Genomic DNA, 72,089 nt, shown 5'->3' on the forward strand with positions numbered 1-72,089 from the left:
CCGCTTCATGTGGAGGGGCCTGACGAGGGACGTTTTTAACCTCGTCTGGGGGGGCAGGTACGAGTACGTGCGTAGGGAAGTGATGTATCTCGGAAAGGACAGTGGGGGGAGGGACGTTATTGACTTTCCTCTCAAGCTTGACTGCCTGTTCTTCTCGCAGCTCTGCACGCGCCTGGCAGCTCCCCTCGAGCACCCCCATCAGCACTTTGTGCGTCTGTGGCTGGCTCTCCCCATGAGACGCCTGGTGGTGTCGTGGACCAACCTCGGCCCCAAGGCTGAGGCCCTGCCGGTCCACTACAGCCACGCTGTCAAGTGGAGTAAGTCTATTCCGGCGGGTGTCAAGACAGAGGCCCTGACCAAGCACAGAGCGCTTTACAAGGCTTTGCTTGGTCATAGGGAGACTCGGGCCATGTTGGGCCTGGAGGAAGGCACATGGGTGAGAATCCAGCCTAAGGGTTTGGATCACAGGCTGCAGGACCTGAACTGGCAGTGCCTTCATGGTAAGCTGCCAGTCAGGGACGTCTTGCACAGGCATAAGCTGACCAGACACCCCCGCTGCCCCAGGCCCGAGTGCAGCGAGGATGAGACCATCAAGCACGTGTTTTGGGACTGCGGGCATGCACAGAGAGTCTGGGGGTTGGTAGCGGGCCTGTGTGGACGTGTAGACCCGCAGCCCGGTCTGACCTACGACAAGGTGTTGAAGGGGTGGGACCCCAACCTCCATAACCCCTTCGGCCCCTGGATGTGGCTGCTGGTCAGCATTACCAAGCGAGAGCTTTGGAATGCCAGGACCGCGCTCATCCGCAGAGGGGTTCGTCTGGAGGCACAAGGGGTATTCTGCAAAATCCGGGCCGATTTGGGTTTCAGGATGGAGACCGACGTCATCCAACGGGGCTACCACGAGGCCAAGGAGAGGTGGAAGGGCCTCTTTTGGCTTTAGCCCCGTTTCATTTAGGTGGTGACGCTCCATCCTACAGGGTCGACATGACGCACTGTCCTGAAGCACACAGGAGGTACTTTGGGTTTTAGGTAAGTGTGCTTTGTTTTTTGTGCGTGTATGGTGTTGCAAATATTCTTTTAATTAACTGCATGTACTGAGATTGTGCACAGCTGTGGTTGGTCACTTTTAGCACCTTTATGTATTAACATTAACTGTATTTATTAACATTTTATTCTATGTGCTGTGCCATGTCTGTGACTAACCAGTTTTTTAGCCTGAGGCCATTGATTTTATGTGTTTTAGGATGATGCATAACCCTGTTTTAACCCGACCCTTGTGCCGAGGCCTGAGGTCTACGGGTCTGTTCCTTTTTTAAGGTTTTAATATTTTAATGGCTTGCATTTGAGGTGACATTTTAATTATGTTAATGGCCATATGATTGTAATTAGATTTTAAAGTGTGTATATGTATTACTTGTTTTTATTGTTATGTTTTGCTTATCCTATAGGGAATGGTTCTGTAATATATTTGTTTAATATTGTTTTAAAGGTGTTTTATTGTGTGACTTTAAAATGTACAGAACTGTTTAATAAAGCATGGAAAAAAAATCTGTTCTTATCAGTTTAATATCTGATACGTCCCCCATGGAGGGGACCACATATTAAACGGATTTTTGGAACAGGGAGCCGGAAGTGGGGCTTGCCCCGTCCGCTCCACGCATCGACCCGGTATTGCAGTGTTTCTGGGAACGGTGCACCTCTACTGCCCCCTGCTGTTGAAAGACAGAGCTGATCGGTGTTCCGCTTATCAGACCGAGAGCCTGCGCCGCTTGCCAGGCGATCAGCCGGTGTCGTGAGGGACCGACTCTGTCCGTGCGCCGGTCCCGCTTCCCTCCGTTTTTTTTTTTTTTTTTTTTTAAATCATAAAAAAAAAGCACGGTCATGATATGCTCTCTGAGGGGTGGGCAGCTGTGCTGAGGTAAGGCAGGCCGTCATCTTTGCCTTTTGAATTTTCTCTCATGTCCGTTTACATGATTGCTGATCTTTCAGATGCCAGGAGGACAGGGAGGAGTCGGGGCCCCGAGGCCGGTGGCTGCGACGCCCCCGAGAATTCAACCCCGAGCGGGGGCGTCACGGAGGCCCGGCTAGCAGCCACCTGCTGAGCGACGGCTCTGCATCGACTCGGGTCTCTCTTCATCCCGTATAAATCTTTCGCTCATGTCCTTAAAACAAAGCAAGAAATGCTACAGCTACCAGCCCACAAGCTCATACACGACGTCACTACAAGATGGAATTCCACATATGACATGTTGGAGCGCTATCTTGAGCAGCAGGCAGCAGTATACTCTGCACTGACAGAAAAGACACTGAAAAAAAATATCAGAGACATTGTCACCTTGTCTGATGATGATGTGAAAGTAGCAGAGGAGGTCCTTCAGCTCCTCAAACCTCTCAAAACAGTCCCAACCCTATTGAGTACTGAAAATGCACCATCTGTGTCCATGATCCTACCTCTGAAAACCAGAATTATACAATCCATGTGTGCAAATGAGGAAGACACCAGCATTACCAGAGATGTTAAGGCTGCCATGAGGGGACCTGATTTCCAGATACACCAACCCCACTGAAATACAAGATTATCTTCACAGATCTACTGCACTTGATCCAAGGTTCAAGTCCCTGACTCACATAGAACCAGCCCTACGCGAGAAGACATACACTGATCTCACAACTGAGATTGTGGCTACTGAAGAGGTAAAAAATAATACAGTTATTCATATTATTTAATATTAATATAATTAAGTTATAAAATATTTTAACTATTATTTATGTGAATATTTGATCTTAATTTTGAAAATTACCAGCATATGTTATTGATTGCCTATGAAATATATAACAAGAAATATAGTTAAATAACTCAGTAATTTTTTCTGCAGGGTCAAGCCACAGAGCCAGCACCCTCTGAAGAAGACACAGGGCCAAATGCATCTCCTCCACAAAAGAAGTCTGCCATAGAAGAGCTTTTTGGGGATACATTTGTGAAAGAGTCACACACAGAGAACTTTTTACAACACAATCAAAGAGGAGGTAGCATCATACAGGGCAGCAAGCAGTTTGCCAGTGGATGGTGATAATCCGCTGGCGTGGTGGAAACACAATGAGTGTAAATACCCTCACATTGCAAAAATGGCAAGACACTACCTTGCTGTGCCTGGCACTTCAGTTCCTAGTGAGAGGGTATTCTCCACAGCAGGTGACATAGTGACAGCTAAGAGGTCTACTCTCTCCCCAGAGAATGTAGACATCCTCATCTTTTTGAAAAAAAATTTGTCATTATAAGGTTTGGCCTGTTTTCAGTTCTCAGGTTGTTTTTCAATTGTTGCATTGAAGTATTCAAGTATTGAGAATTTTATTTAAAAATTGTATTTATTCAGCTTTTTCAGTTATTTCTTGGTTTTATTTTTGTAATTTATTTTAGTTATTTTTGATAAAACCAAAAGTTCCTTGCCATACTGTTCTTGTAATAAATGAGAAGCAAATTACATTTGACTCCTCCCCTTTTTGCTGATCCGAAAATTGATCCGATCCGTGACTTAAAATCCGTGATATGATCCGAACCATTAGTTTTGTGATCCGTTGCACCACTAATGAAGACTAGGAGGTGAATTTAGAGGATGAAGAGGTGAAGAGGAAGGAGGAAGGGTAAGAAGAAATAGAATAACTGATGTCATCAGAGCTACAACAGTGGATCATGTGATCAACCATGGAATGACCCTGAGGGAAGCTGGCCAATGGGTTCAGCCTGACCTGAGCCGCTATGCTGTAGCAGGCATCATAAGGACGGTTCCAAATGAGAATCGGTTAGTACAGTTACTTCACAGTACGTTTTGTAGTGGTACCATACTGTAATGAGAATCGGTTAGTACAGTTACTTCACAGTACGTTTTGTAGTGGTACCATACTGTAATGAGAATCGGTTAGTACAGTTACTTCACAGTACGTTTTGTAGTGGTACAATACTGTAATGAGAATCGGTTAGTACAGTTACTTCACAGTACGTTTTGTAATAGTACTATACTCTAATGAGAAACACAACAATGCTGTACAGGTAAAAACTGAAATGGTTACTCTACAGACCTGCTAGACATCCAGAATCTGGGGGCAGAGGAAGAATGTTCACTGAAGAACGAGAGACCCATATAGTTAATATGGTGATCACAAATAATTCCATTAGGCTACGAGAAATACAGCAGCGTATAATAGAGGATGACACCACCTCCCAAAACATGAACAATGTGAGCATCTCTGCATTATCTCGTGTACTGGCATGCAACAGAATCAGGATGAAGCACATTTACAGAGTCCCTTTTGAACGAAACAGTGAACGCGTTGGCATGGCAGGAACATTACTGGACACGGTGCCATAACCAATGTCCCAGGACAGCGTGGCGGTAACATAACTATGTGTGCAGCTATAAGTCAGAACGGTGCTGTTCACCATCATGCAACCCTGGGCCCATGTAACACTGCACACATTATTACATTCCTGGACAGCCTACATCATATGCTCACTAATGTTCACAGACCAGTTATGTCATCATATGGGACAATATTAGTTTCCATAGGACTGGTTTACAGTCGCCCACTCTTCACTGTACTCAACCTCCCGCCTTACTCTCCATTCTTGAATCCGATTGAAGAATTCTTCTCTGCCTGGTGCTGGAAGGTCTATGATCGTCATCCCCATCAACGCATGGCTCTTTTACAGGCAATGGAGGAGGCATGCGAGAATATTGACCAGGCATCATGTCAGGCCTGGATGAGGCACTCCAGGAGAGTTTCCCCGGTGCCTTGGACTAGAAAGCATTGCATGTGATGTTGATGAAATTCTGTGGCCGGACCCAAAGAGACGACAAGAATGATTTTTTTTCTCTCTCTCAGTGAAATTGTATGTTGTCTTATGTTTCTTTTGATGCATGTGAATAAACATTCATACTTGAAATTTGAATCTTGAATTGTGTTTACAGAACTATTTATGACAAAAGTATGACCTCAAATTGACATACCTCGTGCACAGAGAAAGCAAAAGCCAGATGTGTTTTCCATTCCTACCATAAGTGTGTAGTTGGCACATTGTGTGCTTATTAAGATGATGGTTTGTGTTAACTGATTGGTACAAAAATACAATTTTTCCAAAGGTTTGAAGAGTTAAGCACGATTTATTAGCTTTTGCAAGAGACCTACAATGTTTTGCTGATTTGGTGGTTTTTTTATTTGTGTGCAGAGTTTTTGCAAAATAGCCAGTAGTTACAAAAATGTGTTTAAGCCACCAGAAAAAAAACGTGTGTGCTTTGGTGCACATCCATCCATCCATCCATTTTCCAAACCGCTTATCCTACTGGGTCGCGGGGGGGTCCGGAGCCTATCCTGGAAGCAATGGGCACGAGGCAGGGAACAACCCAGGATGGGGGGCCAGCCCATTGCAGGGCACACTCACACACCAGTGACTCTCACACACACACCTACGGGCAATTTAGCAACTTCAATTAGCCTCAGCATGTTTTTTGACTGTGGGGGGAAACCAGAGTACCCGGAGGAAACCTCACGACGACATGGGGAGAACATGCAAACTCCACACATGTGACCCAGGCAGAGACTCAAACCCGGGTCCCAGAGGTGTGAGGCAACAGTGCTAACCACTGCACCATCATGCCGCCCCCCATAAATTCATTTTTCCATTTTTATTTTCAATAATATTGATGTTAACTCAGCATCTTATTTTCAATGTTGAAAAAGTCACTTTATATCAAGGTTTCGCCACCATTAATTTTTCAATATTGAACATCTGACCAAAAATCAATTCAGTTTCAATGCTGATAATTTATCACTGACCATAATTCAATGCATTTAACTATACTTCAACGCTGAAACAATAACATGATGCTATCTGGGCTATGAATAATTATTTCAATTGATATACAGATTCCAAGCCCATATAGGTGATACACAGGTACGTAATGGGCGTCTTATGTCTGAGGTACAACAACAACAACAACAAATTTATTTTTATATAGCGCATTATCACAACATTACATTGTCTCAAAGCGCTTTACAGTATCCTCACCCAAAGCCCCCAGTGAGTAAGCCATAAGCGACAGTGGCAAGGAAAAACTCCCTAGAAGGAAGAAACCTTGAGAGGGACCAGACTCAAAGGGGAAGCCCATCCTCCAGGGGCCGGCAGGGATAGTCAAATAGAGAGAGGAGAGCAAGGAAGATAAGCCAATGCCGAAGCCGAGTCTTCTTCCAATTGCCAGGCAACCAGAGGTAAGGCAGCGGGTCATACACGGAAGATCAGAACGGCGAGCTGGATGCAGGGACGTCACTGGTGGTGGTCGGGTGTGCTGGATATCTTGATAGATTGAGGTCTCCAGGCATCACCCCCCAGGAGGAGTAGGGGAAATAAAATGTACAATTAGGCATAGTAGAGGAGGCTATTGGCAGTGCTAAAAGCTAGGTGAGTACAATATGCAAGCTCCGGCAGCTATGGCTATGGCAGCATCAGTAGGAGGGAGAGGCAAGTGGGAATGCCGGCATGGGGAGTCCCTGAAATGTCAGCACTCCAGTTCCACAAGAGATTGCAAAGCTAGAGTGACAGCACTGACAATCCAGTTCATCCAAAGCCAATGGCACCGATCCCCACCCAGCTCTACACCTCACACTATAGGTCTGACTGGGAGTGAAGAGTTAGCTAGGGCTAGAACTAGTGTCCCTATACGCTAAACTAAACAGGTGTGTTTTTAGTCTGGACTTGAATATTGAGAGTGAACCTGAAACCCGCACATCCGGTGGAAGACCATTCCACAGCTGAGGAGCTTTGTAGGAGAAAGCTCTGCAGCCTGCCGTAGCTCTTTCTACCCTAGGCACTAACAGATATCCCATGGCTTGAGAGCGAAGCAAGCGTGGAGGGTTGTATGTGGTCAGCAGTTCACTAAGGTATTCTGGTGCAAGGTAGCCAGCTACTGTGTTTGATAACCCACCATCATAATAACAGTTTCCTTGCACCAGTATAAAAGTAAACCAATTGATCCCTCTTGCAATAACCTGTGGTATGAAACTGAATAAAATGTATCGTACCAGTCTTGGGGAAAACCAGTGAGAATCCACTGTGAAACAGCACTGCGCAAATTCTCATGTGTTCCTAATGACAAGGGCAAGACTGGTAATCAAACTAGCCTCTCAGCAGGAGTGTTAGTGTAAAAGCAGGGCTTATTGACAAAGATAATAAAGCTTGTTAGAATGCGTAACATAATTATTTAGCTGGGCCCAGAAGAGGTGAGAGCTCCCCTAGTGGCTACAGGAGTGCATTTTCCCCAAAGCAGGTATAATGGATGGTGGTCTTATTGCTTTTAGACCACAACTTGGGATAGAAGAACAAATCAAATTATTTTCCTCATTTAATATTCAGATTTTAATTGGGCTTAAATTTTAGAACACAGTGTGTTCTAGGACGGTACGTTATGGATATTAGTTTCTACCACATTCTAACGCTATAAATCCGGACCTTTTCCTATGTTTGATTTGGTGGCTGCCAGGAGTTCTAAGTAGTATAGTGACTATGGTAGGCGTGTGATTCCCTATGGAATTTTTTGTTCTGTTCTGTGTGGCAAATACATATAATGCTGACATTTTTCCTGGAAGATTTGGGATTTTTCATCCCGTGCCTTAAGGTATTTCTCTCCAGCTCTAGGGAGTCTCCCCCGAAAACACCAGTCACTCACTAGCCTTACACTTATGCTTGCTGACTTATTCAACACCATGAATGGATTAACAGAAAAACAGAAACCTATTAAAAGGCTGCACCATATCATGATATGCAAATAAACATCCAGCATCATTGTTTCACAGGGAAGTACATTATTTATTGATAATTATAACCCTAACCCTTACTTCTCAGCTTGACAAACATAAGGTGCGGCGCGTGAGCATGTGAACTGGTTGAAATGCAAGTGTCTCACAGTCAATGCATAAGACTTGAGAGCCCTGACTTTACTTATATAGCCCACAGCATGTTTATGATTCATAAATAAATCTGGCCAGCAAATCGGTCTTTCATTTTCCACAGAATAAAAAGAATGATAATGTTATCCCGCTGATAATTGCAGGCGCGTTTCACCCCCGGCACTGGCTGGAGACACAGGCAAAAGGCATACAATCTTATTGAGGTACAAAAATTATTCCATCTACTCTGCACTTCTGCATAACTTCCATCATAGTGCCAGTTTTTGCGGTCAGCAAGTTTATTACTGTAAGCGCCTCCATAGTAGTGCCTCTGAGGAACTGAACCGGACTTCCGATGGTGTCTCTCACATGCACATCATACATATATATATGTACACTCACTCTCTCCGGGTCTTTCACATGATATGTGGTCAGCCACTATATGGGAGGGATATTCAGGCATAAATTAAGGGCATATTTACAAGCCGCACTAGTGTACCTATGTAACCGGTCATTCCCTGCCTATACTCTGCATTGTGTTTTGGGGTGTTATCAGGTGTGTGTGGGGTGCAGGAGGAAGGGATATTACAGACGCCGCTGTCGTTCCCGGATTTTATTGAACCTGTTGGGAACAATAAGGAAAGGGGTAAACTTCATATGCTCTGGCCCTCTTGCTCTCTCTGCTCAAAGTAAAACAATGTATATACTTATGTATAGATGTGTTTTCTATCCCCTGCTTATGATGAATAATAAATCAAATATAATATATAATATATGTGTCATAATTATACAATTGATTTACTAACTCGGGGGACCCTGCCACTAGATCCTCACCTCTTCCCACGTGTGCAATACACCAAAGGGAAGAGGAAATGAGGTCGGGACCCTTATAAAGGGGAAAAGACAGAGGGAGGGGCGATGCAGGACAAAAGCATCATGGGAAAGTTTAAAGGATATTGTACCCATCAGGTTAGACAGAAGAAGGAAAACAGAATCTTGTATAATTATAAATTAAAAGTAAAATAACAACCTGTTACACGTCACCTACACTTCAGACTTCATCCTCAAAATCAAAGCAGTATTAACACAAGCAACATGTTCCATCTCTTAAATCCAATCTAACTTTTAAAAATAAAGTCTGTTTCAACTGGACTTTTATCTAAGAAAAACAAACATTTTATGTTTGAGTTGTTATAAAACTACTGAAACAAATAATTGGCTATACTGCAGTTCCGCTGTCTTGTTTGGCACCCTAAATTATGTCCTGCATTCTGTGGAAACAAATGAAGGCTGAGGAATGTTACGTAACACAGCTAGAATGCAAAAACTCTACCTGGTGTAATTCAGTGCATAAAACCAATGGTCTTAAGTGTGGTGTCTTCTTCGTAACACTCCCTGACTTTTGTATCCATGACCATGAGATAGGGTGGGCTGCTTTTCTTCCTTCCTTTGACTAGTATTCCTCCCTTTCCTCCCAGCCTTGGGTGGTGGGTCAGGCAGCATCACCTTCTTTTAATAGACCCAGGTGTCATTTATCTTGAAATTAGGTTCAAGTGCAGAAAATGATCTAGCAGAAGTCTTAGACAATCTCTGAATTACAGAGAAATCTGATTTATTCTGAAACTGTGAGAAATTGTTCATCTGTATTTTGCTGCATTGCTAATTGTTGATGTGTGTGCCCTCCTTATGCAGTAAAGGGGAGATCACATGCAAGCCTGAATTAAAATAAAATATTCTCTTCATATAGGAACCAAGTCTCTGGCTGGAAATTTCTACAAAAGGTCCATCTTCTTTTGCCGTATCAACACTTAAATGAGAAAAGCAGACAGGGACAGTATAGGTGACAGCAGTGACTGTCCTTCCATGCCATCCATATGTACAAGGGGTATGACCAGAGTACACATGTACAAAAAATTATATATCAAAAGCAAGTACCTTTGTTGAAACGTGAAGGTAATCGTTTACAGCATAACAATTCCATCCTAAAAAAAAGAATTTGTCTGTGTATTGCCTAGGAACTGCTACAATGTTAAAATGGTAAATCCCAACCAAACAGAGCAAAAACTGACACGTTATTTAAGAACTGAAAGAAGGAGAAAATTGAAAACTTTCTTCGAGGGATCAATAACATATATGTTTTGTTTCCCATGGTCCTGTTACTAATTCAAATCTTAAATCTTGTACTTTGATATTTTGGGCTGAATGTAATGACAGCAAACGTAACAGCTGCCTCAATGCAGGTGAAGGCAGCCCAGAGGGTCCAAGAGGTCAGTGGCCAATTACTGCATAGGGATCAAATCTGCAATCAGAAAATTACTGCATACATGCCTTTATATTACGGTCAAGCGGAGAGTCAGAGCAGTTTCCATAGAAACAACGTAAACAAACTTTACCGTTTGAAGCACAACAAACTCTGAGTGAAAATGGCGCAGAGGTGAGTAGCTTGTTAGCTCTCCAAAATGTCTTTGAATTCTTCAACTGATGTTGTGCTACTTTGATTATTTAGCCTTTTATACTATAATGACATAGTAAATGTCTATAATACAATAAAAAACATTACATATTTTTTTTATATTACATATTTTTTAACGTCATTTAAAGTGCAGTGGTTTTTATTGCTACTGTGGTTGCTAATATTTAAATAATGACAGACTATTTGGTTAGTAAATTCATCTCAAACATGCTAGTTTAGTAGGGCTTCCCAACCTTTCGATGTCCGCGGATCGGTTTCCGTCGTAGAAAAGTGTCACGGATGGGTAAGACGGCGGTATAATTTGGGGGTTCCCACGCCGAGCGGCGGGAGATTGACGGTGTATACGGACATGCGGGGCTAATAGCGTATTTCCGTACATCAATACGGGCAGCTTTCTTTCCAAAACGGCGCGATCCCCTAATAAACGGGACGGCTGGCTCCTCTACCCCCGGTTGTCTGCTGCCCGGTGCAATACTCCGCGCGGACGGTACCGGAACACCGACCGGAAGTTGGGACCCCCTACTGTACAGGGTGGTAGGTAAATTGTAAAAAATATATTGGGGCATTACTTTCGGAGTAGGCTAGATGCTTCTAAGTTTATCATTTCATCTCTTTACATTGTTACACAGGATTAACACTTTCAAATATTCTTAGCTTGGTTAGTGTTAACTCAGTTCTTGGTAGTATTCATCTGGGTATTTATTTGATGTGGAGCACAGTTGTTTCGTATTTGATTCTAGTTATAATTTGGTGACATTACTGTTTAATATGCTATTGCACTTACAGTATCGTGCATTTTACAGTAGATTTTTTTTGCAATCTTGCTCGCTGTTTCTTTTATTCTTTCTTTTTTATATATGTGAACCCTGTAATTATTTATTATAATAATTATAACAATTGTATTTTCTGTATGGTTGAAGAATTTCCAGCTCTTTATTTATTTTATTATCTCTCTTAAGTGCTGGTTAATCTCTCATTTATTCCCCAGAGAACGAATTGAGAGAGCTGATCGATGGACCAACACCCAACACTGGGAAGCCTGGAACCTGTGGGATGAAGTGATCAACTGGGGAGAAGGTGTGGAGGAGTTCTCACCAGTGACACTCCCCACTGTCCAGGCTGGGGGGGTTAAGGGGGGATTGGGGGGGTCTACTGATTTGGGTAAGGGAGGGGAGAGTGTGGGAAAGGATGGACTGCTAGCCAGCACTAGTATTTCATCTCAAAGTCTTCAGAGTAATTACGGCCTTTCATCTGAAGACTGGGAAATTTATAAAACTTGCTACCTTAACAAAAAAAAGAAAGTCAGGAAGGACCGGACAAGCCGGGGGGAGGGTGAGGTAAGGGGGCAGAGTAGTGAGGAATATGTGGATGTACCAGAGTGGGGAACATTTGAGGGGAAGGCCTCCAGGGTTGTGATGGAGGGGACAGAGGCTGGTATTAGTATGATGGATATGCTAAATGGAGGTGAGGAGAATGTATGTGAGGTGGGAGTGAATGTGGAGGAGGTTAAGGGAGGAGGAGGGAAAAGTACAGGGAATGCTGTGGAATATGTGGTGTCACAAGTAGGCAGAACTTGGCTAGAACCCATCCAGGAGGAAGACCTTGAGGAAGATGAAGAAACAGATGAGGAGCTTCAGGAAGCAGAAGACACTGATGCTGCCACAGTGGACAGTTGGCAGTGCATGGCAGCATATGTAGCCAGAATATGGCTGCAGACTTTACAGGAAGATGGACCTGAGGAAAATGAAGAAACTGATGTGGTATTCCAGCAGGCAGAAGATGCTGATGCTACCACACTGGTCAGGTTTCAGTGTATGGTGGCATCTGAAGACAGATCACAGCTACTGACTATACCAGAAGAAGGACCTGAGGAAGAGGATGAGACTGAAGTGATGAAGACAGATAAAACAAAAGAAGATGCTGATGCTGCCGAGAAGATCTACAGTGAAGAAGAAGTATCATTCCATGTGAATGCCGAAGATCTTTCTGAAGATGATACTGAGAAGAGCCACAAGAAGAAGAAGAAGAAGATGAAGTGGTGCTTCTTCTGCTGTCCCCTGCCCTTCAGAAGAAGTAGCAAGAGGCAGTAATTATAAGGTTGTGAATTCAGGTTTACAAATGACTTAAAGCAGTAATATAACTGCATTATTGACACCTTCACAATGCACTGTAATGCATCCATAAATATATTATAGACATGGGTATAAATATTGAAGAAAAAAAAGCATAACACATTATAGCCATGTTTATTATGGATTAATGGCCGATATAATGTATTATGAAGATATTTATTGTGTATATATAGATCAGAGCATTCATAATGCATTATCAAGATAGCTATAATGTGTTATGCCTTTGTATAAGTATTTACAGCCGTGTTTTTAATACTTTTATAAATGATTTATAAGGCATTAATTGGGTATTTATTTATTTATTTATTAGTTATATGACTGCTTTAAGTAAAGTTAAGTAAAGTGTTTATTTTCTTTTTCTTAGAATACCCGTGTTAGAACCCTGCATTGGGACTGGGATCCCACGGAACCCAACGGAAAGTGATACTGTTTAAGTGTTAATGTAGCTATAAGATACGATAGGATAAGATATGCTGAGTTAAAATATAAGATAGGCTAAGACGAAATATATTAATATAAGCTAAGTTGAAATATAATAAGATAAGATAGGTTAAGTTAAGATATGACAAGATAGGCTAAGATAAAATATGATAGGCTAAGTTAACATATGATAAGGTAGGCTATGTTAAGATAAGAGATTTGCAATAAAACATATTTACTTTTCAAACTGTGTCTTTGTCATCTTTTCAGTGTTGTGTCTGTCTTTGTTTGATAATTTTGAATCGTTAATTTATATCTGAGACTCTCCTAAATGTCAATAAGCAGAGACGGAGGAATGGGAGGAAGGTACGGTTAAGTATAAATGATAAAGTATCAAAATCACAGTGCTACCTTATTTTGACGCAGAGAAAGTAATTTCAGTGTTACTACCACATATGAGTTAATGGCTGCAAATGTTGGTGTTACAAGTGCTGGTAAATAACGCGGCGTAAGTTTAACTCCGGTGTGTTTCTGAAAAACGCACCGCCTTCTGCCTGCTGTCATTCGGCGAACGTGTAGGAGGCTATTCTGGTAACAGGTAAAGTTGTCATTTAACGTAATGCTAACGTGCATTACCTGTTAGTAAGTGTTTTACTATATCACACACCTTACGTCCTTTATAGTTGTAGTCCGGTGCACTCTGTATCCATAACTAGCTAGCTAATGTTAACATGACGCAGTACAGTCTTCCAGCTTGGGGATTCCCACCCCTGTCCGCGGCCAGTATTCCACAGGGGGTTTGCGGAGGTGTTGGTTGCAAATGCAAACGATCCCTTCATGTTCATGTGTTGTGTTCTAATGTGTAAATAAAAGATAACTATCAAATTCAATGTTTATGTCCTATTATACTAGATAAGACTAAAATAGTTTGCCCTGCATATGGATGCCATGCAGTCAGAGTATGATCAAGACAGGGTGTGAGTGTGGAAAAAAGACAAATGTAACAGTATTTGAGGGAAGAGTGTGAAGGAGGGAAATGTAGGGAGAAGGAGGTTCCTCGGAGCTCCGAGATGTGTTTGGCTGTAATAAATCTGGAATATAGCTATATGACATAGTTTTTGATAAAACCAGCATTTATTTTTTAGGTTTGTCGAGCTCTGTCAAAACAATTAGAACGAGTCCATTATGTAACTGGAACCCCTCTCACATGTAAACACAGTGACATGCTACAGCGTTGGTTTGTTGTCTGAGGCTATGATACTGACCACAAACACATTCTCAAATTTCACTGCACCAATCACAGCATATGCAGGCAGAAAAATGATAGCAAAAAACATTCAGCATTAGACTCTAAAACCGTCTGTAATGTCTGTGTTTATCCAGTGGACCATAAATTAAAATAAGCTTTCCTATTTCAGTTTCTTTCAGATGTTATAAAGTAGTAAATAAAGAATCATATTAATTAAACCATGTATTACTGACTACCAGACAACTTCAACAAGTTACCAAATGGATGCAAAATCAAAGATATTCATTTGCGCCTGGCACTAACCATGTACTCCTTCACAGTACTAAGCCATAGAAAGGGCCCCAATGAAACCCCTGCATTCCTGCATCGCAGATACTCTAATCTCAGCATTTATAAGATTATATATGTACTACCTGCCAATTTTTATATTACATGAGACTAAAAATTGAGAAATATCTATATGCAGAAGTAGTTTTTCCTGATAAGAAGGATAATATCAAGACTGTCAGCATTTACAAATCGAATTATGACATATCTGAGTAGCCCAGACTGTCCGGAAAATGGCTGACTAATGTACATACAGTGTAATAAGCTGATAATCAAATGGATAGAAAAACGCTCAATAATAGACAGGATTCAAAGGGTAAATAAGGTGCATCATGTGGAAGAGAAGTTAGGTGGCGTTGGGGTGCATTGTGAGTTTCATCTGGTAGCTAGAAGGGAACAAACAGGGCTTTGGGGGGGGGGGGGGGGGGGGACTACTCCGGGGGCTACATCGCTTTTTTTAAAATCCATCCATCCATCCAGTTTCCAAACCGCTTATCCTATTGGGTCGCGGGGGGTCCGGAGCCTATCCCGGAAGCAATGGGCACGAGGCAGGGAACAACCCAGGATGGGGGGCCAGCCCATCGCAGGGCACACTCACACACCATTCACTCTTACACATGCACACCTACGGGCAATTTAGCGACTCCAATTAGCCTCAGCATGTTTTTGGACTGTGGGGGGAAACCGGAGTACCCGGAGGAAACCCCACGACGACATGGGGAGAACATGCAAACTCCACAGACATGTGACCCAGGCGGAGACTCGAACCCGGGTCCCAGAGGTATGAGGCAACAGTGCTAACCACTGCACCACCATGCCGCCCCCCTTTTTTTAAAATGATTTATTTAAAAAAAAAAATCTTTTCTTCTTACACTATAATGGCAGGTTTAGGACTAATACAGTACAGTCATAACCAGTGTCAGGGATTCTATGCATTGCTACACAGAGACAAGTCCAGATATTGAGCCCAAGGCTAAAATTGTGGTTTACTTACAAGTGCACTTTGCTGGGCAGTGGGGGTGTTTGTCCTTCTCTGCGCACATTTTCCCCTCTTATCCTGTCTTCTCCTCCGCAGCCCTTCCTCCTTCTCTCTGTTGCTCCTATATTCCCTCCCCTCCAGTCATCTATGTTCTCCTTCCTCTGTGGTCTCCTCTTCTCCCATTCTTCAGTTATACTGTCTTCTCCGCTCTCCCTGTATCCCTCCTGTCTTCTGGTCCTGTCGTCTTTTCTCCAGTCATCCCCTGCTTCTCAGTCATCTCTGCATCTTTTCTCTCATTTGTTTGCTTATTCTTTGATTGTGTTATTCGTTAACCCACCACCCCATGCTGGATGAGTCTTGATGTTTTTTGAAGTTTTTTTAAAGTTAGGCTTCTTCCTTTGTTTTTGTGCCATATCTTCTGCCCTCTTCTGGTTGCGGCAGTACATGACACGGGTGGAAAATAGGGTTTTTTACAACACACACATCAAAACCAAAAGGATCAGGAAGGATCAGAATTCCCACTCTCCTTACCAACACCTCGAAAAGCCAGGCCTTGCCGTGCCAAGTACTTAACTTCAGAAGATTTTTCCTCACTTGCTGCTGCTCTTTCCAGCTCATCTGAAGGTTGAATATTAACAGGATTGATCTTCTGAATCCATGTCATCAGTGCTAATCTGTGGCACTGCCTGTCTTTATGTGCACTGAATTTCCCCAGTGCCTTTTCCAGTTTCACATGCCAGTCTTCACAAGAGCTGAATGTGTCTTTCATGCCAGTTTAGACATTTGTGTTACAAATTATTTTGCACAGTAGAAACAAAGAACCCCCCTTAAGACGAGGGGGGGCTGTAAGGGAGCCCAGTGTGATCTTTAAACCATTTCTCCTGAAAGCAGGGTCTCCTGTTTGATAGACGTGACATTTACATTTGGCTGATTTGGTGAAGGTCCAAGCTCCTCCCCCCTCCTCCCTAATACACCTTCATCTTCACCTGCCTGTCTGCTCTCTCTCTCTCTCTCTGTCATTGACTCACACTCAGTCTCCCTGATTAAATGCTGTATCTGAAATACACACCACAGGCCAAACTAAGAAGCATATTAAACTAACATCAGGATCAGGCTGCTGTGACGTCATTATTCACTCTTAACCATCAATATTTGCTCCTTTTCTCACTCCCCTCCATGTCACCTGCATTTTCTGCCGTCAGCAGCCTCTTGCTGTCTCTCCCTCTTCATCTTTACTCTCAGCACAGCAGAATTTACATGAAAGCAGTTATCAGTAAACTAGTGGTGTTTCTTGGCATGATGCTCAGGAATGGATCTCTCAGGATTTGTTATCTGAATGGGAATGATTAATATATGAAGAACCCTTGACTCACATACTGTATACGTCTATCATCTGACTGGCACTAATTATCTCACTGTCTGTACTTTCCTGCTTTTCTGTGGTTGCCCAAAAACTCACGATTGTCACACTTCCTCTTCATGATGACAAGCTACTCACTGTGAATAAAAGCTGACTGTAATAAAACTACCTGCATTTAAATCATACATTAATGACACAAAATACCTTAAAGTATTACTTACTTACTTATTTTGCACAGTAGAAACAAAGAACCCCCTTTAAGGGGGGGGGGGGGGGCAAAGTGAAAGTGATGTGGAAAATCGCCTCTTACCACTGAAAGACATGGGGATGGGTGGTGCTAATAATGGTACTGCAGCCAGCCAGTAGGGGGCGCTTGACATTTAGGGTTTTCACCTATTAGAGATGTTATGGTCTCCTTGTTTTTTGCAGTCAATGTTTTGATCACAGAATAAATATTAAAGAAGTGAGCACTTCTGTCATGCTTTAGTAAGATTAATAACACACTGCTTCAGATTTCAGTGACCTGATCTCTGCTTGCAAAGAGCCTGAGATGGACCTCAAAGGTTTAAATATACATTTGCTGATAAATGAAATGCTATGTGGCCCAGTGGGTGGCGCTGTCTGGGGATTTGAACCCCCATTACTGCATGTTCATACCTTGTTTGTGCTGGTTTGCCTGCTGTTTCTGCCGCAGGTGAAAAAGCATACAGGCAGCTGAACCGGTGTCTCTAAACAAGCCATTGTGGCTGCGGGTCATAAGGCGATTTCCTACTGCACGAACTTGGCCCAATTGAAGGTCTTAGGAGGTAGTTCCTGAACCATTTGTGCAGAGTTTGCATGTTCTCCCCATGTCGTTGTGGGGTTTCCTCCGGGTACTCTGGTTTCCCCGCACAGTCCAAATACATGCTGAGCCTAATTGGACTTGCTAAATTGCCTGTAGGTGTGCATGTGTGAATGCATGGTGTGTGAGTGTGCCCTGCGATGGGCTGGTCCCACATCCTGGGTTGTTCCCTGCCTCGTGCCCATTGCTTCCGGGATAGGCTCCGGACCCCCCACGACCCAGTAGGATAAGCGGTTTGGAAAATGGATGGATGGATGATGACATAACTGGTCTGTGAACATTAGTGAGCATATGATGTAGGCTGTCCAGGAATGTAATAATGTGTGCAGTGTTACATGGGCCCAGGGTTGCATGATGGTGAACAGCACCGTTCTGACTAATAGCTGAGCACATAGTTATGTTACCACCACGCTGTCCTGGGACATTGATTATGGCACCGTGTACAATAATGTTCCTACTCCAATTAGCCTCACCGTGTTTTTGGACTGTGGGGGGAAACCAGAGTACCCGGAGGAAACCTCACGACGACATGGGGAGAACATGCAAACTCCACACACGTGACCCAGGCAGTCTCAAACCCGGGTCCCAGAGGTGTGAGGCAACAGTGCTAACCACTGCACCATCATGCCGCCCCCCATAAATTCATTTTTCCATTTTTATTTTCAATAATATTGATGTTAACTCAGCATCTTATTTTCAATGTTGAAAAAGTCACTTTATATCAAGGTTTCGCCACCATTAATTTTTCAATATTGAAAAAATGACCAAAAATCAATTCAGTTTCAATGCTGATAATTTAACACTGACCATAATTCAATGCATTTAACTATACTTCAACGCTGAAACAATAATATGATGCTATCTGGGCTATGAATAATTATTTCAATTGATATACAGATTCCAAGCCCATATAGGTGATACACAGGTACGTAATGGGCGTCTTATGTCTGAGGTAGCCAGCTACTGTGTTTGATAACCCACCATCATAATAATAGTTTCCTTGCACCAGTATAAAAGTAAACCAATTGATCCCTCTTGCAATAACCTGTGGTATGAAACTGAATAAAATGTATCGTACCAGTCTTGGGGAAAACCAGTGAGAATCCACTGTGAAACAGCACTGCGCAAATTCTCATGTGTTCCTAATGACAAGGGCAAGACTGGTAATCAAACTAGCCTCTGAGCAGGAGTGTTAGTGTAAAAGCAGGGCTTATTGACACAGATAATAAAGCTTGTTAGAATGCGTAACATAATTATTTAGCTGGGCCCAGAAGAGGTGAGAGCTCCCCTAGTGGCTACAGGAGTGCATTTCCCCCAAAGCAGGTATAATGGATGGTGGTCTTATTGCTTTTAGACCACAACTTGGGATAGAAGAACAAATCAAATTATTTTCCTCATTTAATATTCAGATTTTAATTGGGCTTAAATTTTAGAGCACAGTATGTTCTAGGATGGTACGTTATGGATATTAGTCTCTACCACATTCTAACGCTATAAATCCGGACCTTTTCCTATGTTTGATTTGGTGGCTGCCAGGCGTTCTGAGTAGTATAGTCACTATGGTAGGCGAGTGATTCCCTAAGGAATTTTTTGTTCTGTTCTGTGTGGCAAATACATATAATGCTGACATTTTTCCTGGAAGATTTGGGATTTTTCATCCCGTGCCTTAAGGTATTTCTCTCCAGCTCTAGGGAGTCTCCCCCGAAAACACCAGTCACTCACTAGCCTTACACTTATGCTTGCTGACTTATTCAACACCATGAATGGATTAACAGAAAAACAGAAACCTATTAAAAGGCTGCACCATATCATGATATGCAAATAAACATCCAGCATCATTGTTTCACAGGGAAGTACATTATTTATTGATAATTATAACCCTAACCCTTACTTCTCAGCTTGACAAACATAAGGTGCGGTGTGTGAACATGTGAACTGGTTGAAATGCAAGTGTCTCACAGTCAATGCATAAGACTTGAGAGCCCTGACTTTACTTATATAGCCCACAACATGTTTATGATTCATAAATAAATCTGGCCAGCAAATCGGTCTTTCATTTTCCACAGAATAAAAAAAATGATAATGTTATCCCGCTGATAATTGCAGGCGCGTTTCACCCCCGGCACTGGCTGGAGACACAGGCAAAAGGCATACAATCTTATTGAGGTACAAAAATTATTCCATCTACTCTGCACTTCTGCATAACTTCCATCATAGTGCCAGTTTTTGCGGTCAGCAAGTTTATTACTGTAAGCGCCTCCATAGTAGTGCCTCTGAGGAACTGAACCGGACTTCCGATGGTGTCTCTCACATGTACAAGATACATATATATATATATACACTCACTCTCTCCGGGTCTTTCACATGATATGTGGTCAGCCACTATATGGGAGGGATATTCAGGCATAAATTAAGGGCATATTTACAAGCCGCACTAGTGTACCTATGTAACCGGTCATTCCCTGCCTATACTCTGCATTGTGTTTTGGGGTGTTATCAGGTGTGTGTGGGGTGCAGGAGGAAGGGATATTACAGACGCCGCTGTCGTTCCTGGATTTTATTGAAACTGTTGGGAACAATAAGGAAAGGGGTAAACTTCATATGCTCTGGCCCTCTCGCTCTCTCTGCACAAAGTAAAACAATGTATATACTTATGTATAGACGTGTTTTCTATCCCCTGCTTATGATGAATAATAAATCAAATATAATATATATGGGTCATAATTATACAATTGATTTACTAACTCGGGGGACCCTGCCACTAGATCCTCACCTCTTCCCACGTGTGCAATACACCAAAGGTAAGAGGAAATGAGGTCGGGACCCTTATGAAAGGGAAAAGACAGAGGGAGGGGCGATGCAGGACAAAAGCATCATGGGAAAGTTTAAAGGATATTGTACCCATCAGGTTAGACAGAAGAAGGAAAACAGAATCTTGTATAATTATAAATTAAAAGTAAAATAACAACCTGTTACACGTCACCTACACTTCAGACTTCATCCTCAAAATCAAAGCAGTATTAACACAAGCAACATGTTCCATCTCTTAAATCCAATCTAACATTTAAAAATAAAGTCTGTTTCAACTGGACTTTTATCTAAGAAAAACAAACATTTTATGTTCGAGTTGTTATAAAACTACTGAAACAAATAATTGGCTATACTGCAGTTCCGCTGTCTTGTTTGGCACCCTAAATTATGTCCTGCATTCTGTGGAAACAAATGAAGGCTGAGGAATGTTACGTAACACAGCTAGAATGCAAAAACTCTACCTGGTGTAATTCAGTGCATAAAACCAATGGTCTTAAGTGTGGTGTCTTCTTCGTAACACTCCCTGACTTTTGTATCCATGACCATGAGATAGGGTGGGCTGCTTTTCTTCCTTCCTTTGACTAGTATTCCTCCCTTTCCTCCCAGCCTTGGGTGGTGGGTCAGGCAGCATCACCTTCTTTTAATAGACCCAGGTGTCATTTATCTTGAAATTAGGTTCAAGTGCAGAAAATGATCTAGCAGAAGTCTTAGACAATCTCTGAATTACAGAGAAATCTGATTTATTCTGAAACTGTGAGAAATTGTTCATCTGTATTTTGCTGCATTGCTAATTGTTGATGTGTGTGCCCTCCTTGTGCAGTAAAGGGGAGATCACATGCAGAGCTGGTTTTCTGTAGTTTCTTAGCCTGAATTAAAATAAAATATTCTCTTCATATAGGAACCAAGTCTCTGGCTGGAAATTTCTACAAAAGGTCCATCCTCTTTTGCCGTATCAACACTTAAATGAGAAAAGCAGACAGGGAGAGTATAGGTGACTGCAGTGACTGTCCTTCCATGCAATCCATATGTACAAGGGGTATGACCAGAGTACACATGTACAAAAAATTATATATCAAAAGCAAGTACCTTTGTTGAAACGTGAAGGTAATCGTTTACAGCATAACAATTCCATCCTAAAAAAAAGAATTTGTCTGTGTATTGCCTAGGAACTGCTACAATGTTAAAATGGTAAATCCCAACCAAACAGAGCAAAAACTGACACGTTATTTAAGAACTGAAAGAAGGAGAAAATTGAAAACTTTCTTCGAGGGATCAATAACATATATGTTTTGTTTCCCACGGTCCTGTTACTAATTCAAATCTTAAATCCTTTACTTTGATATTTTGGGCTGAATGTAATGACAGCAAACGTAACAGCTGCCTCAATGCAGGTGAAGGCAGCCCAGAGGGTCCAAGAGGTCAGTGGTCAATTACTGCATAGGGATCAAATCTGCAATCAGAAAATTACTGCATACATGCCTTTATATTACGGTCAAGCGGAGAGTCAGAGCAGTTTCCATAGAAACAACGTAAACAAACTTTACCGTTTGAAGCACAACAAACTCTGAGTGAAAATGGCGCAGAGGTGAGTAGCTTGTTAGCTCTCCAAAATGTCTTTGAATTCTTCAACTGATGTTGTGCTACTTCGATTATTTAGCCTTTTATACTATAATAACATAGTAAATGTCTATAATACAATAAAAAACATTACATATTTTTTTAATATTACATATTTTTTAACGTCATTTAAAGTGCAGTGGTTTTTATTGCTACTGTGGTTGCTAATATTTAAATAATGACAGACTATTTGGTTAGTAAATTCATCTCAAACATGCTAGTTTAGTAGGGCTTCCCAACCTTTCGATGTCCGCGGATCGGTTTCCGTCGTAGAAAAGTGTCACGGATGGGTAAGACGGCGGTATAATTTGGGGGTTCCCACGCCGAGCGGCGGGAGATTGACGGTGTATACGGACATGCGGGGCTAATGGCGTATTTCCGTACATCAATACGGGCAGCTTTCTTTCCAAAACGGCGCGATCCCCTAATAAACGGGACGGCTGGCTCCTCTACCCCCTGTTGTCTGCCGCCCGGTGCAATACTCCGCGCGGACGGTACCGGAACACCGACCGGAAGTTGGGACCCCCTACTGTACAGGGTGGTAGGTAAATTGTAAAAAAAATATTGGGGCATTACTTTCGGAGTAGGCTAGATGCTTCTAAGTTTATCATTACATCTCTTTACATTGTTACACAGGATTAACACTTTCAAATATTCTTAGCTTGGTTAGTGTTAACTCAGTTCTTGGTAGTATTCATCTGGGTATTCATTTGATGTGGAGCACAGTTGTTTCGTATTTGATTCTAGTTATAATTTGGTGACATTACTCTTTAATATGATATTGCACTTACAGTATTGTGCATTTTACAGTAGATTTTTTTGCAGTTTTGCTCGCTGTTTCTTTTATTCTTTCTTTTTTATATATGTGAACCCTGTAATTATTTATTATAATAATTATAACAATTGTATTTTCTGTATGGTTGAAGAATTTCCAGCTCTTTATTTATTTTATTATCTCTGTTAAGTGCTGGTTAATCTCTCATTTATTCCCCAGAGAATGGAACCTAGCAATTGAGAGAGCTGATCGATGGACCAACACCCAACACTGGGAAGCCTGGAACCTGTGGGATGAAGTGATCAACTGGGGAGAAGGTGTGGAGGAGTTCTCACCAGTGACACTCCCCACTGTCCAGGCTGGGGGGGTTAAGGGGGGATTGGGGGGGTCTACCGATTTGGGTAAGGGAGGGGTTAGTAAGGGAGGGGAGAGTGTGGAAAACGATGGACTGCTAGCCAGCACTAGTATTTCATCTCAAAGTCTTCAGAGTAATTACGGCCTTTCATCTGAAGACTGGGAAATTTATAAAACTTGCTACCTTAACAAAAAAAAGAAAGTCAGGATGGACCGGACAAGCCGGGGGGAGGGTGAGGTAAGGGGGCAGAGTAGTGAGGAATATGTGGAGGTACCAGAGTGGGGAACATTTGAGGGGAAGGCCTCCAGGGTTGTGATGGAGGGGACAGAGGCTGGTATTAGTATGATGGATATGCTAAATGGAGGTGAGGAGAATGTATGTGAGGTGGGAGTGAATGTGGAGGAGGTTAAGGGAGGAGGAGGGAAAAGTACAGGGAATGCTGTGGAATATGTGGTGTCACAAGTAGGCAGAACTTGGCTAGAACCCATCCAGGAGGAAGACCTTGAGGAAGATGAAGAAACAGATGAGGAGCTTCAGGAAGCAGAAGACACTGATGCTGCCACAGTGGACAGTTGGCAGTGCATGGCGGCATATGTAGCCAGAATATGGCTGCAGACTTTACAGGAAGATGGACCTGAGGAAAATGAAGAAGCTGATGTGGTATTCCAGCAGGCAGAAGATGCTGATGCTACCACACTGGTCAGGTTTCAGTGTATGGTGGCATCTGAAGACAGATCACAGCTACTGACTATACCAGAAGAAGGACCTGAGGAAGAGGACGAGACTGAAGTGATGAAGACAGATAAAACAAAAGAAGATGCTGATGCTGCCGAGAAGATCTACAGTGAAGAAGAAGTATCATTCCATGTGAATGCCGAAGATCTTTCTGAAGATGATGCCGAGAAGAGCCACAAGAAGAAGAAGAAGAAGATGAAGTGGTGCATCTTCTGCTGTCCTCTGCCCTTCAGAAGAAGTAGCAAGAGGCAGTAATTATAAGGTTGTGAATTCAGGTTTACAAATGACTTAAAACAGTAATATAACTGCATTATTGACACCTTCACAATGCACTGTAATGCATCCATAAATATATTATAGACATGGGTATAAATATTGAAGAAAAAAAAGCATAACACATTATAGCCATGTTTATTATGGATTAATGGCCGATATAATGTATTATGAAGATATTTATTGTGTATATATAGATCAGAGCATTCATAATGCATTATCAAGATAGCTATAATGTGTTATGCCTTTGTATAAGTATTTACAGCCGTGTTTTTTATACTTTTATAAATGATTTATAAGGCATTAATTGGGTATGTATAATGCAGTTATATGACTGCTTTAAGTAAAGTTAAGTAAAGTGTTTATTTTCTTTTTCTTAGAATACCCGTGTTAGAGCCCTGCATTGGGACTGGGATCCCGCGGGACCCAACGGAAAGAGATACTGTTTAAGTGTTAATGTAGCTATAAGATACGATAGGATAAGATAAGCTAAGTTAAAATATAAGATAGGCTAAGACGAAATATATTAATATAAGCTAAGTTGAAATATAATAAGATAAGATAGGTTAAGTTATATGATAAGATAGGCTAAGTTAAAATATAATAAGATAGGTTAAGTTAAGATATGACAAGATAGGCTAAGATAAAATATGATAGGCTAAGTTAACATATGATAAGATAGGCTAAGTTAAAATATGATGATAGGCTAAGTTAAAATATAAGATGGGTTAAGTTAACATATGATAAGGTAGGCTATGTTAAGATAAGAGATTTGCAATAAAACATATTTACTTTTCAAACTGTGTCTTTTTCATCTTTTCAGTGTTGTGTCTGTCTTTGTTTGATAATTTTGAATTGTTAATTTATATCTGACACTCTCCTAAATGTCAATAAGCAGAGACGGAGGAATGGGAGGAAGGTACAGTTAAGTATAAATGATAAAGTATCAAAATCACAGTGTTGCCTTATTTTGACGCAGAGAAAGTAATTTCAGTGTTACTACCACATATGAGTTAATGGCTGCAAATGTTGGTGTTAGAAGTGCCGGTAAATAACGCGGCGTAAGTTTAACTCCGGTGTGTTTCTGAAAAACGCGCAGCCTTCTGCCTGCTGTCATTCGGCGAACGTGTAGGAGGCTATTCTGGTAAGTAACAGGTAAAGTTGTCATTTAACGTAATGCTAACGTGCATTACCAGTTAGTAAGTGTTTTACTACATCACACACCTTACGTCCTTTATAGTTTTAGCCCGGTGCACTCTGTATCCATGCTAACTAGCTAGCTAATGTTAACATGACGCAGTACAGTCTTCCAGCTTGGGGATTCCCACCCCTGTCCGCGGCCAGTATTCCGCAGGGGGGTTTGCGGAGATGTTGGTTGCAAATGCAAACGATCCCTTCATGTTCATGCGTTGTGTTCTAATGTGTAAATAAAAGATAACTATCAAATTCAATGTTTATGTCCTATTATACTAGATAAGACTGTAAAATAGTTTGCCCTGCATATGGATGCCATGCAGTCAGAGTATGATCAAGACAGGGTGTGAGTGTGGAAAAAAGACAAATGTAACAGTATTTGAGGGATGGAGAGATGAGAAGAGTGGGATGGAGGGAAATGTAAGGAGAAGGAGGTTCCTCGGAGCTCCGAGATGTGTTTGGCTGTAATAAATCTGAAATATAGCTATAGGACATAGTTTTTGATAACACCAGCATTTATTTTTTAGGTTTGTCGATCTCCGTCAAAACAATTAGAACGAGTTCATTATGTAACTGGAACCCCTCTCACATGTAAACACAGTGACACGCTACAGCGTTGGTTTGTTGTCTGAGGCTATGATACTGACCACAAACACATTCTCAAATTTCACTGCACCAATCACAGCATACGCAGGCAGAAAAATTATCGCAAAAAACATTCAGCATTAGACTCTAAAACCGTCTGTAATGTCTATTTATCCAGTGGACCATAAATTAAAATAAGCTTTCCTATTTCAGTTTCTTTTAGATGTTATAAAGTAATAAATAAAGAATCATAATAATTAAACCATGTATTACTGACTATCAGACAACTTCAACAAGTTACCACATGGATGCAAAATCAAAGATATTCATTTGCGCCTGGCACTAACCATGTACTCCTTCACAGTACTAAGCCATAGAAAGGGCCCCAATGAAACCCCTGCATTCCTGCATCGCAGATACTCTAATCTCAGCATTTATAAGATTATATTTGTACTACCTGCCAATTTTTATATTAGATGAGACTAAAAATTGAGAAATATCTATATACAGAAGTAGTTTTTCCTGATAAGAAGGATAATATCAAGACTGTCAGCATTTACAAATCGAATTATGACATATCTGAGTAGCCCAGACTGTCCGGAAAATGGCTGACTAATGTACATACAGTATAATAAACTTATAATCAAATGGATAGAAAAACGCTCAATAATAGACAGGATTCAAAGGGTAAATATGGTGCATCATGTGGAAGAGAAGTTAGGTGGCATTGGGGTGCATTGTGAGTTTCATCTGGAAGCTAGAAGGGAACAAACAGGGCTTTGGGGGGGGGGGGGGGGGGGACTTCTCCGGGGGCTACATCGCTCTACCTTTTTTTAAAATGATTTATTTAAAAAAAAAAAAAATCTTTTCTTCTTACACTATAATGGCAGGGTTAGGACTAATACAGTACAGTCATAACCAGTGTCAGGGATTCTATGCATTGCTTCACAGAGACAAGTCCAGATATTGAGCCCAAGGCTAAAATTGTGGTTTACTTACAAGTGCACTTTGCTGGGCAGTGGGGGTGTTTGTCCTTCTCTGCTCACATTTTCCCCTCTTATCCTGTCTTCTCCTCCGCAGCCCTTCCTCCTTCTCTCTGTTGCTCCTATATTCCCTCCCCTCCAGTCATCTATGTTCTCCTTCCTCTGCAGTCTCTCCTCTTCTCCCATTCTTCAGTTATACTGTCTTCTCCGCTCTCCCTGTATCCCTCCTGTCTTCTGGTCCTGTCGTCTTTTCTCCAGTCATCCCCTGCTTCTCAGTCATCTCTGCATCTTTTCTCTCATTTGTTTGCTTATTCTTTGATTGTTTGTGTTATTCGTTAACCCACCACCCCATGCTGGATGAGTCTTGATGTTTTTTGTTCTTTTTAAAGTTAGGCTTCTTCCTTTGTTTTTGTGCCATATCTTCTGCCCTCTTCTGGTTGCGGCAGTGCATGACACGGGTGGAAAATAGGGTTTTTTACAACACACACATCAAAACCAAAAGGATCAGGAAGGATCAGAATTCCCACTCTCCTTACCAACACCTCGAAAAGCCAGGCCTTGCCGTGCCAAGTACTTAACTTCAGAAGATTTTTCCTCACTTGCTGCTGCTCTTTCCAGCTCATCTGAAGGTTGAATATTAACAGGATTGATCTTCTGAATCCATGTCATCAGTGCTAATCTGTGGCACTGCCTGTCTTTATGTGCACTGAATTTCCCCAGTGCCTTTTCCAGTTTCACATGCCAGTCTTCACAAGAGCTGAATGTGTCTTTCATGCCAGTTTAGACATTTGTGTTACAAATTATTTTGCACAGTAGAAACAAAGAACCCCCCTTAAGACGAGGGGGGGCTGTAAGGGAGCCCAGTGTGATCTTTAAACCATTTCTCCTGAAAGCAGGGTCTCCTGTTTGATAGACGTGACATTTACATTTGGCTGATTTGGTGAAGGTCCAAGCTCCTCCCCCCTCCTCCCTAATGCACCTTCATCTTCACCTGCCTGTCTGCTCTCTCTCTCTCTCTCTCTCTCTCTCTCTCTCTCTGTCATTGTCTCTGTCTCACACTCAGTCTCCCTGCTTAAATGCTGTATCTGAAATACACACCACAGGCCAAACTAAGAAGCATATTAAACCAACATCAGGATCAGGCTGCTGTGACGTCATTATTCACTCTTAACCATCAATATTTGCTCCTTTTCTCACCCCCCTCCATGTCACCTGCATTCTCTGCCGTCAGCAGCCTCTTGCTGTCTCTCCCTCTTCATCTTTACTCTCAGCACATCAGAATTTACATGAAAGCAGTTATCAGTAAACAAGTGGTACTTCTTGGCATGATGCTCAGGAATGGATCTCTCAGGATTTGTTATCTGAATGGGAATGATTAATATATGAAGAACCCTTGACTCACATACTGTATACGTCTATCATCTGACTGGCACTAATTATCTCACAGTCTCTACGTTTCTGCTTTTCTGTGGTTGCCCAAAAACTCACGATTGTCACACTTCCTCTTCATGATGACAAGCTACTCACTGTGAATAAAAGCTGACTGTAATAAAACTACCTGCATTTAAATCATACATTAATGACACAAAATACCTTAAAGTATTACTTACTTACTTATTTTGCACAGTAGAAACAAAGAACCCCCTTTGGGGGGGGAGGGGGGGGGGCAAAGTGAAAGTGATGTGGAAAATCGCCTCTTACCACTGAAAGACATGGGGATGGGTGGTGCTAATAATGGTACTGCAGCCAGCCAGTAGGGGGCGCTTGACATTTAGGGTTTTCACCTATTAGAGATGTTATGGTCTCCTTGCTTTTTGCAGTCAATGCTTTGATCACAGAATAAATATTAAAGAAGTGAGCACTTCTGTCATGTCACTTCTGTCATGCTTTAGTAAGATTAGTAACACACTGCTTCAGATTTCAGTGACCTGATCTCTGCTTGCAAAGAGCCTGAGATGGACCTCAAAGGTTTAAATATACATTTGCTGATAAATGAAATGCTATGTGGCCCAGTGGGTGGCGCTGTCTGGGGATTTGAACCCCCATTACTGCATGTTCGTACCTTCTTTGTGCTGGTTTGCCTGCTGTTTCTGCCGCAGGTGAAAAAGCATACAGGCAGCTGAACCGGTGTCTCTAAACAAGCCATTGTGGGTGTAGGTCATAAGGCGATTTCCTACTGCACGAACTTGGCCCAATTGAAGGTCTTAGGAGGTAGTTCCTGAACCATTTTTTAGTTCCAAAAAGAACATACTTTTTTCTCGACCAAGACTTACTGGGTGGGGCTTATAGTGATAAACTTTTCCTATTGGTTGACCACAAGCCCCAGCGCTCCAAAGTTTCATGGAAATGCAGGAAAAGAGAAGTGGAGCAAAAATTGAGCAGATGTAATTTTTTGTAGCTCAGTTATACTAAAGGCATCAATGAGTAACTTTTTTGCTTCTGTCCCCATAGTTCTGCATCTGAAAATGCGATTGATAACGATTAGCGTAATGAAGAAGTGTATATTATGGACACTGGACTGGAGCATTATCAGATAACCTCTCAGTTATCCTTGTGTGAGAAATATACACAGTCACATATTGAGATTATATTAGATGATGTGGTCTTGAGAGTGGGGCGGCATGGTGGTGCAGTGTTGCCTCACACCTCTGGGACCCGGGTTCGAGTCTCCGCCTGGGTCACATGTGTGCAGAGTTTGCATGTTCTCCCCATGTCGTCGTGGGGTTTCCTCCGGGTACTCCGGTTTCCTCCCACAGTCCAAAAATATGCTGAGGCTAATTTGACTTGCTAAATTGCCTGTAGGTGTGCATGTGTGAATGCATGGTGTGTGAGTGTGCCCTGCGATGGGCTGGTCCCACATCCCGGGTTGTTCCCAGCCTCGTGCCCATTGCTTCCGGGATAGGCTCCAGACCCCCCACGACCCAGTAGGATAAGCGGTTTGGAAAATGGATGAATAATAATAATAATAATAACAAATAATGATGATAATAATAATTGCACTATGTCCAATGACTGCCAGTTACTGTAAACAGTAAAGTACACGTAACTGGACATGTCTGTATTATTTTGGTTTATACTTATTAATCCATTAATTCTAACTTTTGTACTTTAAATGGACAGAGTACAGTTATTATTATTAGGAAAAGTATTGTAAGGGAACGCAAAACTATTGAGAGGAAACACAAAACAATTAAAAATATATTTTCTCACCCTGACATCTAAGGGACTCCATATACTGCAGATGATCTATAGAAAAAAATCACAAATACATCACTATCAACAAATATGTGGTTTTATTTATGATGTATGAAATCAAAATTATTGGGATGCAAAAGAAAATGGCTCTTCGCAATTTTCTTTTAAACCGTAATCATAGGCTAATTGATTAAACATAAGTATTGATTTTATTTTGAAAGACCACTTTGTTATGGAAGGCCATTTGGGACTTAACGTCTACTTTGACGCCCATGTCAACACGTCAAACAAATTACGTCTTAACACGTATATTATATACGTGTTAAGCCATTCGGACATCTTAACACGTCTTAAAACTGCATGTTAATGTGGCCAATTTGAACCTCTAAAGACGTTTTGTACCTTTAATGCATCTATGCTATTGGTTGGCATAAACGTACACACCCCTTTTGACGTAAGGGCTATACGTATGCAGTACGTGCCCTGTACGTTGTAGTCACGTGGTCTCTACGTTCAGCCATGTGAGTCCTACGTTGTTAATACGTATAGGCAACGTATGTATTACGTGTCAAACGTGACTGTGATGTTGTTTTCAGCACAGTCCATTTGTTGGAGGGGTGAATCACGGGTTTATTTAAACTGGCAGAACAGATATCTTTAAATCTTTACAAAGTATAACTGGCAGTTTTAACATTTAATGAAACGAGCAAAAATGGTAAATCTGGCTAATACTGATGTAATTGCACTGGTGTCTTTGTGGTGAACAGTGCAGATGAGCTAAACTTATCATTTTGATCACTTTCTGTTCTGCATTAACAGCAAAAACTTTATATTCAGCAAAGAAACGTATGTAGTTATTCATTTATTTGTAATAAGGAGTTTATAGTGAACAGTCATAGCAACAGTATGAATGGCATCAATAATTTAGCTGCCTTATATTTTACCGGATGTACGTCGCATAGCCATTCTAGATATCTGAAATGACAATTGTGGATAGGAAGAATGTCATTGTGGATATCTGAAATGCTCTCTTTGACTAGGAAGATAGATATCTGCAATACATATCCAGTCTAGCGATTAAATGTTAAAACGCCTTGCCATACTTTTGCATGTATTGTTCCTGTGCTGCAGTATTAAACTATTTTAAAATGCAAAATAATTATTCTGTGACTGCATTGTTATTTTTTTCCCCACGTATTTTAAACAAATCTAATAAAAAACTGTAAAAACATGGAACAGATCAGGCACTGACAGTCAATCAGCCACCTGAGGTCATTATCTAGTGACCGAGGAACATATTTCTCTTCTTGCAATGACTGTCTGCAGGGCTTCCCCTCAAAACCGATAAAGTGGTAGCACCCAATTTTAAACGTGTTAAGACGTTCAGATTGGCCGCGTTAACACGTAGTTTTAAGACGTGTTAAAACGTCCGAACGGCTTGACACGTAAATAATGTACGTGTCAAGTACATCATTTGCTGACAATTACTTTGACAGCTGGGAGGACGACACAGAGTAGATGAATTGATCATATTGAGGGGTTGTGCCATTGCCTTTCTCTGTCCATGTCCTTGTGTTCTACACCACACCTTTGTTTCCTGTAAACCTGCGTTAGGCTCTTTCTGTACCTTTCCGACACAGAAACCTTTTCATAACATGGATTTATAATTGTCTTCTCACTCAAGTATGAATGATGCTTAGATATAATCTATATAATACAAATTTGATATATACTATATATGTGCACCCCACAGAAATCTCCACAATTGTAGAGATACATATGGTCTCTATGCTTTTCCTAGAGAGCCCAGGCATAGAGAAGACACAAAATAATCAGTTTTCCACAGCATTTTCCTCCAAGCCTTCTCTAGTTAAACCATAGCGACTATACCATCTCGCATAGTCACTGGCTAGCATGCAAAGAGCCATTTCTGTGGTTTTTGTTCTCTTGCCCCATTCATCACAATCGCGGTGGATTAAAAGAAAAAGTCAAAAACAGTACTGTGTCATGCTATGTGTAATAGGATTGCAGATTAGCTTAATGGACAGTCACCCCCGTTTAATTTTTTTACAGTTTTTCTGAATGCTTAAACACTAACAATGATTCTTATAAAACTATTAATAGTTATAGCAAAATTACTCACTGTTTTGCACTCAGTTTGCACTTTTGTAACACACAATTTGCAAATGTGTAAATACAATCCACTGCACAGCACTCTTTTTGCGGAACTGTAAACACAACTCACTGTTTTACACACAATTTCCAAATGATCAACACACTCCTAGTAAAACTATACACATTTGACGGCTATTGTTTACACTATTTTGCAACTGTCTGGCCACACTGTCACATGTGAAAACAGTTTTAGATAATTAGTTCACTTTGCAATCAGCATGAGCGCTATAAATAAGCCACAGGTACAGTAAGCTTTCAGTGTGGAGAACAATGGAGGGAGAAGGAAGACTGAGAAGAGTGAGAATTAGAGAAGGGCAAGGAAGAGGATGAAGACTAGGAGATGAATTTAGAGGATGAGGAGGTGAAGAGGAAGGAGGAAGGGTAAGAAGAAAAGAATAACTGATGTCATCAGAGCTACAACAGTGGATCATGTGATCAACAATGGAATGACCCTGAGGGAAGCTGGCCAATGGGTTCAGCCTGACCTGAGCCGCTACGCTGTAGCAGGCATCATAAGGACGGTTCCAAATGATAATCGGTTAGTACAGTTACTTCACAGTACGTTTTGTAATAGTACCATACTCTAATGAGAAACACAACAATGCTGTACAGGTAAAAACTGAAATGGTTACTCTACAGACCTGCTAGAGATCCAGAATCTGGGGGCAGAGGAAGAATGTTCACTGAAGAACGAGAGACCCATATAGTCAATATGGTGATCACAAATAATTCCATTAGGCTACGAGAAATACAGCAGCGCATAATAGAGGATGACACCACCTTCCGAAACATAAACAATGTGAGCATCTCTGCATTATCTCGTGTACTGGCATGCAACAGAATCAGGATGAAGCACATTTACAGAGTCCCTTTTGAAAGAAACAGTGAACGCGTTGGCATGGCAGGAACATTATTGGACACGGTGCCATAATCAATGTCCCAGGACAGCGTGGTGGTAACATAACTATGTGTGCAGCTATAAGTCAGAACGGTGCTGTTCACCATCATGTAACCCTGGGCCCATGTAACACTGCACACATTATTACATTCCTGGACAGTCTACATCATATGCTCACTAATGTTCACAGACCAGTTATGTCATCATATGGGACAATATTAGTTTCCATAGGACTGCTTTAGTTCGCAACTGGTTTACAGTCGCCCACTCTTCACTGTACTCAACCTCCCGCCTTACTCTCCATTCTTGAATCCGACTGAAGAATTCTTCTCTGCCTGGTGCTGGAAGGTCTATGATCGTCATCCCCATCAACGCATGGCTCTTTTACAGGCAATGGAGGAGGCATGCGAGAATATTGACCAGGCATCATGTCAGGCCAGGATAAGGCACTCCAGGAGAGTTTCCCCGGTGCCTTGGTCTAGAAAGCATTGCATGTGATGTTGATGAAATTCTGTGGCCGGACCCAAAGAGACGACAAGAATGATTTTTTTTCTCTTTCTCAGTGAAATTGTATGTTGTCTTGTGTTTCTTTTGATGCATGTGAATAAACATTCATACTTGAAATTTGAATCTTGAATTGTGTTTACAGAACTATTTATGACAAAAGTATGACCTCAAATTGACATACCTCGTGCACAGAGAAAGCAAAAGCCAGATGAGTTTTCCATTCCTACCATCAGTGTGTAGTTGGTGCATTGTATGCTTATTAAGATGATGGTTTGTGTTAACTGATTGGTACAAAAATACCATTTTTACAAAGGTTTGAAGAGTTAAGCAAGATTTATTAGTTTTTGCAAGAGACCTACAATGTTTTGCTGATTTGGTGGTTTTTTTATTTGTGTGCAGAGTTTTTGCAAAATAGCCAGTAGTTACAAAAATGTGTTTAAGCCATCAGAAAAAAAAATCTGTGCTTTGGTGCACATCCATCCATCCATCCATTTTCCAAACCGCTTATCCTACTGGGTCGCGGGGGGTTCCGGAGCCTATCCTGGAAGCAATGGGCACGAGGCAGGGAACAACCCAGGATGGGGGGCCAGCCCATTGCAGGGCACACTCACACACCAGTCACTCTCACACACACACCTACGGGCAATTTAGCAACTCCAATTAGCCTCAGCATGTTTTTGGACTGTGGGGGGAAACCAGAGTACCCGGAGGAAACCTCACGACGACATGGGGAGAACATGCAAACTCCACACACGTGACCCAGGCAGAGACTCAAACCCGGGTCCCAGAGGTGTGAGGCAACAGTGCTAACCACTGCACCATCATGCCGCCCCCCATAAATTCATTTTTCCATTTTTATTTTCAATAATATTGATGTTAACTCAGCATCTTATTTTCAATGTTGAAAAAGTCACTTTATATCAAGGTTTCGCCACCATTAATTTTTCAATATTGAAAATCTGACCAAAAATCTATTCAGTTTCAATGCTGATAATTTATCACTGACCATAATTCAATGCATTTAACTATACTTCAACGCTGAAACAATAACATGATGCTATCTGGGCTATGAATAATTATTTCAATTGATATACAGATTCCAAGCCCATATAGGTGACACACAGGTACATAATGGGCGTCTTATGTCTGAGGTAGCCAGCTACTGTGTTTGATAACCCACCATCATAATAATAGTTTCCTTGCACCAGTATAAAAGTAAACCAATTGATCCCTCTTGCAATAACCTGTGGTATGAAACTGAATAAAATGTATCGTATCAGTCTTGGGGAAAACCAGTGAGAATCCACTGTGAAACAGCACTGCGCAAATTCTCATGTGTTCCTAATGACAAGGGTAAGACTGGTAATCAAACTAGCCTCTCAGCAGGAGTGTTAGTGTAAAAGCAGGGCTTATTGACACAGATAATAAAGCTTGTTAGAATGCGTAACATAATTATTTAGCTGGGCCCAGAAGAGGTGAGAGCTCCCCTAGTGCCTACAGGAGTGCATTTTCCCCAAAGCAGATATAATGGATGGTGGTCTTATTGCTTTTAGACCACAACTTGGGATAGAAGAACAAATCAAATTATTTTCCTCATTTAATATTCAGATTTTAATTGGGCTTAAATTTTAGAACACAGTGTGTTCTAGGATGGTACGTCATGGATATTAGTCTCTACCACATTCTAACGCTATAAATCCGGACCTTTTCCTATGTTTGACTTGGTTGTTGCCAGGCGTTCTGAGTAGTATAGTGACTATGGTAGGCGTGTGATTCCCTAAGGAATTTTTTGTTCTGTTCTGTGTGGCAAATACATATAATGCTGACATTTTTCCTGGAAGATTTGGGATTTTTCATCCCGTGCCTTAAGGTATTTCTCTCCAGCTCTAGGGAGTCTCCCCCGAAAACACCAGTCACTCACTAGCCTTACACTTATGCTTGCTGACTTATTCAACACCATGAATGGATTAACAGAAAAACAGAAACCTATTAAAAGGCTGCACCATATCATGATATGCAAATAAACATCCAGCATCATTATTTCACAGGGAAGTACATTATTTATTGATAATTATAACCCTAACCCTTACATATCAGCTTGACAAACATAAGGTGCGGCGCGTGAGCATGTGAACTGGTTGAAATGCAAGTGTCTCACAGTCAATGCATAAGACTTGAGAGCCCTGACTTTACTTATATAGCCCACAACATGTTTATGATTCATAAATAAATCTGGCCAGCAAATCGATCTTTCATTTTCCATATAAAAAAAATAAAACGATAATGTTATCCCGCTGATAATTGCAGGCGCGTTTCACCCCCGGCACTGGCTGGAGACACAGGCAAAAGGCATACAATCTTATTGAGGTACAAAAATTATTCCATCTACTCTGCACTTCTGCATAACTTCCATCATAGTGCCAGTTTTTGCCAGATCAAATCTGCAATCAGAAAATTACTGCATACATGCCTTTATATTACGGTCAAGCGGAGAGTCAGAGCAGTTTCCATAGAAACAACGTAAACAAACTTTACCGTTTGAAGCACTACAAACTCTGAGTGAAAATGGCGCAGAGGTGAGTAGCTTGTTAGCTCTCCAAAATGTCTTTGAATTCTTCAACTGATGTTGTGCTACTTTGATTATTTAGCCTTTTATACTATAATGACATAGTAAATGTCTATAATACAATAAAAAACATTACATATTTTTTTAATATTACATATTTTTTAACGTCATTTAAAGTGCAGTGGTTTTTATTGCTACTGTGGTTGCTAATATTTAAATAATGACAGACTATTTGGTTAGTAAATTCATCTCAAACATGCTAGTTTAGTAGGGCTTCCCAACCTTTCGATGTCCGCGGATCGGTTTCCCTCTGTCCCTGTATCCCTCCTGTCTTCTGGTCCTGTCGTCTCTTCTCCAGTCATCCCCTGCTTCTCAGTCATCTCTGCATCTTTTCACTCTTTTGTTTGCTTTTTCTTTGATTGTTTGTGTTATTCGTTAACCCACCACCCCATGCTGGATGAGTCTTGATGTTTTTTGTTCTTTTTAAAGTTAGGCTTCTTCCTTTGTTTTTGTGCCATATCTTCTGCCCTCTTCTGGTTGCGGCAGTGCATGACACGGCTGGAAAAATAGGGTTTATTACAACACACACATCAAAACCAAAAGGATCAGGATGGATCCAAAATAAACTGCAAATGACCAGGAATGAACTAAATGATGGAATAAACACAACTAGAGAACTATATACATACATACATACATACAACATACAGATATAATGAAGCATCAAAGAACAGAAGCAGAACAGGCACTTAAATACACAGCTAACAAGACACAATGCAGGACAGTGAGAATCATAACCAATAACAAGGACTGAGGGCAACCCAGGAACAGGCGTTACAGTTAAACAGCACTGGTGAAATCAAAGTGACCTTTCAGCCACATGGTCAGCTCTGCATCGCCCTCTGCTGTTTGCATTAGAAGCTGCTTGAAATTCCCACTCTCCTTACCAACACCTCGAAAAGCCAGGCCTTGCCGTGCCAAGTACTTAACTTCAGAAGATTTTTCCTCACTTGCTGCTGCTCTTTCCAGCTCATCTGAAGGTTGAATATTAACAGGATTGATCTTCTGAATCCATGTCATCAGTGCTAATCTGTGGCACTGCCTGTCTTTATGTGCACTGAATTTCCCCAGTGCCTTTTCCAGTTTCACATGCCAGTCTTCACAAGAGCTGAATGTGTCTTTCATGCCAGTTTAGACATTTGTGTTACAAATTATACAGTAGAAACAAAGAACCCCCCTTAAGATGAGGGGGGGCTGTAAGGGAGCCCAGTGTGATCTTTAAACCATTTCTCCTGAAAGCAGGGTCTCCTGTTTGATAGACGTGACATTTACATTTGGCTGATTTGGTGAAGGTCCAAGCTCCTCCCCCCTCCTCCCTAATACACCTTCATCTTCATCTGCCTGTCTGCTCTCTCTCTCTCTCTCTCTCTCTCTCTCTCTCTCTGCCATTGACTCACACTCAGTCTCTCTGATTAAATGCTGTATCTGAAATACACACCACAGGCCAAACTAAGAAGCATATTAAACTAACATCAGGATCAGGCTGCTGTGACGTCATTATTCACTCTTAACCATCAATATTTGCTCCTTTTCTCACTCCCCTCCATGTCGCCTGCATTCTCTGCCGTCAGCAGCCTCTTGCTGTCTCTCCCTCTTCATCTTTACTCTCAGCACAGCAGAGTTTACATGAAAGCAGTTATCAGTAAACAAGTGGTGTTTCTTGGCATTATGCTCAGGAATGGATTTCTAAGGATTTGTTACCTGAATGGGATGATTAATATATGAAGAACCTTTGACTCACATACTGTATACGTCTATCATCTGACTGGCACTAATTATCTCACTGTCTCTACTTACTTTCCTGCTTTTCTGTGGTTGCCCAAAACCTCACGATTGTCACACTTCCTCTTCATGATGACAAGCTACTCACTGTGAATAAAAGCTGACTGTAATAAAACTACCTGCATTTAAATCACACATTAATAACGCAAAATACCTTAAGTAAGCAAGTATAGCTTTCTACAGTAATGGAATATAAAATTAATTAAACCTATTACTGTCTACAAAATAACACATTCAGCACTATATCAGACTTTACATCAGCTTTCTGACCATTATAAATATACCTGAGTGAGCACCGTTGTTAGTTTCTAGGAGAATGTGCAGTTAATAACATTTCCAGGTAATTTAACCAGCGTAACTGCACATGAGGCAATTATTATAATTATAAACGTAGTAGGGGTAGGGGGCGCTATAGAGCGAAAGGGTGACTACGCCACTCTGTAACTGTCGCTAAGACGGTTATTTTATAATCACCTTTTGCTGGTTTGATTTAATATAGAATGTATACTGTGAAATGTATGCCAGTGCCCTCTGCTGACTATTTAATTGATCCGTGTTAACCCTTGAATACATGGTCATGTGACGGAATAGGGTAGGAGTAAATGCATGCTGGGAGATTCATGGAGTCAACTTGTGGTTTGTCGGCTTGTCACGGCAGGATCTGTAATAACTCCTAAGCATTTGGTCAGAAGGCGCACACGGTAATTTATATTTATTGTATTTACTTGTTGTCTTGTATTGAAAAGTGGAATTGCGGTGATGTATGAGCCGCTGTTTAGCGGTAATATCATGGATCTTTTAGAATGTCTTGTAAGATTAAATGTAATGCAGGAATTTAATAATATGTTTATTTTATAGTTTTTCACGGCGTCTAGAAGAATAAAGACGGAATAAACTTCAACATCTGTCAGGCGTATGTTTTCTGTACCAGATGAAGAACTTTGGGAGCTGTTATATCTTCTATAGTAAAGGTAACCTTACAGTAAATGACGTCTGCTGTCATCTGACGCTATATAGAAAATGTAATTAAATAAGATTAAATTTACCTTCTGCGAGGGGCACCCTAATATAATGATATATATAATAATTATAATATAATATAATTATATAATTATAATAAATATAATATAATTATAATATAATAATACACTGCTGTCTGTCTGCCATAAAATAAATAAAAGGGGGAATTGGAATTGCATATGACTATGGAGATTTTTACTAATTCACATAAGGGACAGCATAAAGGGTTGTTTAATTCAGTATCAGAGGAATTCATATATTTGTGTGATTATGATAATCACACTATTATAACTTGATAGTACATCTCTTGAATTGAACTAATTACAGTGTCATGTATAACACTGCACTTTTTAATACATTGTTTGGCAGAACAGACTGCAAAACTGTAGTCTCAATGGAAAGCTGGATGAAATTCCTAGGGTGGCGTAGTCAGCTGTCCACTGAGTCTACAGTTTTGTGGTTCGGTTTGTCACAGTCTGGCGCAGTTGGCAGGATCATCGTCCTGAGAGCAGAGACGCGTGTTCAGTGTGAATGACTCTTCAGTTGTTTTTCTATTTTTAATTTTTTTATTCCTATCCATGTCTTTTTTTCCTTTTGTATGCTCATTATTTAGCCAGTACAGCTGTTTTTATTGTAGTCGAAAACAACAGTGAGTGCCAGTCACTGGCAAATCCCTTGGTTCCCGGTTCCACTCCATCTGTCCTCTGGTCCTTGAGCTGTGGACCCCTTTCCAGTGTTCTGCAGCCAAGATCCTCCTGAGCCGCACGGAAGCGGAAGTTGGCAAAGTGAGATGCGGCAGTAGGCCTATGCGTGCAATTGACTGGAGTATGGAGAGTAAAGCCTTTCGTTTTCTTTAATAAAAGTTGTCCGTGTATTTTCTCATATGCGAGGACATCACAACTGCCACTGCACTTGTTGATGTGCAAGTGTGCCCTATTCAAACAATAAAGAGAAACTACATGCAGCACTGAAAAACTATTCCACGGCCAAAAAAAATGTAAACATTCTTTCTATATCAGAAGCTAGTCTCTGACTGAAATTTCTATAAATCTTTATATAAACTGATAGCAATTAACCTAAGAGTGCATGCTTGGATTTTAGTATCTGCATGTACTGTGGAACTAAAAAGAATCATAATCAACATATATAATCATGTACATGAAAAACAAATACGTTGCATTTTCCTTAATAGTTTTGCACGTTGCCATAATTTATATTTAATTTAAAATATGAAGCACCCAAGCAAAATTTATGTTGAAATAATACTCAAGATTCTTACTGTAAGTCTTTACTCTGGCACAGTGGTGGATCTAGAAAATTTTACATGGGGTGGCAAGAGATTTTAACAGAGTGGCATGGAGGTTCAGTGAGAAACCGACTATCATTCAGAATCGTGGAGCTCAGGAGCATACTTACACTGAAAAAGTGACAATTTATCTAAGCATTTGGACTCTCATGGTTAAAACAATGCCGATTGTACTTTTCATTATCACTGACAAGTTGTTTTTCTTTGTTGTGCTGTGCAGCAGAACATTTCACAAACATATCCAAATTAAGAGCCTTTGCACGCTGATTCTCAATGCTCAGCAGTTTCCAGGTCCGCGGTGTTCATGCCCAGTTGTGCTATTTTGAAAACATAGTTTCGGGTAAATATTAGGAGGTCATGGGTTGCGGATTTTTGGGCTGATTTCATAATGTTATACAGCAGCAGACTGCAAGGGGAAAAAGAAACTAATTATTATCAGTGCAAGTGGCTCCTAATCCTGAGTAATGCTGGATCTCTAGCCACTTAAAGTAAGAGACAGATGCACACGGAAAGCAGGGCTGCCGACTACCATGCATTTGGCATGACTTTCACGCTCTCAGACACTCACGCAAGGAATCTTCCACTATATTATTCCACTATAAGCCTAAATGTAGCTCCATCAGAAGCGTTGGTGTAGTTTGCAAACCCTACATACCATTTAGAACAGGGGTCACCAACATGGTGCCCACTGGCACCAGGATGCCCCCAAGGATCACATGAGTCACCCACGGACCTGTTCTAAAAATACCACAACTCACCAGTGAGCAACGACTAAAATTTAATTTTATCTTGTTGCTATTCTTCTTTAATCACATTTGTATTTATATAGATTTGAAAATGACAATATCCAAAAAAGCATTTAAAACGTGTTTATTCTACATGAAGTTTAGATAAGTTTAGGTAAAGTCTGTTCTGGTAGCCTTTGTATGGCTCAGTACCCGTGAAGTAGCTCTCAGTTTCAAAAAGGTTGCTGACCCTTGATATATAGTATACCCCAATCTTGGGTGATATATCCTAATCAGTAAAATAACAGTCGGCTAAATTCCGCATAGTGATCTCATTAACTGCGTGTTGTTGCTGAAATACATCACACAGACGTCGGGGGAATGTCGAATCATCAGAATATGTGAGATTTATACATTTGGTTAAGTTGAACGCATTTGCTGTTGAATGCAATTCCTATCACATTAACAATTACTGGTTGAAAAATGAATTGCTGTTAGTGTCTTAAATCATACTGCTGTAAAAGTAAAATTTACAACAGAAATCAATATGCTTAGAATATGGGTTAAGATGGAAAATAATTTTTCCATCCCAATCCCAATCATGTTAATGCAAATTTACAGCAGTGTGGATTCTCAGAAAAAAAGGTACTCTGACATAAAGATCAGCAATACAGTGCAAATAACATTTAATTTAACATTTATACAAAAAAAGGACAGGGCATTTCGATGATAAAATCTGTAGTGAACAATAAGTCACATCAAAACAAAACCTGGTATTCGGTCATGCTACCTTAAGGTTAAACATTACTTTGTGCAAAGTTCCTTGTTCTGAAATAAATACTTTCTGCAATAGCACATCCAACCATATTCACACAGTCTTTATCGTTATTTATTTATTCAGCCGTTTTTTTCTTACTGCCAGCATCTCATAAAAAGGGTCAGTGCTCACAGCAGCAGTGATGCTCTGTATCCACTTGTCCTTCTCCTCAGGGGTTGGCGCCGAGATGCGGTACACCACATGATTGCCCTCTACCAGGCGGCCGTCCGCCTCCGTTTGCAGGCTTTCATCAGCTGTCTGCTGTTGTTAGGGATGTACAGTTCAAAGCAGTTAGGCTTCCTGAGATCCTTCACCTCACGGATGCTCAGATTCTCCAGCGGAATGATCACCCTGGGTTTCTTATCCGTAGTATGTTTAAAGTAGTAAAGGCAGTTGTCCATCAGGATGAACCACCGCCTTTTCCATGTTTTCACCCGTCCTCCTCCCAGTTTGAAGAGCCAACCCTCTCTGTCAGGGTTGAAGAAGGCATTGTTCCCATTGTCTTCAGGAATCTTGAATGGCTCATTCTTTATGCTCTTATAAAGATTTCGGAGGAGATCATCTGGCAGGTTGCCTCCATCATTGATTCCCCGATTCATGGAGATGAACCTGTCCACACTGGGCTTGTCTCACACATTTGGATTATGAAGGCTAGTGTTTAGCATGATTATGGAAAATGAAAGTACATAGCAGGTGTCAATGTTTTGGAAGACTCCAGGATTACATTGACAGTACCTCTGCGCAAAGGCCTCCATCATCCTGTCAATCTTTTGTGCTTCTCCTGGCAGACGGAAACTCCAGAGGAACTGCCTGAGAGCCTGTACCAGGTTGAACCCTGCGAATTCATGAAGCCCAAGAAATGTTTGGAGGACTTGGATATTGAAGTCGTCTCTCTCACCCAGGTAATCCCCAATGGCTGTTTTGTTCAGCCCCTCTCCCTTGTATAGGAGCTGGGCGATGTCCTCAGACGTGTGCCGGAGAAGATTGTTTTGTACCATGAACAGGATACCCTTCTTAGGGTCCATGTTGAATTTCTTTCTTCCCATGGTGACATGCTTATTCTTTTCTAAGATTTGGCTGCGTTTGGTGCTGGATTCAAGGCCCTCCACTTCCATGAGGGCCTCTCTCAGCATCTCCCGCAGCCTCTGGATCTCCAGCAGAAGGGCTCCTCTCCTCAGCCGGATGTCCTCAAGTTCAGAGTGCTTCTCTGGACTCAGGTCCATGGAGACTGCAGCAGACAGGAAAAGGAGATCGTCAGCAGGTGTGGAGCTCAGCAGGTTGGCCATCTCTGCCAGTTTGGTTGTTGGTTCAACTCCCATGGCAGAGTAATCGTAACATTGTTAAGCCCTTGAGCAAGTCCCTTAGACCCAAGTGCTCTGACCCCAAACTCTCCTCACTTCGGACAAAAGCATATGCTGAATATATGTAATCCCAAAGGGCAGTTACAGAAGACCCCAGGACCGGAGTAACGTGGGAAGCAATTACTGATGCCTGGAAGCTTTGGGGCATGCAAATAAACTGCATCCAAAGGCAAATGGCTAATAAAGAATGCTCTGAATGCCAGGCATTCGTCCAGCAGTGAGATCGTAGAGATAATGAATAAAGATAGAAAGTGTGAATAAAGATAAAACATTTTGATTGTATTTGCGAAGCGATGCTGGATGTGCTGAGCTCGCCGGGAAGGTCATGAGGTCCGCATTCCCTCCCCATGCACACGTGATCAGCTCAATCACACCGAAATTGTCGGTTTGCTGCCCTTCAGGGAAACAATCTAAAGGGTGTTACGGGAAAAGTAATCGATGCAAGAGCCAATGATGTTCTCCTGGTGCCTACCCTTGTTTATGTTATCGTTACTGACACAAACAATGATGAACGATAATAAGCATTTATAAGCCATGATGACTGCACCATTAACGTGGAGTTGCACTAACGTCTGTTTTTATAGCTAACCAGCAAGTCAACCTCTCACCCTGGTAATGCAACAGCGCCGGTTAAACAATACGTTTACACAGAGTGCTTGTGATCAGTGGCCTATACTACGAATCAGGGTTACTGGCTTATCGAGGTAACTTGACGGATTTAAGGTACCACAGTTTAAATGAACTTCATATTTGTTCATCGGAATGTCTGAATCGGTGCTAATCAGTACTACGATGCCAGTTATGCAATGTAGTTTTGATAAAACTTTTCTGTCATTTAACATAAGAGGAAAAAAAATAATTATACTGTAGTTGTAGTGCTGGCCAACAGAAAGGAGCAGGGATCCAGTCGTGCGTGCAACCTGAGGTTTATTTAGGAGCACGGTAGCAACAGTACAAGTAGGGATAAGCGAGGAGAATGGTCGAGGTCGGAAAGCAGTGTTCAGAAGCCGGGAGATCTGTCCTACAAAGAAACACAAGACACGAGAACACGGGGTGCGGGAATCAAGAGGCGCCGGTCTCAGCGGGGAAGACGGTTCAGGTACGGGAACGGGTCTGGGGAGAGGAAGAGGAATAGGAATGGTAAGTACACTGGGATAACGGAGCAGGAAGGAAGCAATGGGTAGACGCAGGACAAGAGATTGCTCAGCAAGGCACACTAACATGGCTCAATACTTCGCACCGTCTTACTGGTGCCCGGTGCTTAAATCAGTTTCTCTATCAGTCTGACACACCCCGCGAGTTCCGCCCCTGGGGCGTGGTCGGGGCGGAGCCTCCGGCGGAGTTCCCGGCAGAGTTCGTCGATGTGGGCGTGACAGTGCCCCCCCCTTGACGGCCGCCTCCCGGAGGCCGGAGGCGCTTGCGGGGTCTACCCCGGGGCCGCGGAGCAGGTTTAGTAGGAAACTGAGCATGGAAGGCGGCTCTGACAGCGGGGTCGATCGGGGAATTGGCGGCGACCCAGCATTTGACTGCAGGAGGATTACCCGCCCACTCCACCAGGTATTGGAGGTGTCCCCGCCGGCGACGGGAGTCCCGGATGGCCAATATCCGGTTGGGGACGTCAACGCCAGGTACCGTCGCGGGGGGGTCCAAGTCGGGATCTGACTCAGATCGCAGCGGACAGCGCTTAACCGGCTTGAGAAGCGACACATGGAAAGTAGGGCAGATCCGATATACCCGGGGCAACTGGAGCCGCACTGCTACGGAGCCAACTCGGCGTAGAACCCGAAAGGGACCGATATAGCGGGCGGTAAGCTTGCGACAACCAGGGATGCGCAAGTTCTTGGTCGACAACCAGACCATTTGCCCCACTCGATAGGTAGGTCCGGCTCGGCGATGACGATCTGCTTGGAGCCTCTGCCGTTCCACATGACCACGGAGGGAACGCTGTATCTTCTGCCAGGCTCCTCGGCTTTGGCGGTACCACTCCTCCACTCGGGGTTCAGTTCCCTCTGGAGAGTCCCAGGGGAAGAGGGGCGGCTGGTATCCTAGGACGCACTGGAAGGGAGAAACGTTCGTAGAGGATGTCACCCGGGCATTGATGGCATATTCGGCCCATACCAAATGCGAGGCCCACTCGGCGGGTTCCCTGTGGCACAAAGTCCGGAGAGCTTTGGCAACCTCCTGGTTGGTCCTCTCGGCGAGCCCGTTTGATTGAGGATGATAAGCAGAGGAGAGATTCAAGTTTATGCGAAGCTTCATGCAAAGCTCCTTAAACACCCGCAAGCTAAATTGGGGTTCCCGGTCGGAGACGATCTCCTCGGGGATTCCGTAATAGCGGAAAAGAGAATGGATAAGTATGTCAGCTAGGTCACTCGCCGAAGGCAGTTTGGGGAGAGCAATAAGACGACACATTTTGGAAAAACGATCAACGATGGTTAATACTATAGTCTTACCTCGTGATCGGGGTAGGTCTGTGATAAAGTCCATTACTATGTGGGACCAGGGACGTGACGGGATCGGAAGTGGTTGTAGACGACCAGCGGGAGCTTGGTGAGATGCTTTCACTTGAGCGCATTCAGGACAAGAATCTACGTATTCTTGCGTCTCTCTCCTCCAGCTGGGCCACCAGTATCGTCGGGATATCATCCGTTGAGTGGTACTCACCCCCGGGTGTCCGCTGCTTTGATGAGCGTGAACCCACCTCAGCAGAGCCTCGCGATGTCCTCGGGGTACGTACAGGACGCCGGGTGGGCACCCCGGGGGTGTAGATCGTCCTTCATTTGCCTGTCGGATGGTCTCATCTAGGGTCCAGGAAATGGTGGAAGCGAAACAACTGGGATGAAGGATTGGGGTCGCCTCCTCCACGTTCGAAGGGGAGTCATATTGTCGAGAGAGGGCATCTGCCTTAGCGTTCTTGTTTCCTGGTAGATATTGTACTTTAAACTCAAAGCGTGAGAACCATTGTGCCCAACGTACTTGTCGTGCGGAGAGCCTTTTGGCTGACTGGAGGTACTCCAGGTTCCGGTGGTCTGTTAATACCAGGAAGGGGTATCGAGCTCCTTCCAGCCAGTGCCGCCACTCCTCCAATGCTAGGCGTATGGCTAGTAACTCCCGATCTCCCACCGAATAATTATGCTCGGCAGGCGAAAGCTTTCGGGAGAAATATGCACATGGGTGTCTACGCCCCGATTGTGGGTTGCGTTGAATCAACACTGCCCCTACGCCTACGTTAGAAGCGTCAACCTCAACCTCAAATGGAAGGTTAGGATTCGGTTGCGTTAATACTGGGGCTGTACTAAATGCAAGTTTTAGTCGCTCAAAAGCCCTGGTAGCCTCTTCCGTCCAGGAAAGGCGTGACGGGGCTCCTCGGGTTAACGAAGTCAAAGGAGCTGCCACTTAACTAAAGTTCCTTACAAAGCGACGGTAAAAGTTGGCAAACCCTAGGAATCTCTGTAACTCCTTCAATGTTCGGGGTCGGGGCCAGCTCTGAATTGCTCTCACCTTTCCGTCATCCATGGCCACCTTCCCGTGTTGGATCATATAGCCTAGGAATTGAACCTGTGTTTGATGAAACTCACATTTGGCCAGTTTGGCGTAGAGGTGATGTTCCCTTAGCCGCTGGAGCACTTGTCGAACCTGTTGGACATGGGAGTGCTTGTCTGGGGAGTATATCAGAATGTCATCAATGTAGACAATTACGCATTTATGGAGGAGGTCCTGAAAGATACAATTCATGAAAGACTGGAAAATAGATGGGCTATTAGCTAAACCATAAGGCATAACTAAATATTCGTATTGCCCCCTACTGGTGACAAAAGATGTCTTCCATTCATCCCCTTTCTTAATGCGGATCAGATTATAGGCGCTTCTCAAATCTAATTTCGTAAAAATGCGCGCCTCTCTCAACTGCTCTAGAGCCGAAGGGATTAGGGGCAGAGGTTCTCTCCTCTTTACGGACACCGCGTTGAGCCCTCGGTAGTCAATACAGGGTCGAAGTCCCCCGTCCTTCTTCTTTACAAAGAAAAACCCCGCCGTGATGGGTGAGGTAGAGGGCCGGATGATCCCCTGTAGCAGACTCTCCCGAATGTAGTTTTCTAGGGCTGCCTCCTCTGAGATGGACACGGGATACAACCTCCCCTTGGGCATGGTCGCTCCCTCCAGAAGGTTTATATCGCAGTCACAGTCACGGTGAGGTGGGAGAGAAGGCTCGTGACTTACTGAACACGTCACTGAAATCCCGGTATTCACTGGGAATCTGGGGCTGGTCTTCGATCTCGGGGCTCTCTATGCTGGAAGCGTTACAGGAGATAGAGATGCAGGCGGAAAGACAGTTCGGCGACCACGAGGTTAGTTCACCCGTTCTCCAATCTAACCGTGGATTATGTTGCTGTAGCCACGGAAGGCCCAAGATAAGCGGATCTTAAAGAAAAGAAAAGGAAACCAAAAGACAAACACTCCACCTCACTCCCTGACAAAATAAACAGAGTCCAACACACACTTGCAAAACAAAATAGCAGTCACTCCCTATGCAGCAATACAATCACACATACATAACTTACACACAAGTCAAAGCAACAAGGGGGCTAGTGAAGACGTAAACCAAAGAAAACCAAGCGGGGAGACAGCAAGCCAAACTGAGGTCGCGGGGGGGACCGGAGCCTGTCCTTGGAACAACAGGCGTAGGCAGGAACCAACCCTGGGCAGGAGTCAACACTCTGCAGGGCGCAAACACTCACAACTCAGATTTGCCAATTAACCTACCCTGCGCACTTTTGGACTGTGGGAGGAAACCGGAGCCCCTGCTGGAAGTCTTTCCCCATTCACCAGATTATATTGCCAGAAGACTGAAAATTAGATATCAAGTACTAGAGTGACATAAAAACAAAAAACAAGTTTGCTTGTAATGAGACGCAAAACAGAAGATTATCTCTTTTTATATTTTGAGAAAACATTTTAACATTTATCCAACCGGTCAAATGGTTTAATACTTCATACAGCAGCATTTCTAAACTCATTCCTCAGCCCACCAGACAGCTCCACGTTTTTGCTCTGTCCCAGATCCCTGCATGCATGAACCAAACAGTCACCTTTTACTGCTGTGCTGAGAGCTTGGACAGAGCAAAACTGTGGATCTTTGCAGTGGGGTCCAAGGACTGGGTTGAGAAACCCTGGCATAGAGGAGACTGCAGTGAGAGCCAAGAAAAAAAGAGATTAGAGAGGAAGGTAAAATGCTTCCATTAGCATGGCAAATAAGCTGCAAGTACAGACCCTGTGCTTCCATTACAAACAAAAAGCCTGTATGACCCTCCTAAACACACAAGTCAGATTAACTTAACCAGGGGAAATAAGCATAAAACTTGGCAAAGACTAGACTATGAAAAGGGAAGGTGAACATCATACTTACACAAACTTCTGCTAAAGCAAATGGACAAACCCCTTTTAACTGAATCAAGTTACTTAAGAAAATTAATAATCCAAAAATAAATCAATAAAAATTAAGAAAAACACAATCATGCTTTGAACTAATACTGCAGTCAGTCCTAAATGTTCCCATGACATTCTTTTCGTCACGATGCACACTCGGTACATACTGGTTGAAAACCATTTATAATCCTTCATGTACCAGTCTATAATGGAGCACCCCAACCTGGGCCGCCCATCCAACATGGCAGATTTCTGCCCCCTGGCCCCAGAGACTAACAGACCAACCTCTGGAAACAGGGAACCAGGGGGACATGGGCCGCTGACTGGATGGGCGACTCCAGAATGAGGTGAAGCAGAAGTTAGACTCCACAGTAGAGGACCGAGGAATGTAGACCAAAACCAGGGAACCTGAAGTGGCAAGAACACAAACCAGGACAGACATATAAAACCAAAGCAAACGCATCAGTGGCACAGCCCACCAGCTTGTGAAAGATGGCTACCTGGCATCATGAATCCCTTAATCAAAAACCTTTGTGATGGCAACTTTGCCACCCAGGACTGATCCCTTCTAAAGACCTCAAGTTTCAATGCAAGGTTTCCAAAATGTTTTGAAACATTAGTCCATGTGACTGCTGTGGTATTGTTCCAGGCAGGGAAAACAACTTAGGAGAACATTTCCGTGCATGTTGGGTGTTTGTGGTACTGTTGGGCTGAGGGGGTAATTGAGTGACTATTAACCTTTGAAATCCAATTATATTATTTAAACAGGTTAGTAGTTAGACAGTGTGATTTAGATGAGGATAAGGATGTTTTATTGTCATTACAAAACGTGTTCTACATGAAGGGAACAAAATGAGGCACTCAGATCCGGTGTATTAGCAATAATAAAATAAAAATAAAATCGAAAGAACAATACAATGAATAATATGGTAACAATTAAAATAAAATAGAATAAAGACATTAAGATAGATTCCATTAGGAGAATTTAACCATGGATGTAAAGTGAGCAGGTGTGAGTGTAGCAGAGATTACTGAGGTCTGTGTGTAATAAAGTATATGTGACACTGGCTGAGGAAGCAGCAACGTGTGTGTGTGCAAAGTCACAGTAATAACCTGCAGCTCTGAGGGATCTATCGCAGCGAAGCCCTGACATGTAACACTGGTGATGAATAGCAGTGTTAGATATAGGTATAGTGAGGTACTTATAATTATAGTAGGTGTAGGATCAAGGCCTGGATTAGATTTAGTTAGAAACATACAGGGCAAATCTAGATAACACATACACACACGGATTACATATAAATATAAATTTAGGGGCAGTGTGTAGCTCAGTGTGCTAAGCCTGTGATCAGAAAATAGCCCACTTTAGCCCAGCCTGGGCACATCTGTGGGTCCTTCAGCAAGGCCCCCAGCTCCCTGGGTGCCACTATGACTGGCTGCCCATCACGGCCAGCTCACTCTGAGCAAGTTGGGGGAGGCAAAACGAAAATATCTTGATTGGGATCAATAAAAAGTATTAATTCTTATCCTACGGTCTGAGCATTCGGTCAATCCAAGTACAGAGAGTGGTAATGTGGACAATGCTGCTTGCATTTCCGGCCCAGCAAGGCCTGCTGCTGCTCCACAGCTATATATATTCAGCACTGACCTTTTTCTATTCAGTGGTTGTTAAAATAACTTTGTGTAGCCTAGTAATGGTGTAGTGTAATATTCTTTGGTTTGTAATATAAGGGATTAAATAATATCTTCCAAGTTAGATACAGGCCCTCCACATTTTCAGTGAAAGGAGACCAGACAGCATGAAAGCTCTTCCTACAGTTGCCTCTGCTGTATCTCAGATTTTCAATAGGTAACATAGAAAACACATCTTTAACCTATTGTCTGAAGGCAGGGGGTCTGGAGGACTTCCACTGTGTGAGAGTTGTTCTTCCACCCAGCAGAGAGGAGAAGGCTGTGGCTCTGGCCTGTGAGGCGGTGTATTGTTTTTCTGCGGGGAGATGTGAGCATCGGGTGAGACTCGACTCAAATGCAGCCACTTTGAGACAGACGTGGACTTTAAGGAAACACAGACTACACATGGAACAGCAATGACTGAGCTGGGGAACGCAGTGAGGGCAGACATATTTATACACAGCACACTCATCAGCGACAAAACAGGTGTACAGGGTTAGGATGGAGAACTATAATGGGATACAGGAGAATTAGGAGGGTTACAAAGGGCCAGCAGCGACCCCTGCTGGCATGAGTGGGAGGAGACATGAAAAAATAAGAGATTACAGGTCATGACAGGAGCACCAAGCACAGCAACAGTGGGGTCATGCTCAATTATCACACCACATATATTAGAAAACATTATGAAAATCTGTTCCCAAAAATTGTTCAAACATCAGCATGACCGAAACATACGACTGGTTGTATCTAGGCTACACTGGCACTGACAGCAGAGTGTAACAAATTACCAGCTACGACATATATCTGATGATTCAGAAGAAAGACAAGTTGAAGAAACAAAGTGGTTAATTGACTATTGTATAATAATCAAATCATTTCATAATCATGTAATACATAATATGTCACGATGGGAAGAGGGACAATCCAAGGGCAGCCTTGTGGGTTTTATTGCTGAACCAAAAGACATGAATAGAACCCAAGAGGAGGAGGAGAGCACAAATAGGAGGGAGGGAGGAAGGAATAAGCAGGAGGAGTCGGGGAGAACCTACTAACACGGGGAGCAGAGAGGGGTCCTCCTCCTTTTTGGGTGAAACTAATTGCTTGTGACATGGTAAGAGGCAACTTCTTTCTTGAGAGAATTTCTTTAAAGGGCAAGACAACCAAAGCTGTAAATCTAACAGGAAAAAATAGCCTTTGTAGAATTCTATGTGAAGACCCTCTGGGCCAGGCGCCCTGCCGCTCTGCATTGTTTTATTTGCATTTACAACTTTGTACTCCATAATTTTAATATTTTATCACGAAGCCTGAAGAGCAATATGAACTATATCTTGCTTTAAGTAAATTGTCTCATCCATTATTAGATTTAAACACAGTCATAATCCACAGCAAACTGCACTTACAGCCTTCATCCTGCTCTTCAGTCTCTGACGTGCTGCATCTAAATGGGGACTCGTCAAAAAGCCAAGTGGAGCTGTCATGAATGAAGGCCTTGTTCAAGCTTCCCCAGCCTGACAGCAGGTTAGTCTCTCATTTGACTAAAGTACATTTAACTTCTACAGAACTTTGTAGGCTCATCTAGGATGGAGAATTTCTGCTGCTGAGCGCGTTAGAAAAGATTCTCAGAGGGAGATACTGTCATGCCCTGCTCGTCGGCTCCTCGTGTGTGCCACGCCCCCGGATTACCCACGTGTTCTTTCCCGATTGTACCCAGCTGTGTCTGATTATTTTCAATCAGTCCTGTGTATTTCAGTCCGTGTCTTACCTGAGTCCTTCGTCCGTCATTGATGTCTGTTGCCGTCCTGTGTTCCCTGCCCCTGATTTCCTGAAAATAAACCCCGTTCATCCCGAATCCGGCCTGCCTGCTTCCTGATTCCCCGCTTGCCCTCACGATCGCCGCTCTGCCCGCGATCTCCCGTGACAGATACGAGTCCTAGGTGCCTGCTGGGTACATATTCAAGACAGAGTTAGGACCGACGCCAATAATTCTGCACCAGATTAGAGGAAAAAATTGTATCTTACTGAAAATTTCATTCATAGAATTTTACCTTAGACTTGGTCAGCAGCCATGTGGATAAATTTCAGAACTACAGACGGTCTGTGGGTTGGGGGGGACAGGCAGGTTGGCAGGTGGGGGCACGCGGAATGCTCCTGGGGGTGTGGTGGGTGTGCTTATATGATTTACAGTAGCCGAGGCTAACAAAGGCACTAAACTGCTCAAACAGCCTCCTGTACGAAGTTTTACATGAAAAGAGGCCATGGGCTTGTTGGCGCTATGTTTCTCAGCAGACTGACTAATACAGCCAACTGGACCATCTACCTCTTCAAAAACATCCATGCAGAGTTTCCTGCCTGTTTCTGACAGCTTTCACTGTTATTCTTTTGCTCCAGCCCTTTGCACTTTTCCAGGTTTTAGTACCTTGACCTTTGCAATCTGGAGGATTGCTACCCTCCAACTAGCTGTTTTGGGTCAAAATGGCCCCATCTGTGTTAATTTGCATCATTAATTACAACATAAATTGATACATTCCAGATGAATTTTTAAGGTAATTTCAACAAAAGCCTGTAATATCATTTTCGACCACCATGTGACACCACAAGCCATTGGAAAACCACTAAGATGTCAATATGAGATTTGGCAGAACTGAAAATATGATGTTAAATATATCACAGTGCAATAGTTTTAAAAATAAATCACTGACTTTGCACGACTATTTTATGTGTTTTGTCAAATAAAAAACCTGAAGTATTTGAACTTGAACTGATACTGAGCAAAATATTACCTCTTACTTACATGAAGGTTCGCATTATCTATGATGTAGAATAAAAGACACAAGTAAACAATCCATTTCTTTGTTTTAACAATACAAATGTTAAAGTAAGAAAACAAGATGATACAACAATTCAAATTACATATTAGAACAGCAAAATCAGATTGTAATCTGGTAAAACTGCAAAATACAAACATCAGTAAATCAAACAATAATCAAATAACACAAAAATCCAACTATGAATGAACACTGAACAATAACCAATCAAAAACATTGCAAATGCTCTGCACTAGTGTTGTACATGTACATGTGTGTGGTTTGCTGACATAACATATACAAGTAGCACAAAGCCTGGTCGTCTCGCAGACCTTTGTACAGTAATGGCATCTCAGCCTTTTCTCAGGTCGGGGCTTTTGTTCCGGAGCCTGTGCAGCCAAGCTGCCACCAGGACTGGAGGGCTCTGTACCAGGGACCTTGGGAGGCAGCAAGATAAGAGATGAGCTAACGAAAAACATCTGGTGATCCTGTGCAGGGACGTCACTCGCAGAAAATGGATGCTGATTTGTAAGTGGGGGCTTTTCTCCTCTGTATGCGGGGAACCCCTGTTCAAACAAGAGCAATTAACAGGAAACGTCTTCTAACTTAAGGGGTGAACTGCTTCATCTGAGAAAACTAGACTTAGGAAACAGGGAGCATCAGCGACACATCAATAGAGCAGCAAATGTTCCACTGAGGATTAATATATACAGCAGTAAACTGACTGACATCTCATACAGCCGTATTGTATCAAATACACAGATACTGAGGATACAACATGAAACGGTCTGGGGGAGGGGAAACATTTCCGCATGTAGGGGGTTGGAGGCATTTAATTATTTACAGAAAATTCCACAGAGCCAATGTAGGAACCTGAGGCCAGTTTAACACAGGTCACTGTCCGTGGTGCTGAAACCTCTGCTTGATGGGCTGGTGCTGAACGAATAGGACGACTGACCAAAGTATCTCACTGTCTGATTCCACTGACTGACACCTTCTCAAGTCAGAGCGGCTGTGTGAGAGAGACCCAATACGGGTTTAACTCTTGTTTCACTGACCTCTTCACGATACTCATATATATAGAATCTTACATGTATGTTTGCAATGCAGGTGTAGTAACAGCATTAGAATCGGTGCTTATGAAAAAGGGCAAATAGGCCTAATCTTTGAAATTTCCATAAGAGATACTGACTTATATTCTCTGGAATGATTGTTATCTTCTGTCAAATTAAGATGAAGGGCATTAAGACAGGACAGCTGTCCAACGTATCTCAGTATGTGTTTCCACTGACTGACACCTTCACATGTAATGTGACTGTTAACAATGAGGAAAATTTTACAAGTTACTACAGGAAGCAATATTTACATGCCTGTAGCTTTCATTTCTCACCACAGAAAACCCAAAAAAAAAAGAAATAAGAAATACATTCATGTTATATCCAATATATCACTTCCTCATTTAAAATCATAAAACATATCTGACTGTTAATCTCTATGTTTTAATAATTTCAATAGCATTGCGTGATTTGCTTATTTTTTTCAAAAGCCACTGTGGAAGCGAAATTTAAAGAAGTTTGGTCCGCTTATAACAGCATTGGGTAAGAGAGCCATGTGGGTTGTGCTGCACTAACAGCTTCAAGTTATGAGATAACATGAGCAGATGCCATTACGTCATTAGTGCTACACAAGATATTGTCATGACCTGGCTCAAGGCCATAAGAAAAAGTGGACCAGTGTTAAATCACTGTGCCCTCAGACCTCTTCAGATTGCAAGCCCATTTAAATGGCACAGAGGTACACAATGGGTGGCCTGTATCTGCTTCACTTAATGTGCACCAAAGACCTCATATGAGGACCACAAGAGCCACCCCAGATTTACCCACCATCATGAGAAAGACTAAGATCAACATGGATCAAATGGCCTATTTGGGTGTACAACCACCCCCAGACCACTCTGACTGGCTTTGGGTTTTTGAGACAATATGAGAAGGGCAGGTGCCCTTTTGCATGGAATTTTTCCTTCTTCCTCTTTTTGTTTTCTTCAAGTGCCAACAAGAGAAATTAATGACAATGCCAAAGCATCTGTAATTGCAACAATTTTCTAGGAGAAGGGGTGTGTTTTTGACACAAGTGCAGGGGTGCCAATATTTTTGGCCTTGACTGTAATAGTTATTTGTGATTTGTAATAATTATTTAATTTTATCGATCCATCTACTTACCTACACTAAAAAATGTACTGTTGGATGTAATTAATTTTAAGACTAGTAGTTACATGAAATTACTTTCTAAGAGCATTTTATTTTGTAATTCAAATTTTTCTGATTTTTCAAACCAAAAAGTTACAGCACTTCAGCCATTCACATTTATAAAACAATATGACCAATCACTAGTTCAACCTCCCAGCCATTTATCCTTCAAAAACATGGCCCTAGAAACGTTCCCACATTTTCATCATATCTTGTTTCCCATTTAGTCTGTCCAACATTTTTTCATATGAAGCTGCCTTAATCATCTCATCGGTCCATTCCTATATATTGCGGATTATTGAGGATTTCAAATGCCTTAATATTACCCTCATGGCAGTTATGAGTCCCACCATCACAGCCTTAAACTGTTTATTATTCACCTTTGGCAATTCCACTCTATCTCCTAGCAGACAGAGTCGGGTTTGTGGGGTAAAGTAAAGCCTAGCCATTTGTCCAGGAGACCAAGAACTCTACCCCAAAATGGATATACCTGAGAGCACTGCCACAGCATGTGTAAATAAGCCCCCACCTGCCTTATAAAATTCCAACACTGATCAGTATTAATTAGTCCAGTTCTATTTAGTCTAACTAGTGTCCAGTATTATCTGTGTATAATTTTATACTGAATAAATGTACCTTTTACTTCCCTATAATATTTCCCCACTCTAGAAAGTATTCTTGACCATTCATCTTCTTGCCATTGTTTCCATACTTTTTCCTATTTGTATTTCAGGATTGTGCCAAATTGAGGAATATGGCTGCATGTCATGTGATACTTTAAGCTTCTTATGTATTTTGATCCATATATTCCTCAAAAAAGATATTATCGGGTTTGGGTTTCTTATATTGTCCCCCCATTGTGACAGAATGTGCAGAGGTTGAAATAGTGAAGCCAAATTGCTCTCGATAGCTATCCAGTCCACATCAGAATTCACATTCTTCCAGTGATAGTAGAGTTTGGCTATTTCAAATGACATGCTATATAATCTAACATCTGGCAATCCTAGACCTCCCTTGTCTCTGGGCGAAGTAATTTTAATCCTATAGGTTTTTTCTTTCCCTACAAAAATCTTTTACTATACTCTCGTACTGTTCAAATATCCTTTCCGGAATATTAAATGGAAGCATCATAGAGAGATAATTAACTTGAGGCACCACAACCATTTTAGTAACATTAACTTTCCCCCCATGAGGATAATTTCAATGCTTTCCATTTGTCCATATTAGGTTTAATTTTGTTCAATGAGGGTTCAAAATTCTGAATTATTATTTTGTCAATATATAAACAGATTAAAATTTCATGTTTATAGTTCAATTTTATGTTATATAAACAAAATAATTTTAATACAGTGCATTTTTTTATTAATTCAACAGCACCCATGTTCAATCCACTTAAGTTTGGAAGGTGTATTGGAAGGTAACGCAGATATTTCTTAAGTGGGCATCCAGAGATATCGTCCCCCCTCCAAGCACCCCTTTTCTCCACTAGTTCTGTATGGAGCTCGACAGGAGGAATGGAGAGGTAGAGAAAGGGGTTAGTCTCACACATAATGTAATACAAAATAAAGAGTAAATACAAGTGCCATGAAGCAGAATTGAGCTCCAGCAGGCCTCGACTTACAGTAAAGGAATTGTAAGGCAGACATGCTAACAAAACAGCTTTACATTCCCAATTCCAAACCATTAATGGGCAACCTTAGAGTGACGACGGCTAAAAAAAACCTTAGCTATAAGCAGGAATGAAACATTGTGAAAAGCCAAGACTCCACATGAACATGTTCTCCCCTTGCAGAGTCAGATCACGCATTTGAAGTGTTCCCAAGTGTTTGTGTGTTTTAGGTTCCTGTTAGTGAGGGATCCTTTGCCGTTCTGTCTGACATCCAACAGAAAGTCCACTGTGTCTCTGCAACTTAAGCTGAGTCAGTGTAAGTGTGTGGCTCAGTAGCTCAAGTATTTGGGCTTGTAATCCAAAGTTTGCTGGTTTAAATCCAGCTTCAGATGGATAACTGTATGTTTATGGGCCATTGAGTTATGAAAAATAATCAATGTAGTGAATCACTATATTCTCAAATTACTTCTTGTACTTTTATGAACAACACCGTTTATTAAACAAACAAATCTGCATTGGCAGAATGAAGAATTAAAAATGAAAATAAACTATCATTTAAGAAACTGTGGAAAACTGAATTTACAATATTTGTAAATTGAAGGAAGAGTCCATTAACGTAACGGAAAATGTGCTGGTAATTTTCTGCCAGTACATTTTCCATTTTTTGGTGGATTTTTTTTTTACAGTGTATGACACTCTTGAATTCACTGAGCTCAAGTGTATGTGAAAATTAATATATTTACATCTAGTATGTTTCATGGCTTCACTGTATTTCCCACTACAATGATCAGTTTCATCTAACTGGTGATGTTAAAGGCAGAGCTGAAATTTAGTTTAGTCATGACCTCAAAATTTAATTGAGTAGGTATTCTGTACAACCAGACGGAACTGCTGGTTGGGCTGGTCATCACCTGCTTTTTCTAAGTGAGGTCTAAATGTAAAGTTTCAAATTGCACAATATATATTAATCTGTTTTTAATGTTTTTACAAAATATTTTTTATGTGTTTGCATCTTATATTTTGTATAATGGGCTTGTACATTTGATTCTTCCTTGATTTCGGTGTAATGAAGTGTAACTAGTGAAAAAGGGAGAAGCTTTTGGGAAGCATTATTGAACTTATTGTCCAGAGTCACTTGGGTGACAATTAAGGTCAATATAAATCACCTATTACCCACTGTAACCCTTTGTATTCCCCCTGCACACTCTGTTAACAAAATAAGAGGGTTGAAGTCAAATCAGGTTAAAAATGTAAATTTGATCCTCCGCCTATCGCGGAAGATGCGTTCCAGACCTATCAGCGATAGGTGAAAATACACGATACAGAAAGACCATATAAATTTTTTTTAGGTTTAAGCCTTAACATACCCCTCCCACATGCTTTAAACACATGTAAACTCATTAAAACAACACATATATCTGTATGTCGGGCTAAGGATATGAGTGACATAATAATAATAATAAAAATAAATAATAATATGTAATATATATATATATATATATATATATATATATATATATATATATATATATACACACACACACAACTTTCTCTCTATATATGTAATGGAATATATAAAAATAAAAACATATATGGCTCTTACATATTCTTTTCATCCTTCTTCATGTAGCGTACTGTTGATTCATTCAAGCCATAATGGCGAATGCCGTCCGCATAACGCTTTCCTTCCCGAAGCACATCCAGAAGTTTTACCTATTCCTGAATGGTCAACGTCTTCCATCGAAGGGCTTAGAACAAAACGAAAACAATCGGACCACAAACAATGTACGGGATACGCAGAGAATTGTGAGGCGTCGGAGGAAAATCCGCGATTTAGTGGGGGAATCGCTGTAATGTGAAATCTGCCAATCCTGGTTTTCAGCACCATGGACAGAAACCTGTCGTTTATAGGGACCTATTATGCCCATTTTCACTGTTCATAATTGGATTTTTATGGTCTGCTAGAATAGATTCACCCTTTTAATAGATGATATCCTAGAATCCAATATATTATTGCAGGGCTGTTTTCATTTGATATTAACCAAACGTGATATATTTATTTTTACTTTTGATATCTCGTCCTTTTCCCCTTATCTGATAAGAGCCGCTGTCCGCTGAGACAAGCTGGTGTAATTTTACTGCTCATTGAAAAGTGGGTGGTGCGGACATTGCGTATTACATCACAATCTGAGACAGTCACTGATTGGTGGGCTCTGAGGGGGCGGTGTGACCTGAAAATCATCCATCAATCAACCCAGGATGGGGGGACAGGCAAGTGTAAGGCAACAGTGCTAACCACTGCACCGCTCCTGAAAATCATGAACCATTTTAAATGTTGAAGTATTTTTGAAATATTTATTAAATTTATATATTCATTAAATCAAAACATTGAGCAGTATACATGATATAGCGACTCATTAATGAATAAGCAATATAATAAGATTCAATTTTGCTTTCACTACTTAAAGCGCCAGAACAACGTATTTGAAAAATTCAACAGCAATATCTCTTACCAGAAATCAGGAACAGGTTAAGAAAATCCACAGACTTCGTCACGAGCAGTTTAATATACGAACTATTTCCTTCTACCCAACTCCACACACCAATAATATCACTGCGCAGCAGATATCGCCAGGCAGCTCGTGCTTGTGTCTAATGCGCAGTGATACGAGTAGTGTACTTCGATAGAAGCATGACATTTCTACGGCTGATATTTCCAAACCTGAACAACTCCCAGCAGAACAACTTTGATGGATAGATAGCATTAAGGCCCCTCTAAAATATCTTTTAATAGTCTTTTGTGAACCTCCCATTTAAACGAAGTACATCGTGGTGCTCATGAATTTGAAAGCCTAGATGCCTCACCTCGCTTTTCCACAACGTGTCAGCAGCGCCACCATCTTGGAGCGATAATTAGGCATAAACAAGCAACATGTCAGGGTGTATGGAATATTATTTAGCCCTATATAACATAGAATACAAGTATTATGATATTATTAAAAAGTATGTCAAATATCCATGATGTAATCATTACAATATAAACATTATAATGTAATTAACACAATGTAATCAACTGAGTATGTATTTGCACCTTTTGTTAGTCTGAGATTCTGTTAGCTACTTTATGTTAGTCCTGAATCTATGAATATTCACTTTTATTAACGTATATTTTATCACAATGTTAAAGAATAAATATATTATCAACCTTTTAGTTAGACAATGTGTAAAAGGCTGAAACTGCCTAGGTTTACTACTGAAGGAAGGGATTCGCCTGAGTTCACCAGAAGTTCACGGCTGAGCATTTTTAAAAAACCAAGCGGAGCTGCTCATGCCACCATTATGTTCAGCCGAGAGACCAAACGGTAAAAGAAATGATGGACAAACTTATCACCTAGGGGTGTGGATTAAGGGAAAAAACAATGATTGTAAATGGCTGAAGGAATGATGATGCTTAAGTGACGAGATATTGTTAAATGATAAGAACTTATATAAAAATTGGTGTAAAACAGTACTGGACACACTTTTACGTGTCCAGCCTTGGTTGTACCTTCTTTGTTGCAATAAAGACTGAATCTGGATACTGCACAAGCGGACCTCTGACTTCTGATTTGGCGGGGAAGGAGAAAAAACCACGACATAAATTGCCGTCATGAACAGGATCGGAGAAGAGACCTGGGGAGGCGACCACCTGGCGGAGAACCGGGAGACACCCGTCTGCATTTAAGCGGCGCGCCCTAAACATAGGTAAGGAAAGGTCTTTATTATTGTTTAATAGAATAGGGAAATAGAATAAGGAGACGGAGACGGGGGTGTCTGGGGACATACGCCGCCAGGCAGGGCCTCCCGGTAAGGGTACTCACCGATTAAAAGAACTAAAGATAAGAGAGCTGTTTGTGCAGTGTCCAGTGGGCCCAGTGTGTGTGTGTGATGTGAGAGAAATCCCTAAAGGAAGGGTCACGTGTGGATATTCCCTCAGAGATAAGCGCCGCGGAAGGGGAAAGTTGACCCTGAGGGCTTGATATACTGTTGCGAGGCGTAGAGGCCTTGAAGGTTTAATAAGTGATGTAAAGGTACTGCCCTGAGAGAGGGCCAGTGTTTGTGCTGCAGGTTCTTTAATTAGTGTGAGTCAGAGACATCGCCCTAAGAGGGGGGGGTCTCCCTGTTCTGATAAAGTAAAGGTTGGGTTGCCCTAACGGAGGGGCCCGTGTGTTTCAAGTTGTGGGGGAAAAGTGCTGTTATGTCGTGATGCAAAGATATTGCTAAGTTGTTAAGGAATTGTTTTAAGCAAAGGTTATGTTGTGTTGCAAATAAAATATTGGTAAAGTAATAAGGCCAGAGAGAGCCTAAGTATTAGAAGTTGTGGGGATTTTAAAGGTCTACTGGATCAGACTGGTTTTGTTATGCAGAAGTGGAAAAAATGATCATATATGCATTTTTGGGTTGAATCAGAGAAAAAGCACATATATTTTTGATGGATAAGTTGAGTGATAAGGTGTATGAAGCAGAAATAAGCACCCCAGAGGTAAAACCGCTTAGGAAACTAAAATTAAAAAGGGATCAATCTAGCAGGGGGACTGGATAGAGCATTTGTGCATTTCTATAGAAAATCAATTATAGTAGTGAAAGTGCAGGTAGGTGAGTTTAGAATTTTGACAAATCTCAAAATAAAGTTTTTGAATAAAATGTGATTAGAAGATTCTATGGACTATAGAGACTAAGTTTAGAGATAAAGGTTATTAAAGCATATCTTTGTGAGAGAACAACAGGTCATAGACAAGAGGTTTCGTGACTTTCCATGGAATTAGGGAGTTTAACAGAGAAAGTGTGAGGAGGCTCGTGTGCACGGTGGACAGACAAACGTAAATCAGGCTGATAAAAAAGAGAGAAGGGAAGTTTTTGAGGATCTAGCACAAGGGAAGCTTTGGTATATGTGCCCGTAGATAATTGGGTGCAACGTTAGGAGTAAGTAGAAAATAATTTAGAGGCAGTGACACTTTAAGGTGAAGTAGGTTCAGTCAGGGAGAAAATTCTTATTAAGGAAAAGAAAGGAAAACAATAGAACACGGGTTGGCTGTGAGGAAATTTGGTCATTTTTATACCAGACAGGAAAACAGCCCAAGTGACAGTAGAGTGGAGGAAAACAGTAAAATGAAGGGCCCAGTAAAGGCAGCAGACACACCAGTACAGCAGCTGGGGAGGGAGCCCCCCCTGCTTAAAACAAAGATAGAAAAGGTGTCTAAAAAGTGGGAGAATAGAACAAAGGCCCTGGTAACTAAGTGGCCTAAAGGGGGCACATGGGATGTGGCAGTGTGTGGGGAGATGGAGACTCTGATAAAGTATCATAAGGCTAATAAGAACACAGAAAGGCGTAAAAAGAAAAGGCGTAAGGAACTGGAAGTTCTGAGGTTGTTTAAAGTAAAGGGAGAGACCTGGAGAAGGGACCAGAAAGCAATGAGAAAGGCATTAAGTGAGAAAGAAGAGATGAGGCAGGAAGAAATATGGCCACCGTCTTATCAAAGTCAGTACCCGTTAGTGGAAGCCCCACCTCCTTCATACAAGGGTCAGTTTCCAGTAATAGAGGGGAAGGTAGAATTCAAAGGCGAGGTGACACAGACGGAGGAAGCAGGAAGGGAGCAGAAAGGAACGGCAGGTTGTTTAGATGGATACAGGGAAGTGAGTGCATTGCTGCGGCAGGCCATGGAGGAAGGACTGCGAGGGAGTGAGCTAATAACAGAAGGTCAGCTATGTGGATCTGAGAAAAAGGGAAGTGCTAAAAAGGTGGGGTATGGAGTAAGTGGTAGTGATGCAGAAGGGCTGATGCACCTGCTGGACACCCCTAACCCTCCATCTAAAGGATGGAGTCAGTTTCAGGAGAAGGAGACAGAAACAGAAAGTGAGGAAGGAGTAGAGGATAGAGTAGTGAGAAGCAGGAGGGCTGTAAGGCCCCCACCAGGTACTCTCCGATGCTTCCGTTGATGGTGAAAGGAGCACAGACACAGTATGTGCCGTGGGCAGGACAGGATCTGGAGGGCCTGCTTCTCAGACTCCCAGTTCTGGCAGAAGGGGCCGGAAAGTGGATAAAAGCATTAGAGGAGGAAACTATGGGTCGGCTCCTGGCGATAGGGGACATAAAGGCAGTTATGGCTCGCGCTTTGGGGGTGGATGCAATGGAGAGACTGCTGCGAAGCAGTGGCCTGGCAGCAGCGACAGGGACTCCTGTGAATGATGCATGTCCCTTTGACGGTTACCGTGCTAACCTCTGGCACCAGCTGCGATTAATGTTTCCTCCACGGCTGAGTGTGGCTGAAATGAAGGTGGAGCCCATAAAGGAGGGGGAGAGCCCAGCTGCCTATCTGCAAGCTCAAGAAAAACGGTGGCGCACTGAGACAGAGCAGGACCTGCAGAATCCGGCATTCAGAGGTCTGTACCGGAGGGCACTGCAGGACGCGCTCCCTAAGCCAGTGAGAAGCAGGCTAAGGCAAGTTGTGGGACTTATTACTATGCCTGAGGAGCAGTACCGTGAGCAGCGGATTCACGCTATTGACTTGTACAGAGACGAGGAGGACTCTGCTAAAGAGCGTGAGAGGGAGCTGACAAAGAAACTGAATCAGATGCAGCTGGAGGAGCTGACCGCTAAAAAGAAAAAAGTCCAGGCACCAGTGGTCTCTCCGGACCCCAGCCCCCGGGGGCAGCCTGTGGACAGCCGACAGTCTCCTGTCGCTGGGGCCCCTCAGAACACTAATTGGTCTTCGGCCCCTGATTCGAATAGAGAGAATAGATATGATAGGTGGGGGGGGGGGTGACTAGAGAGCACCTGATTTCCCACAAATTAGATGATCCCAGTCTATGGGAAGACTGGGGAACAGGCCATTTCAGCTAGTGTGCTGGAACTATAACCAGCCCGGACACACCTCTAGAGTCTGCCCAAATCCACCCTTTCAGGGGGTGAGCCCGAGACGCCCTATAGGCCCGGTTAACCCAGGAGGCTCTGTAGGTCCAATGCCAAATAGAGGCAGGGGTGGCAATCCGCAGTTGCAGAATAACAGACCACGGGGTCCGATCAACCCGTGGACCCAGAGACGTTTATTCTAGGGGTGCCCAGAGAATCCTAAAGGGGGATCTCAGATGCCAATGTTGAGTAAGGGGTCTGAGGCTGAGCCGATGCTGCAGGTTCAAATAAATGGCAAAATAATACCAATGATGATAGACACTGGGGCCACCTACACTTGTGTAGGACTAAAAGATGCCAGTCATATCCCCCGGTCCGCTGAGAAGGTCAGGACCATAGGATTCTCAGGACAAGTGCAGCATATTCCAAAATCTGCTCCAGTGGAGATTAAGATAGGGGACAAAAATGTAAATATGCCCATACTAATATCAGAGCACACCCCAGTGAATTTGTTAGGCAGAGATGCTTTGTGTCAGCTGCAGATAGACATAAAATGTACAGAGGGGGGTGTAGAGGTGCTCAGTGGACAGTACAGCCTTACACGAGGAAATTTGTTGTTCCATAGAGGGCAGTATAGTTTATATGGGATTGAAGATGTTACTGGAAAAATTTGGGAAATTTTAGAACAGTGTGGCCCATTTATACAGGAACAATATAGCAATAGGTTAAATTGGACACAGGACAAACATATTTGTTTGTTGCGATGGGGAAAATTCAGTGATCCTGAAATAAAGGGTGAGTGGGATCAGCTCATAGAGTCTCTGCCTGGCCGGGAGAAAGAAAGGATGTGCATGATAATAGACGGGACAATATTAGGCCCTGAGGGAGTAGCCATTCCGATACAGAAGACGGGAATAGTGGGAGAATGGTACAACATACCAGACACGGAGCCCCACATAGCGATGGCTTTTAATCAGTCCATGCTGGATCTGGGAGAAATGATGCAGCGAGCAAAGCAGGTGGTTTGGGTGCCGACGGTGCGTGAAGGTGTGCAGGCAGCGGCAGGAGAGAAGATGTTAAGGATTCAGTGGAGTGCAAAGGTTGTAGCTGATTTGAAGTTAGACAACAGAGATCCGTGGCTGTGGAGCATGATAGGAGTATAGTGTGATGCAAAAGAAAGTACAGAGGAATGTTGGCAGGAAATGGAAAGAGAAGTGCCTGAGGAGGTGTGGACTGCTCACGATACAGATGTAGGCCTAGTAAATTCAGCTAGCCCACTGGAAATTTATCTTAAACACCTCCCTGGAAAAACCAGTATCCCTTGAAACCTGAGGCCGAGGAAGGTATAAGGGAAACGATAGAGGGATTACTGGATGCAGGGGTGTTGGTGCCTACCATTAGCTGCTGCAACACCCCCCTCTTGCATGTGCCAAAGGCAGGAGGTGAAAAGTGGAGGCTGGTACATGATTTGCGTGCAGTAAATGAGGTAGTGGAGGATCAGACAGCAGAAGTTCCCAATCCACACACACTGTTGACAAATGTGCCCCCCAATGCAAAATGGTTTACAGTTGTGGATTTGTGTTCAGCGTTTTTCAGTGTGCCCCTTGCAGAACAGTCACAGTTTCTGTTTGCTTTCACCTACAGGGGTCAGCAGTATACCTACACGAGGATGCCACAGGGATTTAAGCATTCGCTGCATGTTTTTAATCAGGTGCTTAAGGCAGACTTAGATGGACTGAATTTAAAAAGTACAGTGATACAGTATGTGGATGATCTATTGTTGTGTGCTGAAATGCTGGCAGACTGCCACCAGGACTCAGTGCAGTTGATGAAGGTCTATGCGAAAGGGGGGCATAAGGTGTCCAAGGCCAAGCTGCAGTACTGCCAAGAGCAGGTTACGTATTTGGGGCGTGAGATCAGTCATGGAAGGAAAGCTATAGCAGCAGAACAGCTAAATGGGATCACTAAGGCTACGAAACCCATGACTGTGTCACAGATGCTGACTTTTTTAGGGATGACAGGATTCAGCATGGACTGGATTGAGGATTACGCTGTGAAGGTGGCACCGTTGCGGGCACTGATAAAGGAGGAGGGCCACACTAATTTGAAGGCCTCCTTAATTTGGACAAATGAGGCCTCAGTAGCATTTGAATCTATCAAGCAGGAGCTACAGAATGCACCTGCTCTGGGCCTCCCAGACTACACCAAGCCATTTTATCTGTATGTCGGGAACAGGAAGGACGGCTTTGGGACAGCCCTGCTCACTCAGGACTTGTGTCCTGGCAGACGGAAGCAGCCATTGGCATACTATAGCATGAAGCTGGACAATGTGGCTCAGGGATACCCACCCTGTTTCCAGGGAGTGGTGGCTGCCTATTTAGGCTATGAAAAGGCCACTGCCATCACAATGGGTTATCCAGTGACAATTTATACTTCACATAAGGTGGTGGACCTTATTGACAAAGGCAAATTTGTGTTGACCCCAGCGAGGCAGTTAGCGTACTTTGCATTTCTCTCTTACCCGGATGTGACAATAAAGCACTGCACTACAGTAAACCCTGCAGACAGCATTCCCCTGGAGGATGAGGGGCACTCTTTGAGTCTTTGGTTTACACTAAACTGAGACCAGACTTGGAGAGTTCTCCCATTGAAAATAGCAAGATGGTGTTGTTTGTGGATGGCTCATGTTGGAGAGATGGGGATGCCTTAAAGGCTGGGTTTGCTGTAGTTCAGGCACAGGGTGATGATTTTCACACTCTCGTTTCAGAGCCAGCGGCACAACCGTGTTCCGCTCAATTAGCGGAGCTAAAGGCTTTGACTGTAGCGTGCCGGCGAGGACAACATAAGACGGTTACAATCTACACAGACTCTGCATACGCACACGATGGATGCCATCTGTTTGGAGCAGTCTGGAAGCAAAGGGGGTTTCGCAAAAGTGACGGCTCCCCCATTCAGCATTATAATCAGATTTTGGAGTTGCTACATGCAATGATGCATCCTAAGCATTTGGCTATTATAAGTGTCAAGCCCACCGCAAAGGTCGTGATTTTGTTATTCGAGGCAATGCGGCCTCTGATGCGGCAGCCAGGGCGGCTGCGCAGGTCAGGACTGCTCATCTTTTGCCTATGGTGACTATAGAGCCGGACCTTACTGTTTCTGATCTGGTGGCCCTGCAGGAGCGTGCGGGCCCCTATGAGGCCTCTGTGTGGCTAAAAAGGGGGGCCTCTAAGGATGCTAATGGTCTGTATCGCAACCATGAGGGACTTTTGGCCGCACCTCTGTCTCTGGTGAACATTTTGATAATGGATGCGCATGGTCTTGACCATTGTGCAAGGGGGGGGGGTGTTACGGAAAATGACACGACAAGGTTTCTGGGCACCTCAGATGCAGACAATGGTGGATGCAAGGTTGTCGGAATGTGAGGTGTGCATTAAGAACAATGTACACAAAGCAATCATAGCCCCAGTAGGGCACATTCCAGTGCCTGAAGAACCGTTCAGACACCTAGTGATGGACTATGTGGACATGGGAAAAACAGCATATGGAAAGCGATATATGCTTGTGATTGTGAACAGGTTCAGCAGATGGGTGGAGGCAATACCGTCCAAGGACATGGGAGCGATGACAGTGAAATTCCTAATCAGAGAGGTGATTCTGAGGTTTGGGATACCAACTGAAATAAGCTCTGATAATGGAGCTGCCTTTGTGGGGAAAGTTACTAAGTTAGTGCTTCAACAGCTGAGAATAAAACAAAGGTTGGGATGTGTGTATCACCCTCAGTCGCAGGGCATGGTGGAGAGAGTGAATGGCACACTTAAGCAGAAGCTGAATAAGATTTGCGCCACCAAGAAAATGAACTGGGTGGATGCACTGCCAACAGCCTTGATGGCGTATCGAATGGAAACGCACAGGGTGACGCATTTCTCTCCGCATGAAATGCTGACAGGGAGACCAATGCCTGGATCGACTTGGAGGGGGCGTATAAGGGACCCAGCCTAGATCAGCTGGGGGATGAATTAAAGTTGTAAATGAGGACGTTAACCAAAATACACAAAGTTATTTCCAAACAGGAAAAGGAGAAAGCACAGAAAGAAGACACAGACAGGGAGGAGCCAGTCATCTTTCCAGGAGATAAAGTCTACCTGTGAGTGTTCCGGCGAAAGTGACACGAGCCCTGACGAGAGGGACCCTTCAAGGTGACACGAGCCACAGCAACAGCAGTACAGGTAGAAGGGAGTAATACGTGGTACCATTTGAACCACTGCACTAGAGTATTGCACGAAAGGCAGATAGTCACTGAAAACGACACAGAGGATGCAGCTGCCCTTGGCTCAGATGGCCCTGATGGAGCTCCCAGAGGAGCTCCACAACTTGGGGTGGAGCCAGTTTCAGGTTCAGAGCAGAGTGAGGGTCAAGAGGAAGCGTCGCAAGCAGGCCAGCCACCCCAGACAGGACACGAAGCTGTGGGTTCTGGTAGGGCTGACAGCGACGATGTTAGTGATGAGAATGATATATCAGGCCCTTCAGGTTTGGGGGCACAGCAGGACCACAGGTCAGGAGAGTTCAGGACAATTAACTTCACTGACTCAGCGTGGTCCTTTAATGTTGAATAACCTCTCAGATAACAATGAGCAAAAGCGGAGAGAAATAAGGAGGAGATATGGGAGTGAGGAGAGTGAGCAAATTGTAGAATATACCCAGGATGAAGTAGACCTGGATGGGTTAGCAAAACGTACGCTTGGAAATTGGTGGTATAAATGGGCTAAATAAACCGCCGCTTCATTAGGGCAGGAGGGTTGTGTGTTGTGTGCAGGTCTTGACCCTTCAGTTAGGGTAGTTCCGTTCCCATACACTAATAAACGGTGTGAAGAATGGGAAATGGAGAGGATTATGAGATTCTGGAAGAGTCTGTGTCAGGAGGGGCAGGCTCCTGAGAAAGACTGCAGACCCATATCTAATCAGTCAGAGCGCATACCATGCTGCCCCTATCAGTGTCTGATATATCAGGGAAATACTAAATATGCTTACAGGGTGGAAAAGCATTGTGGGCAGTTTAAGCCCTGGGAAGGGGGACATCAAGATATTATGATGAAGAGTTTTTTCAAGGGACCTATTTATAACTGTTTTGCAAATGATGGGCCAGAGGAGGTAGGCATCTTCTGGGGAATCTGTGGAACTGTTTGGAATGTGAAAGGTCCCTGATTACAGAACGGAGAACTATCACGTGTTCCGCTGGATGCGCTAGAAAACCAGAGTGTGCCCCTGGCAGATGTGTGGTGGCTGTGTGGTAAGGAGGGCGGATTGAGGCCTACTCTTCCCTATAATTGGGGAGGCCTCTGCGCGAGGGTAATGTTAGCCAGCCAGGTGGATATATATTCTAGAAGACGACCGTCTAGGTCCCGCAGATCTGTTGCAAATTACGAGACTGATCCCAATGTATATATAGATGAGATTGGCCAGCCGAGGAGCATTCCAGGGAAATATAAGGCGAGAAGTGAGATCTTCGAATCAATATTTATTTGACCTACTCTTAACAAAAATGTGGAATGGATAAATTATTTGTATTATAATCAGCAGAGGTGACACGAACTATACTCAAGAGGCACTCGCATCTCTGGGGGAGCAGCTTCAGGCCACCAGTCTGATGGCATGACAGAACAGGATGGCCCTGGATTGGCTCCTGGCAGAAAAAGGGGGAGTGTGTGTGCTGTTCGGGGATCAGTGCAGTACGTTTATTCCTAATAATACAGCCCCGGATGGTTCCTTTCCTGAGGCTATGAGAAAGTTTGCTCTGCTACTAATCTTGTGTTGTGTAGTTCCTCTTGTTCGCTCCCTAGTGGGGAGAGCACTGTCCCGGCAGGCAACTATAGCTGCAATGTCTAGAGTGGTGGGAGGACCGTTTGGAGCAGCATCCTCCTGGACCAACACGGAAACGGATGGCGACATAGACACCTTGGATGCAGTCCTGCCCATAGCTGAAGTTCAGCCGTTCCGTGTGTGAATACTCCGAGCAGGAGACCTGCAGAATGCCTGCCTCCCACAACATCTGGGATTTTTCTGATTAGGACAGACTGTCCGTTATAATAGTCTGCAATATTATTAGTTAACCTTTTACTTGTCTTTGTATTAGATATATCTGTTTTTGTATTGAGTTTGTAGTAGGTTTTGTAGTCCTGCTATATATGCAATATATCCAGGGGAGGTCATTGTATGGCGATCCTCCCCTCCCTTTCCTGATGTACCCCCTGTGCTGCTGTTGGTTGATTCTCCGTGTTAGTAGTTTGTGAGCCATGCCTGCCATGGACCCCGAAGGGGGGCCGCGCCTGTGGCGGGCTGGGAGTGGAATTTCCCTGGGTCATAGGGTTTTTGCCCTCCCTCCTAGGCTGGATGGACAGGATTGTGTGTGGGACTCCTTGGAGTCCCAAAGGGGGGAAATATATGGAAGATTATTTAGCACTATATAACACAGAATACAAGTATTATGATATTATTAAAAAGTATGCCAAATATCCATGATGTAATCATTACAATGTAAACATTATAATGTAATCAACACAATGTAACCAACTGAGTATGTATTTGCACCTTTTGTTAGTCTGAGATTCTGTTAGCTACTTTATGTTAGTCCTGAATCTATGAATATTCACTTTTATTAACGTATATTTTATCACTATGTTAAAGGACAAATGTATTATCAACCTTTTAGTTAGACAATGTGTAAAAGGTTGAAACTGCCTAGGTTTACTACTGAAGGAAGGGATTCGCCTGAGTTCACCAGAAGTTCACGGCTGAGCATTTTTAAAAAACCAAGTGGAGCTGCTCGCGCCACCGTTATGTTCAGCCGAGAGACCAAACGGTAAAAGAAATGATGGACAAACTTATCACCTAGGGGTGTGGATTAAGGGAAAAAACAATTATTGTGAATGGCTGAAGGAATGATGATGCTTAAGTGACGAGATATTGTTAAATGATAAGAACTTATATAAAAATTGGTGTAAAACAGTACTGGACACACTTTTACGTGTCCAGCCTTGGTTGTAACTTCATTGTTGCAATAAAGACTGAATTCTGGATACTGCACAAGCGGACCTCTGACTTCTGATTTGGCGGGGAAGGAGAAAAAACCACGACAGTGACACAACAGAGAAATTAAATATTTTATTTAACTCCTCAGGGTCAAGACTCTGGTCTCCAGCTCACCGCTCTCTGTTACATTTCCATGGCCATTTTGTCCGATAGTATCATTTTATTTTTCTATGCTATAGTCTTTTATATTTAATCATTGCGTGCTATTTATTATAAATAATAGCTTATTTTCCTTGTGATGTGTGTGTGCCTAAAAGTATTAAATAGAAGTAAAAGCAACTACAGTTTCCTCAGTAATGTATTTCATGAACTGATATTTTCCCAACAAAACCCATGTTTGCATTCAAGCCTCTGTCATGGTTTGTACATAATATTTGGAATAACCGTTATGAAGACTTTGCAGAATATGTACTACAAGCCTCTCCAGTTGCAGCCACACCCATATCCAAACTCACATATAAGGTATATTTGTATATGTGTGTTTCCAAGGTACCAACATTCCTACAGAACCATGTTGCATAATATATCCACATATAGGGAATTTTAGTGTGAGTCCTGATGCATTATGCATACTGCTTAAATCTGTGATCAAAGCACTGACTGCAAAAAACATGGAGACCATAATGTCTCTAAAAGGTGAAAATGAAACATGTCAAGCGCCCCCTACTGGCTGGCTGCAGTACCATTATTAGCACCACCCATCCCAATGTGTTTCAGTGTTTCAGATTTTCCACATCACTTTCATATCTTTCCATCTATACAATAACAAAACATTGATTCTCAATGTATTATTAGTTATGTAATTAATGTCATCTAAAGATGAATGTCATTAATATTATTAGAATTAATTTGCATATTTTGAAAATCTATACTTTTCTTCAACACAACGTGCAGCTTCTAC

At 42.5% G+C, this 72,089-nt stretch overlaps 1 long non-coding RNA gene and 1 other non-coding gene across 2 annotated transcripts; one reads left to right on the forward strand and one right to left on the reverse strand.

Moving 5' to 3' along the window:
* Nucleotides 1-1,518: 1,518 nt before the first annotated feature.
* Nucleotides 1,519-1,702, forward strand: LOC125722306 (U2 spliceosomal RNA). Its single transcript, XR_007386281.1, has one exon. It is a non-coding gene; the product is annotated as a U2 spliceosomal RNA (small nuclear RNA).
* Nucleotides 1,703-21,466: 19,764 nt separating this feature from the next.
* Nucleotides 21,467-22,558, reverse strand: LOC125722271 (uncharacterized). The gene is made up of 3 exons (XR_007386253.1): nt 22,388-22,558; nt 21,617-21,663; nt 21,467-21,488 (listed from the first exon to the last, which is right to left on the reverse strand). It is a non-coding gene; the product is annotated as an uncharacterized LOC125722271 (long non-coding RNA).
* Between the last annotated feature and the right edge of the window lie 49,531 nt (nt 22,559-72,089).

The sequence above is a fragment of the Brienomyrus brachyistius genome, unplaced genomic scaffold, assembly GCF_023856365.1.
Source record: "Brienomyrus brachyistius isolate T26 unplaced genomic scaffold, BBRACH_0.4 scaffold37, whole genome shotgun sequence".
NCBI classification, from domain to species: Eukaryota; Metazoa; Chordata; class Actinopteri; order Osteoglossiformes; family Mormyridae; genus Brienomyrus; species Brienomyrus brachyistius.